This window comes from Toxorhynchites rutilus, chromosome 1, assembly GCF_029784135.1.
Source record: "Toxorhynchites rutilus septentrionalis strain SRP chromosome 1, ASM2978413v1, whole genome shotgun sequence".
NCBI classification, from domain to species: domain Eukaryota; kingdom Metazoa; phylum Arthropoda; class Insecta; order Diptera; family Culicidae; genus Toxorhynchites; species Toxorhynchites rutilus.
The window spans coordinates 96,401,596-96,473,684 of NC_073744.1; the positions used below are offsets into that span (position 1 = coordinate 96,401,596).

Genomic DNA, 72,089 nt, shown 5'->3' on the forward strand with positions numbered 1-72,089 from the left:
GTCACTTCGATGAAGTAAAAGTCTTTCGCTGGATGCTGTTAGATAAAGTACCTAAATGGGACATTGTTGAAGAAAGCTTGGAATACCTATATGAAAAAGGGATCGAAATTGATGAAAGTGCCTTGTTCGATCAGGTGTCGAATCTTTCTTCATTTTTTGAATCCAATGCTGAGGATGAGAAATTCAAAGATTTACATGTCGTTCATAAATGGACCACTTATTTTCAAACCATCGTTCCAAGTTCGAGCACAGAACTGTTAAAAACCGCTCAGTTCTTGTTTGCCATTCCTAGTCATAATGCCACAGTCGAGCGCTTATTCAGTTTTATGAATAGCTTCTGGTCTGATGATAGAAATCGTTTGCTCCCCAAATGTGTCGAAGCATTAATAATGGTAAAATTTATTTACCAAATTGACTGTGTCCATTTCTATGAAATGATTGAAACTGACTCGTTGTTGTTAGGTTGTGTGAGGAGTTCAAATAAGTATAAGCAGTAATGCTTTGTTTTTTTTTTCTTTAAGAAAAGAAAAAGGTGTTTAACTTGACAGAATAAAGATATATGTTGTATCCAAAAACTCGAGTTTTTTTGTTGAGAACAAAGTACTCTTTTGTACTCTATTTCAGAAATACAAGTATGTACTCTTTTGTGGTATGTAGCATATGGTAACCTTACTGAGGTGGAAACAAAATTTAACAAAAACGCGCATGTTACATATCCATTGTTGTTTACGTTTAACTTGTAGCATGTATCATGTTGAATACGTCGAATTCCGCCTTAAGATATAGATAAGAAGACACATTTTATTGCGTATAAAGGGTGTGTCACATCAAATTGCATCACGGAAAAAACGCTGTAGAAATTTTAGTTTTAGGAAATATATCTTCAGCTATCGCTTATAATCAGATAAGAGTGTATAGATCACGTTGGCCATGCTTCACTGTCAATTTTTCGTAAATTTGGAAAAATGTCGTCAAACGAAAAAGAGCGTCGTGAATTAATCTTGTGCACTCATTTCGAGAATCCGGAGTTGTCACATCGGGACATCGGTAAGATGTTGGGAATCGTCCAATCCACGGTCAGCAGAGTACTAAAACGATACTTCGAGAACCTAACCATCGACCGGAAGGTGAAGAACGGCAAAAATGGATGCTCCGTCAGTGAAAAAGATCACAAGCGCGTAGTTAAGCAGTTTAGACGTGATCCGAGAAGTTCGGTCCAGGATGTCGCCAATAAGCTGAATTTGTCAAGTTCATTCGTCCAGCGGACCAAGCAGCGGGAGGGCCTACGTACATACAAGGTTTTGAAGGCTCCTAATCGCGACGAAAGGCAAAACATGGTGGGGAAGACGCGAGCCCGGAAGCTGTACACCGAAATGCTGACGAAGCCGCATTGCCTGGTAATGGACGACGAAACCTACGTCAAAGCGGACTTTCGTCAGCTGCCGGGCATGTTGTTCTTCTCCGCAGAGGACAAATTCAGCGTTCCGGAGGAGATTCGCAAGCAGAAACTATCCAAGTTTGCCAAAAAGTACATGGTGTGGCAAGCGATCTGCTCTTGTGGAAAGCGGAGCGCCCCCTTCGTGATGACCGGCACGGTAAACGGGCAGGTTTACCTTAAGGAGTGCCTACAGAAGCGCTTACTTCCACTATTGAAGCAGCACGAGGGCCCGACCATCTTCTGGCCGGATCTCGCTTCGTGCCACTATTCAAAGGACGTGTTGGAGTGGTACGAAGCCAACGGGGTCACCTTCGTGTCAAAGGAAATGAACCCGCCCAACGCGCCGCAGCTTCGCCCAATAGAGAAATATTGGGCGATTATGAAGCAGGCCCTCCGGAAGAACCCAAAAGTTGTCAAATCGGAGGCGGACTTCAAGAGAAAATGGATTTCTGTTCAAAAAAAAACTACAACCTGACGTTGTACAGAACCTTATGGACGGGGTAAAGAGGAAGGTGCGAGCATACGGGCTTGGGCTCGAAGTATGAATAAAAAGAAAATGCCAAAAGTTGTTTAATAGTTTTTATTTTACTGTCTAAAATTTTCAAAAGGATCGGTCTACTGGGCGAATTTCTACAGCGTTTTTTCCGTGATGCAATTTGATGTGACACACCCTTTATACAAATCTCTAATACTTATGACAGACATACAGCTGTACTACCGTTGTACTTCGAAAATTGTATGTCTGTCACCATGTACAGCGCTAGAACTCGGTACAACTCGGTACAATCGCTGTACCTGTACCGACCTATTTTACCGCTGTACATGGCTACAGTTGTACTGTGCGCAGCGCCACAAATGGTTAGTGGTGGGTAGCATGAACAAACTGAATCAAAACACTTGGTAAATATTCTTTTCATTGACTTTCTCTTGAGTTAATAACTCAGATTGGAAACTTGTTTGTTGTGTTTGATAGTTTAGACACTAAATAAAAACCTTTTTCATTGAAATATGTGGTGAAAATTGGAAAAATTTCTGATTGTCAATTTGACATACGGTACAATGTACAACCAAAGTATGTCTGTCATGGTACGATAGTACCTGTACAACGCTGTACTCTTATACTTATGACAGACATACAACTGTACTAGCGTTGTACTTCGAAAATTGTATGTCTGTCATCATGTACAGCGCTAGAATCATGCAAGCAACTCGGTACAATCGCTGTACCTGTACCGACCTATTTTACCGCTGTACATGGCTACAGTTGTACTGTGCGCAGCGCCATAGACGTTTAGTGGTGAGTAGAATAAACAAACCGAATCAAAACACTTGGTAAACATTCTTTTCATTGACTTTCTCTTGAGTTAATAACTCAGATTGGAAATTTGTTTGTTGTGTTTGATAGTTTAGACACTAAATAAAAACCTTTTTCATTGAAATATGTGGTGAAAATTGGAAAAAATTTTGATTGTCAGTTTGACATACGGTACAATGTACAACCAAAGTATGTCTGTCATGGTACGCTAGTACCTGTACAACGCTGTACTCTTAAACCAGGGACAGACATACAGCTGTACTTGCGTTGTACGTGTACAGCGTTGTACAGGTACCATCGTACCATGACAGACATACTTTGGTTGTACATTGTACCGTATGTCAAACTGACAATCAGATATTTTTCCAATTTCCACCACATATTTCAATGAAAAAGGTTTTTATTTAGTGTCTAAACTATCAAACACAACAAATATGTTTCCAATCTGAGTTATTAACTCAAGAGAAAGTCAATGAAAAGATTGTATATCAAATGTTTTGATTCGTTTTGTTCATGCTACCCACCACTAATCGTCTATGGCGCTGCGCACAGTACAGGCTACAGTTGTACTATCAAACACAACAAACAAGTTTACAATCTGAGTTATTAACTCAAGAGAAAGTCAATGAAAAGAATATTTACCAAGTGTTTTGATTCAGTTAGTTCATGCTACCCACCACTAACCATTTGTGGCGCTGCGCACAGTACAACCAAGGCGCCTAGAAGTATATCCTAAGGTGGGCCAACTTGCTAAAACCACTCTTCAGCCATCTTGGAAGTCTACTGTGTTTTGTTTGTAAACAAAACACAATACGCTAGTGCCGAAGCTCACTCGTGATCAGTCTGTCTCTTTCACGCAACAAGCAAATAATTCCCCTTCTGCTTTCTTCCGTACTGTTTTCATATACCGCTCCCCTAACCAACTTAGTGACGAAATGGCCTCACCTAGTACCATAGACCCGTTTTGAGTACAACTGTAGCCATGTACAGCGGTAAAATAGGTCGGTACAGGTACAGCGATTGTACCGAGTTGCTTGCATGGTTCTAGCGCTGTACATGGTGACAGACATACAATTTTCGAAGTACAACGGTAGTACAGCTGTATGTCTGTCATAAGTATTATACTTATGACAGACATACAGCTGTACTTGCGTTGTACTTCGAAAATTGTATGTCTGTCACCATGTACAGCGCTAGAACCATGCAAGCAACTCGGTACAATCGCTGTACCTGTACCGACCTATTTTACCGCCGTACATGGCTACAGTTGTACTGTGCGCAACGCCATAGACGATTAGTGGTGGGTAGCATGAACAAAACGAATCAAAACATTTGGTATACAATCTTTTCATTGACTTTCTCTTGAGTTAATAACTCAGATTGGAAACATATTTGTTGTGTTCGATAGTTTAGACGCTAAATAAAAACCTTTTTCATTGAAATATTGGTGAAAATACAATGCAATAAATTCAAACTTCTGATTGTCAGTCTGACATGCGGTACAATGTACAACCAAAGTATGTGTGTCATGCTATCGTGGTACCTGTACAACGCTGTACACGTACAGCGCTAGTACAGTTGTATGTCTGTCCATGGTATTACAACGCATGTACAGCTGTATGTCTGTCCCTGGTATTACAGCGCAAGTACAGCTGTATGTCTGTCCCTGGTATAAGAAACGAAATTACAGCGCAGATTTTTTTCTCCTAGTTACCACCAGTCATTTAGCGTGATGATGGCTAGAATCGTTCAACATTTCGGTCACTGGATTCCAGCACACTGCGTAGCGATTATACTATTATCGCTGAAACATCAAATTTCGGTAACGCCAAATAGTAAATGGTTCGGCTGTGGAAAATTTCATTCTGCGTTGATCAAAAGCACACCAATTTTCGCAATTACGGGTAAGTGATTTTCACGGCATATCTTCAATGGTTTGTGGTATCTTCAATGTATGGTTTCTTCCAGCTTCTAGAGTATTTGCAAAATTAACCCTAATGTTCAAGGTGTTGCCACAACCGGAATATTTTGATTCCCCTATTTTGATATCCATCATTATCCATGGAGCTGCACTTGCAATTTTATTAATTTTAACCGGTGTAATATGGGCAGTTATAGCGTTCTGTGGAAATGTAATTCACAAACTTATACTGAGGTATGTATCTAAAGTGATTCCAAAATGCATTGTAACCTGTTTCTTTTTATTCATATTTAGGATCGTTTCGCTCCCGATCCCATCATTGTCATCAACTGTTGTATCTTGCATACAAAAAGTGCCAATTATCTTCGGGGTTATCAGCGTTCTGGTATCTATGGTATCGTGTGGTTGTGTTGCGCTGGTACTAGCAAATGTGATCTATTTCATTCTCGTAAGAACAATTTACCACTAATAACTCAATACAAATAGTTGACTGCTACTTCACCCCATCCCTCAAGCAATTTTCAATCTCGACAAGTAACACTTCTTTTAATGAATAAAAACTGGAGATTTCCTTTTGAGTCCTTTTTATACTTCTGGACCGGTCAAAACTGATCAGTTGATCGGGTACTCTTCTTCTTCTTCAATGATACTAACGATTCAAGAATAACCTCGTGGCATTATATATACAGGGCGTACAAGAGTTTTGACGTAGGACTACGTCTTTGATTTTTATATAGGGGGGTCACTCTACGAAAAATGTAACGTTTATTAAGAGTTGTCAAATGCATATTACGCAGAATCGTTCTTACAATATATGTTATAATATATACCATTAGACGGTAAATTTATCCAGCATTTTTTTCGCCTGAGACTTCAACAGTGAAAATAATACAACAAGTGAGCAATTTAACAAATAAGAGAGGTATGTTTTGCGAGCGGATGCGAAGGTAAATCATGTATCATGTATTCTTTCTTCCAACTTCGTTCCCATGAATGTTGTAGGTAACACAAAGTTGCGTGCAATAATTCGTTCTATCTCAGGGGTTTTCAGATTTTTTTATGGCAGAGCACTTTTTATAGCAAAAATATTTGACGGAGCACCTACATTTTTTAATCAATAAAACAAATCCTGTTTGCAATGACGTTACTAAACTGCGATTGCGCCTCGTAGATAAAGGTCATCTGACCCGGAGTCAACAAGGTAAATCACTTTATGCCCAGTGAAATCGAATTAAAGAATGTTTTTTTTTCGAGACGGATTTTCAAGTGGGAGCATTTGCTATAACTTCGCGGAGCACAAATTCCACGCGGAGCACCATTTGAAAACCCCTGTTCTATCTAATAAATTAGCAAGAAGTAATAGGATGCAAGATTTCATACATCACTCAAACTTCATTCAATATTTCATCAAAGCAACAAGGAAAGTGTCACCCATACAGTGATCTTTAATAAGTTAATAAGGAGGAGGCAGCGATTACCATGCGAAAACTTATTGAGATAGGCATTACATCGCATCACAAAATTAAAACGAGATGAAATATTAATAATATTCAATTCATAATCCTCAATGACTCAATTCCTTCTATGGTAGATTGAGCAGTGGAACCAATAAGACTTGATTGTGATAGTCTGCAATATTTCACCGAAAAATCTACTGCTCCCAATGCCTAATAATAAGAAAAAAACAATGGAAAGAGTACACAATACCATAGCTATCCATTAAACATAAAGCAACTTCATGATTTCATGTATATTTTACCTAAAAATATCACGAAATTGTGAGTATTATCAACTTGTTTTTTCGATTCTTCCCCATAAACTTCATATTCAATGTAATCAATGAAGATATATATTTTTTTGTTTACCGATTCACATATAGCTCATCTACCAATCCACCCTGTTATGTGTCCCACTGATATTCATTAATCATTTTCAGTTAGACAGTTGAATTTCCTGCCAGAAGCTTATAATCTTTCTCTGTTCGTTACAAACCGTTTGAAGGTTATGAGTACATACAACAAATGGCCCTTTTCAAGAATACTATTCAGAGCAGTGATTTTCAACCGGTGGGGAATTTGGTCATTAAAAGGAGGGAATTGGGCAACGGAATATTGCACATTTGTTCGCTTTGAAGATGATAATGATTAGCAAAAATTGCCACAAAAATTTTATTGGATACGCCAAAAATTTTGCGATCCTCGGAAAACATTTCCAAATCTGAAATGTAATGTTCAATTGAACAACTTCGCAATGTTTGAAATACTTTCGTCAGTGAATGATGATGGAACAGACGACGAAACAATACAGGAGACCATATAAAAGGAAATTGTACAGCATTTTCAAGACTTTTTACAACAAGTTAAACTTAAAACATGTTTTCCTTATATCAAAGAACATATTTAAACATGGATTGGAGTGCCTTCCGACTGGCAGTGACGAAAGTTTCGGATCAATTTCAGAACAAATTCATCGATCTACAAATGATCGGAAATGATATGAGGAAAAAGCGTTACGAATGTTGTTGTCCTTTCCGTAGAATTTATGTGAATCTGGGTTTTCTACAATACTGCTGATGGGAATAAAACACCGTAACATAGTGGATATTGAAGACATGGGGTGTGCTTTTCGACAACGTTTTCAAGAATTACGATTTTGGCGGAAATCGTTCAGGCGCAGGTGCCCTACTGATTTGCCCAGTTTTATATATGTACCTTTTTTGTAATCAGATACAAGTATAAAATTAGATTTGTTACGAATACATCTTGAAAACCGTTTGTATTCTTACATTACTTTACTGATATGCTACAGACTTTCTAACAAAATACTGATAGGGTTGAAGCACAGGGATTCATTTTCGTAAAGGGAGGAAATGAGCAAAAAAGGCTGAAAACCATTGATTTAGAGTTTCAAAAGAGTTCAAGAATGAAAACAAATTACACAATGAACAATGAAAAGAATTACTTTTAAAATAACCAAGTGTTCTGAATAATCACAGTCCTACGTCGAACTTCCGTCCGTACCCCTAGGCTCAGACCCTTCAATTTTTTTTACAAATTAAGGCGGCTTTTTATTGATTCTCTCGTTGAATTGAAGTCGATAGCTTCGATTTGGTCATTAACCCCTTCCCGTACAACATCGAGTCTCGTGTGTATTTGAATAATATAGGGCGCTAGAACGCTCAGCAGGCTATAACATAGGGCGCTAGAACGCTAGTGAAATCACTTGATGTGTGACGTATTAAATAATACGGGAAGGGGTTAAATACGCGAGCCATGCTTGCAACGGGCTCATGTTAAGCATAATTAGTGCGCGATGTTGGAAGACGAAGAAAATCATGATTGCGCAGATTTCTCCTTCTGGTATTGAAATTTATTTGTCGTAATAACTCTGGGCAATCGATATTCCCTTGTATGAGATCGAAACAAACAGAGCTTTCGCTGTATTTCGTCGCTCGCAGAACAGTTTTAATCCCAAAAACTTAAAGCGATCTTCGTAGCTTGGGATGTTCTGAGGATCATTCCAGGGTAGTCGACGTTGTTCGCGCCCGACTCGACCGCTCCGGAATGACGTCATCAGTGCAGACATTGAGCGTATGCGCGGGACAGTTTTTATTCAACACCGACGAGACACATTGCATCGCTAGTGCAACCCGTTCACATACGCCTAAAAAGAGGTGGCGGTCGAGAATTTAATGTTTTCTGTTTTCACACGCTATATGTGCAACATCGTTCGAATAAACCTAGTAGGAAGGAAGGAAGGTATTGTATTATAGAGGCTTTAAACTTTTTCAGTTCATTCGTCTCTAGCCTTGAGAAAGGCCCTTTGAAAACTCTACTCTACTCTACTCCAGCGCTACCACCTCCACCCTCTTGCCTTGAGAAAGGCACTCGATCACTCGCCGTCCAGCAACGATGTTGTCCAGTCGGCGTCCACACAAAGAATGATAAACCTAGTAGTAAAAAGTAACAAGTTTTTGACTTTGAGAAACCATTCGCACCATCGATATCTGGCTAGTAGACTACTGTGGAAACCATTGCCTGCGTTTCTCAAGGCAGAAGAAGAGTAATTTCCACACAGTTGAAAGTTCTTTCCACTTTGCAGTCCACTGCCTTGGCGCTGAGGAACGCGCCAACAGTCATAACAACATAGAAACATTTCACCCCCCCCCCCCCCCCTCTCCCCTTACAGAGTGAGGAGGAGTGTTTATTCACCATAAAAACGTTTCTTGCCTTATAAAACCTCCACATGCCAAATTTGACTCCATTTGCTCAATAAATTTTCGAGTTATGCCGGAAATTGTGTTTCATTTGTATGGCAACCCCTCCTTAGAGAGGGGGAGGAGTGTCTATTTACCATAGAAACATTTCGAGTCCCCTAAAACCTTCACATGCCAACTTTGGCACTATTTGCTTAATTAATTTTCGAGTTATGCAGAAATTTGTGTTTCATTTGTATGTGAACAATTACAGCGTCAATCACAGGATAAGGACCAATCTCAGGTAGAATAGGAGTATTTACAATTGCTTTTTGAAGTTCGAATACACTTTCAAAATGTGTTAAATAAATGAAAGTAAAAGATATTCTTTACCGCTTAAATTTTTATTGAGGCATATTAGCTGGGAGCACCCCTCCTTTGTATCCTTCCCGTAGAGATCCCGAAGTGCCGGGGCCATAACCACCTCAGAACCTCGGTCTTATAGTACACGGTGTTGATTTTCACGTTTTTTTTCGATAAACACCAGAGGGAGCTTCCCACGCCTGCCCCCCCAAACCATCACCGACGCGGCGCTCTGAAATCGCGGGATGTTTATGAGGGATGGGGGGATGCTGGCCAACGTCGGCGCCCACAGTCGATCATGTGGAACATTGTGCGTCTGTTGCAAGACAAAGAGTGACAGCTAGTCGACATCGTGCGCGTCGGTTAGCCTATATATTATGCTAAAGCTGACACCAACACCAAAACACAGAATGCACACAGTGCTCAACTACACAAAGATGAAAAGTTGTATTCGAAATTATTGAACACCTTGTATGTGACGCTAACCACTAGCTAGCCCGATAATTCCTGCCGTGTTCCGTGGATAACCCAACTGAAGAGACATTCGTCTACTCGGCAGGACCCTCGCGTTTTTCTATATTCTGATAATAAAAGCGTTCGAATTGTTGATTCTGAAGTAATAGGACCATGGTTCACGTTTTAAAATTTTCGCCATGCTATAAGAATTTGAAAGTAATGTTGTTTTTTTCGCAATATTGTATTTATAGCTCACTAAAATGTACGAAGAATATTTAGAACATTTCGTCTTCAAGACAGCTCAACGTATTGCTCAAAAAATCTTTGGTATACGCATTCAACCTAAACGGAAGAAACCGGTACCCGAGAACGACGACTCACACAAAAATGGTAAAATGAGTACAATATTTATATTCTTTTGCTTTAGTATAACGTTATCCGAAACAGATTCTGGGAATACAGACGATATAGCCGAAATTCCGGGAGAAGAAAATAAAAAACTACATGACGGGCTAGTCAACATTAATTTTCATTTACCCTTGTTTCTGCTCCTCGTTATAGCATCGTTATTAAATTTTCCAAGCTTCATAACTTGGGCGAAAACATACAGGTAGTAAAAAAAAAATTGTAGATATTTTCATACTAATCACAATTTAATGTTTTATGCTTTAGATATGTTCCTTCACTTGTGCCAGATGCTTCTCTAATTCCATCTATAATAATTGTTGGTTGTTTGTCCATCTTGTGGCAGATAGATGCACCCAGAACAATGTAAGTAATCAAATGATACACAATGCAAATTGATTAACTTAGTCGGTTATTTTCAGTTAACATCAGTGTAATTTTATTGTAATTCTAACTTTCAAAAACATGCAAAGTGATGCAATTGAATAACTATTCCAAAATTGAAATTCTGTCAAGTTATAAAAAACCAAATGTTTTCTTATCGTTTCAGACATGGTTATAACTTTTTAGCTGGAGTGCTATATACTGCAGCCATCGTGTGTATTTTATATTGTCAATCATCTATATACCGGCTAAATTTTGTTATCTCTGGAATTATCGCAATTGTAACTATACACCAGCTAATTGGAAGAACCAAAGATTATACTGTAAAAACTGAATGAATTGTAATACATTGTCGACTATTTCATCAAATTTGCCTCCTTGGCACAGTAAAACAATTAATTTGACATTTAACAATTAATAGAACAAACTATTTCTCGTAATAATTTCGACTTTCTTAATGCAATGGGAACTATTACCGCCATCAGCTCGTCGGCGAACGTTTCAATTTGCGGTTCAAAATTGCCTCGGCTCGAAAAACAGCCACGGTCCAAAAAAGAACCTCGGTTCATAAATAAACATGGTTCATGGAAGAACCCTGACGTAGTATTAAGACATATGTTGTGATAGATTTGATGGAGTTCTTCCAGCGAAAATCAAGCAATCGTATTTTTGACGTAGGACTACGTCTAACCGGAAGATATAGGGGGTGAAATGGAAATCTAGGCACTGAACAAGTAGGAAAAAATGCAAGATTTGGAACGCTTATAACTCGAGCATTTCTCAATAGATCGCAAAGGTTTTTGCATCAATTGATAGGAAATATATCTACGCATCTATCATAATGAATAAAATTTCATTTTTCTTGAGATAAATAATTGAATAATTGTGAAATATCAAGCATTGTCCAAATGCACTATGTGCCCATTTTTGATTGGTCCATTCTGTGCTCCTCAAATCGTACCGACCAAAACGGGCAACCAGAGCAGCAGCGAAATAGAATGAAGCACGATTGGAAAGGAAAAAGAAAAAAATGAACGAAACATTGGTCGCAGTCTCACACATGCGTAATTCTCGAGCCAGCCAGTCAGCTTAAAAATCCCCGCTCCGCTGCTGTAACGATCATTCTCATTCAAACCGTACACCACATCGGTTCGCATCACAACACATCAACAAACCAACCCAAGCAGCCATGTCTGGACATGGTAAAGGAGGAAAAGTGAAGGGAAAGGCAAAATCCCGCTCGAACCGTGTTGATCTGGAGTTCCCCGCAAGGGTAGCTAGGCCGAGCGCGATAGTACCAGAGCACCAGTCAACCTAGCCGGCGTTATATAGTTTCGGCCCCCGAAGTGATCGAGTTAGCTGGCAAAGCTGCTCGCGACGATAAGAAAACCCGCATTCAGAACAGAACACATTCGGTTCGGTGGACATCAAGACAACAGGCAGTTGCAGCGAGTGGCGAGTGGCAAACGCAATCGCAAAACGGCATCAGGTAGCAGAAGAAAAAAGTTTGTTCTTTATACAAACTGCTTTGGTGGCAAATCCAGAACAAGGCGGCATCGAGGGCGTTCGGAATGGTTTTTTTCAAAACCACGAGTACTAAGTTTTCTAAATTGGAACCATTCCATAAAACAAGGCGCTTTTCAGGGCCATTAAACCTTCCAAAAAAGAGTTTAGGAAATAAAGTTCAATGCTTTCTAAAACATTATCCAAAATAATAATAAAACACAAATTGATGTTTTCATAATTTGTTTGCCAGGATCTGATGAGTATGTGAATTTGGCAGTTGTTCTGAGCTTATTGATAGTTGGGGACTTTCCTGATTATTCAATTTTCACCAATTCTTAAATTGTTTCCAGATTTAAAGTACAGTAATTTACAATTAGTTCGACATTTAGCTAATTGGACGGACATGTAATGCGACTTATTTAGTTGGACATTTTTGTAAACATAGAGATCCAAATTATGACCCCACATTGAAAGTCGACACTGTACCACTGTCATCGCAAATGTTCAATTACAGGTTGAAATTACCTCCAATCCGGCACTGAGTGGTGGTAATGCGACGTGCCATTGAATGTAATTTACTGTAAAATATGTCACAAGCTGGATGGGAAGAAATTTTCCAACTGTGAAAGCTGTGGCGAGTGACAACAAATCGCTAAACAGGAAGGTTTAGCCGAACAAGATGGGGATATCGAGTGATAACAAAACAATAAACTCTTTAGACTTTTTCTGATCCTGAAAAGGACCCTTTTTAGTTTGTATGTGAATCCAACGAGCGAACAAATCGTAATGAATGTATTTCTTCTTCTTCTTCTTTTTGGCTTTAAGAGGGTTTAAACTTTTCAGTTCATTCGCCTCTAGCTCTGAGAAGAGCCATTGAGCACCAGTCTTGAGGAGGCTGGTGAAAAAGAAGAAAAAACCATATTCAGCGGACCTGTCTGCTCAGATGTAAAACCGGGCGAAGGCAGGAAAGGATCCTATGCCATATAAGATGTTTAATATGAGCTGTAACGTAATTGTATTGTTATTAATTAGTACCAAAGCGGCGACGAAGCATCGTAGAACCAAGCTCTAGAACAAAGGGAAAGGGAGGGAATGGGGTGGGGGGTGGGTGAAAAGGAAAGGAAAGGTAAGGAGAAGGGGTGGGATGGAGTGGGAAGGAATGATGTGATGTTGGGTGATTTATAAATGTAGTTAGTTTAATGGTGTTAGTAAAATGCTGGATAAGTATGAATTAGTGTGGTTAGAATTGAGTAAATAAAATAATAATATGTTTAAAAGGTATGCTGTTTGATTATATAGTACTGCTGCATATGCTGGAAAAAGTTAATTTGTGAGTTATATATGGAAGATGTTTGTGTTTATATATTTTGTGTGGCATATGAAACGCTAATGCGAATAGAGCTTAATAATGTTAGTACCATCATCCACCGTAGCAAGCGCAATTGTACAGAGCCGTCGTACCATCAATGCTCTGAAGCACACACGAGCCGAACATATCTTCGTTCCACAGTCTTTCGCTGAGCGCTTCGAGGTAAGTTGCACATTTGGCGATCCTGCCACTTTTTTTTAAAAAAAGAACCGAATGGAATCCTCCATGCGCAAGCTGATTTATTTTCTAATAAAAATGCCACGCTTATAGCAAGCGGATTGGGACAACCGCATCGCTCAATTATTCCGAAAGTGAAAAGCTGGAAGATGCGCTTTAATCGTTTCAAAACGACGCCTCTGTGAAAATGCAAAGCTGAAAATATTCTGCAATCGTTTAAAACGACGCCATTATGAAAATGCAAAAAAAAACTGAATCTGTTGCCAATAGCCAATATCGTTACAAAACGAATCCGTTGCTAAAATGAAAATCTGCTGCAATTGTTTCAAAACGATGCCATTGAAAAAATGCAAAACTGCAAGTTTGAGCGAACTGTTTCATACCGCTTTAATATCACTGCAATACGACAGCAAAAGTGGATTGTTTTTGCACTTTATAAAATAGCTAAATGCTATTCTTGAATTGCCTAGCAACAAAATGCCTTAATTATCGAAAGCTCCACATACAGCCTTTCTAAAGGAAAGCTGGTGCCCCAGTGTTTCACAACTAATACTGTCTGCTGCATATTGCAGGTCAAAATCAAGGGGTTGCTACGACGGCCGCCTTATAGCCCGCATAGAAAATCATGAACATAGAAATCATAACCAAAATGTGCTTCGTGACATCCTGCTGCAGTATTTTATTCGCAAATCGCAAAATAAAGCGTCCGGATGGGTATCCAAATATCCGAAAACTATACAACGTAATCATTGGCTACAGGCCATTGCAAATCCTGAGCATATTTGCATCAATATTGACTCCAAACAATAAACAATGTGCGAGTCCTAGCTTTATGCTGTCTACGCTCAAATTGTGTTGGTTGGGATAGTGTTGCCAAGGCCCTGGTCAAAATAATTAATTTCTACAACAGCATTTCCGAAAGACTCGGACCATAGCAAACGGCAGAAAGTTTGGTTGAAAGACCATGAAGATCGACGATGAAACGACGCGAAAGGCAAAGCCGGTTTTATAACAAAAACTAAAACTAAACTAAAAATCAATTGGACTAATCTAGAGGAAATTTCAGTCTACCAGCAACATAAAATCCATCATTTCTGAAAACATAAGTACGGCGAACGCGCTTCCAAGGTGCAACAATATTTTCCATCAGAATTTGCTGTGTTCCATCGTTCATTTATCCTTCATCCAGAACCCGCAAACAAACAAACATACTGCAGTCGAATAGAACAAATTATACAACGGGCCACAAAGCGCTTCGATGTGGAATCCTAAAGCGAAGGAAATATAATTAACAATATAATTAACGAAAAACTCAGGACCCTCATTGACCATCTTTGTGTTGTTACAGAATAGCTACGTCCACGCAACAATCATCAGCGATGGAGATCGATCCACGGTCGAAATAAGATCGATTCATCCATACAACTGCTCTGCTCTGCAAGACACATCGGGCTGCTGTTCTATAAATTACCCAACAATGATCATTCAACTGTCTCCGCTGTCCGGTGGTCCAACTGGATAATGGAAGAACAGATAGAATACTCTTACGCCTAAATGGCTACTGTGTGAATGTACCATATGTAATGGTATAGAAGGAATACTGGCGAATGGCAACTGTGTAATGTGCTAATTATAGATATATGATAACCATGTGACATGTACACGATTAAAAATTCGGCTCTGTTACAGCTTAAATGTTAGTGAGCCTTAAATAAATAAATGGGATAAAAAAAAAATTAACGAAAAAGTTTTTATTGCACTACCAATAATCCGTTGAAATTCCATCAATTTGGAAGTAGCAAAAGCCACCTACACTATCGAATCCGCAAATCCCTTAGATTTTCTCATCGATACTCGAGATGATGCCAATGTCATCGGCTGCAGCGATCGTATGCTCATGAAATGAAATTATTTCGTGAAGCTCTAGGTCACCACATTCCATGCTGCCCCAGAAGGTAATATATTGCTGTTAGGCCAGTCTACTGCATATCAGAACGCATATTATAACGGTGACGAAAGCTCCCCTCTTTGGATGAATTACATGTTTGCCAAAGGCAAGTCTTCTGATTATGCAGTTATCGTTCCGTGTCAATCACTCTATAGAGGATATTCCGTCATTGAAAAGCGGAAACTTGATTCTTCACAGAGCAATAAAATGAAAAATAACGCAGGTGGATAGAGTGTATCATTTGGAAAAAGCATCACGTGCCCGATGACCGAAAAATCAATCCGTAAATTTGTAGCATTCAAGGCAGTGGAAGACTCCAATCGTGGAAAAAGGCTATAGCGGTTTCCAGTACGTACGTTCGGTTGACCAGTGAATATTATGTATTATGGATCATCAATCTCTAATAAGCCTGAAACGAAACAATTGATTAGCGTGATTTATAGCATACATATTTTTGATTCGGTGCTCTCGTGGAAGAAATTCATTTGTTTATAATTTGCTGCATAACAAACCGGGACGTCACAGTGTTTGTTTCATTTCACTTCGTTCCTTGTTATTTACTCACAAAAGTCAAAAGAAAAAGCACAAACACCAAGTAATCAAGTAGAAGGTTAATCCATCCCCCAAAAACGCTCATCGGTCATTAAAAAAAATAAAAGCTACTTTTAGCTTAGTGCTACTTGAAGCTAATTTTCATCCATGAATGTAACATAGCAGGTCTTTGCAATATTCGCTAGAGCTTGGTGAGAGAAACTTTCTGGAGTCCCGTTCTAAATTGTATTCATCTTTAGATAATATTCTTATCGAATTGCAATAACTTTCAATTTTTATATTTTTTTTAACTCTTTCTTTTTTTTGGAGAGAGGGGAAGATGTGTGGCATATGAAACGCTAATGCGAATAGAGCTTAATAATGTTAGTACCATCATCCACCGTAGCAAGCGCAACTGTACAGAGCCGTCGTACCATCAATGCTCTGAAGCACACACGAGCCGAACATATCTTCGTTCCACAGTCTTTCGCTGAGCGCTTCGAGGTAAGTTGCACATATTTTTATTTGTTTTAATATTTTTGTATGTTATATGTTTATAGATGCATACACATACATACGCCATTTTTGTTAGATTTGTAATTTTGTACATAAACCTGTGCATGCATGCGCATGTACATGCATACATATATATACATTTTATTTACTTATATCTACATGTATATGCATACGCGGCGGTGAAGTGACTAACTGAAATAAGAGTGTATTTTAGATTTTACCAAAGAAGCCGGTTTCTTTCAGAAACGCAATCAAATTGGTTTCCTGTGTCTCGTCTCTACTGAGAATGTCTCGGAGACTCTGACCTATATTGTGTCGGACACGAGCATCTTTGGTGTGTTGGCATTCTAGTAGAAGATGCCTAACTGAAACTTGGGCTGAGTTACATGCGCAAAGTGGTCTTTCGGTTTTCTTCATTAGGTGTGAGTGTGTGAAAAAAGTGTGTCCAATTCGAAGACGGGTTAGCACCCGTCTTTCTTTGCTGTTGTTTTGATCAAACCAAGGAAGTGTGGTATTTTTGATTTGATGGAGATGGGTGGGAGGGCTATTTAGCCAGCCTATGTTCCAGCTTTCGCGAATTTGCTGTTTGACCCAGCGAACTATATCAGTTCGAGGACAGGGTATAACTGGTGGTTCCATTTTGCTACCCTTACCGGCCAGTTTGTCTGCGGCTGTGTTTCCGAGGATTCCGGAATGACCAGGAACCCAACAGTAGGAGATGTTTTTTTCTGAAGCAGCCTCTTCTGTCTGTATTATCCATGGGTGTTTACTGTTTCCACTGAGCAGGTCTTGAAGACAGCTGGCTGAATCGGAGAAAATTACCGTAGGAAGGTGATCATGGGTACACTCTTGTGTAGCTATTAATAGAGCAAAAGCTTCCGCACTGAAGATGGAGCATTGCGGTGGAAGAGAAAAGCTACCGGTGTATCTGTTCTCGAAAATTCCACACCCAACTCCATCGGAGTTAACAGAACCGTCTGTGTAGACCTGGTGTTTGTTTTTTTTTTTTTTTTTTTTTAACTGTATTATAGTGACTTTCAACTCATTTGGCTGGTTCGTCACTTTTACTTCCATTTTTGGAAGAATGTCGGGAGTGAGAATTGAACTCGTGACCTTTAGCGTGAGAGGCATGGATGTTACCACTACGCCAGATCGCCTCCACCTGGTGTTTGTTTTGAAAGTGAGTAGCCGTGAGATGGTTGAAGCAGGCTTTAATTTTTGGTGGAGGGTCGCCTGCACGGACAGTCTTGAGAAGATCAAGATTCACGTTCGGCGGTATGACGTTCCATTTTCTTCCCGTGGCAGTTGAAAGTGCGCATATATCGGGAAGTTCCTGATTTGTGAGGTCTTTGAACCAGTTTTTAGCTCGAATTACTAATGGTACATGGGGGTCATTGTCAGGAAGTGAAAGTTGTCGGATGGCTTTACCTGTGATAATTCTTGTCACAAGGTATTTGAAAGGTAGATGGCCACTTTCCGCCATGACGGCAGAAGTGGGACTCGTGATGAAGGCTCCTGTTGCTAGCTTTATTGCTTTGGTGTAGATGGGTTCAATGGCGTTGAGTACTCTGTCCCCACCACGGCTGAAGATGCCTACTCCGTAGAGAATTTGGGGGATCAACCAGACATTGATCATTTTCAGCAATGTTTCTCTGTGTCCAGAGGATAAACTTCCTGTAATAGACTTCAGGATATTCATTTTACCGTTCGCTGTTTTTTTGACTAATTGAACATGATGTAAAAAGTTAAGCCTGGTATCGAAGGTTACGCCCAGTATTCTTAGTGTTCTCTTCTGAGGGATTTCGGTTTGATTAAGCTTTAGGGCGGATTTCTTTTTGAGTGTTTTGCCAATGTGAATGAATCGGGATTTTTCTGGCGAAAATTGGAATCCTATGTTTTGGGCCCAGTTTTGTATGGAATCAATTGTACTTTGAAGTCTCTTTCTCTGTGCTAGCCCAAAGCCACTGACAGAAACAAGAGTGATATCATCAGCATAAACAAAAATGTTTATACTGTCGGGAATTAATTCAAAAATAGGTTGCATGGCAACATTGAACAGTGTTGGTGAAAGGACTGAACCTTGGGGAAACCCGTTTTCAAAAATTTTCAATGAAGACATGTGATTGTTGATGATTGTTTTAAAGGTTCTGTTTTCCAGAAACCCTTTGATGAAGAAGCCTAATCTACCACGAACCCCCCAGTTGAAAAGATTTTTCAGAACTGGGTACCTCCATGCTCGATCGAAGGCCTTGCTAAGATCGAGTGATACAACATCTGCGTGCAGATTACTTTCAGCGGCGTCGTCTAGGACTTTTTCGAGAGCTACGAGGCAGTCTTCTGTACTTTTACCCGCGCGGAAGGCAAATTGTCTAGGGTCGAGCAGCTTGTTTGACTCTAAAAAGGTCGTTAAGCGCCGGTTGATAATTTTTTCCATGATTTTACCGACGCAACTCAGAAGAGTGATGGGACGGAAGTTGTCCAGCAGGTGATTATTCTTGTCTGGTTTAGGCAGAGAGACCATTAGGCCCTCTTTCCAGCAATTTGGGAAAATTCCACTGTTCCATACATTGTTGTAAAGTTTTAAAAGAACTTTTTTCCCAAGATAGGGTAGGTTTTTCAGCATTGGGTAGCTGATGTCATCTGGTCCAGTGGAACCGCGTGTTGCTTTGTTTAAAGCCCATTCTAGTTCTTTGAATGAAAGATTTCTATTGAAGTCAAAATCTGCATCGGTGTCAAAATCAATGGGGATTTTTTCGCATTCTGCCTTGCGAGTTTGGAAGGTAGTATCGAAGCTTTGGGTAGCTGAGGTGGAGGCAAAGAAATCTCCGAAGGCCTCTGCTATCGTTTTGCGATCATTTGTGTACTGACCGTTGATTAGAAGGTTGTATTCATTGTTCCTTTTTTTCCCATGAAGCCTGCCAATTTTGCTCCATAATTCCTTTGACGACGTGTTGGGATTAATATCGTTGACAAATTTAATCCAGCTGTTATGCTTGGCTGTTTTAATAATAGCTCTAGCATTTTTGCGAGCCCTTTGGAATTCCTCTAGCAGAGTGTGCTTAGATGGGTTATCCGGATGGGCCTTTCTTAGCTTGCGTAAGGCTTTTCTCCTGTCTTTGATAGCTTTATTTACTTCAGGTGTCCACCATGGGACGCATTTTCTACCAGGATTTCCGCTGGTTCTAGGAATGTGCCGAATTGCAACCTCAAGGACGGCTTGGGAAAAGTCCTCGGGTGTCCAATCTTGTTTGGCTGAGAGGCAGCTTTCAATGTCACATTGATAGCCAGCCCAGTTTGCATATTCAAATTTCCATCTAGGCCTTGTTGAAACTTCTGGAGAAGGTTGGCCAAGGGAAATACATATTGGGAGATGATCGCTGTTGCAGCAATCATCGTGGGTGTTCCATGAAAGCTTTGAACAAAGTTGAGGGGATACGATGGTGAGATCTATGGCCGAAGAAGAGCCAGAAGCAGAATTGATTCTGGTGTGTTGGCCGTTGTTCAGAAGAGTGAGAGTATTATCGGAGAGAAAATCCTCTAAAATGGAACCTCTTCGATTGAGGTATGAACATCCCCAGGCGTATGAGTGAGCATTGAAATCACCCATAAGGAGAACTGGGGAGGGAAGTTGGTTAAGAAGATGGTCCAGTTTATTCCGTAGAAGAGCCGGGTCGGACGTAGGAGAAATGTATATGCTGGCTACTGTGATTGGAAAAGGAAGGTTTATTCGTATTGCAACTGCTTGTAGAGCGGTGTTAACGGGGAGAAAATTGTGGGGGATGCCGATTTTTATTGAAGTTGCAACCCCGTTGAATGAAGGGTTGGGTCCTTCTTTGAAATAAGTGGTGTATCCTTTGATAGAATCTTTGTGAAAATTTCTTTGCGTCATAGTCTCTTGAAGAGCTATGATTGTGGGATTATATTTATGAATTAATGTTTGTAATTCCGGAAAATTTCTTTGGAGACTTCGAATGTTCCATTGAATAGCTAGTTTGCTCGTTGGAGTGAATGTATTGACGAGTAAGGTGGATCTTATTTCCCCTTTGAAGGGGTGCTGTTCTTTCCGGATTTCTTGTCATTTTTGTTTGGGGTGGAGGAAGTTAGTGTTTTTGTCGTTTTCTTGTTGTGGTTTTGTGTGTTGTTGTTTTGTGTATTGTTATTGTGTGTGTTGTTGTTTTGTGTGTTTTGGTTTTGTGTGTTGTTTTTTTGTGGTGTGGTTTCCGTTGATTCCTGATTGTTTCGTGTCTTCTTTCTTTGTTTCTCTTTATTTTTTCGAAGTTCATCTTCCGAGGTTTTTAGCTCCTCTGAAGATGTGTCTTTGGAAGATATCTTCCTTTTGGTTTTCCTTGGAGCCTCAGAGATTGCCATAGAAACATCGGAATCATATTCTGATTCGGTGGTCGAGGTATCGGTTTCCGTGATGGTGGTGTCTATTGAAGATGGAGTGCTTTCGCGACTCGCGTCGGAATTTGTCATGGCGGAGGTGCATTGACATTTGCATTTACTGCAGCTAGCAGTGGGTGTTTCAGTTTGAAGGGTGTTCAGCCTGTTTTGCAGGACACTAGAATAAGTTGGTCCATTGTTTTGAATATTGAATAGATCTTTGGCTTCTTTATAAGAGATGCCTTGATCTATTCTAATTTTTGTAATGTTGTTTTCTTTGAGCCATACAGGGCATTTCCTGCTAGAAGAGGAATGGTTCCCTTGGCAGTTAATACAATATGCGATATCATTGCACGTCTTAATTTCTGTTTCCGATTCGTGTTCTTTACCGCAGTTTCGACAAAGTGGGTTTTCACGCTGGCATCGTTTTGATGTGTGTCCAAAACGGAAACATTTAAAACACTGCATCGGGTTCGGGTAAAAATTCCTAGTCCCGATGCGAAGATATCCGAAGGAAATTGTTTCTGGGATTACTGTGCCACGAATGGTCAAAATCAGTGTGGCTGTAGGTATGATTACGTCGTTCTCTTTCCTAGTGATCCGCTTGACTTCGATCACTTTTTGGTCGGCAAGTTCGGTAAGAATTTCGGTTTCCTTTAAATTGATTACTTCTCTGCAGGTGACAACGCATTTGCGTTGATTTAGTGTTGGGTGATAGATTACCTCGACAGGTGTCTTATCAATTAATTGGGTAATAAGAAGTAGCTTACCTATAGTGTCTTCATCTCTGGATGTTAAGACATATTGCATCCTCTTCTTGTCATCTCGTGAAGGCCTCGCGCTATCGAAATCTTTAACGGCATTGGTGATTGTTTTCCTAACAATGAACGGGTTGGTTGGTAGCACGTTCTCTCCGGTAGCACGTAGGAGCAAAATTTGCAGGTTCCCGTTATTAGGATCGGCCCACTTTGGAGCGGTGCGTTGGGTCGGTTTCCCTTGATAAAAATTTGTAGCTCGGCCTCCTGGAGGCCCAGAGCTACTGGATGCCATGGTGTTGCCTGGCTACACCGTGGGTATAGCCGGCAGAATGGTTCTAGTAAGCACAAGAATTGGTAAGCACTATTCGGATATGTGCCCGAAAAATATTTTTAACAACACTGGTTCGGGGGATAAACACTCCGAAGAACGCAAAAAAACCACTATAAAGCGCAGTAAAAACAAGAGAAATACACTATGGAATTTATGTTGTTTACAACTTTTGGTCCTGAAGGGCTAAATCACTTCACCGTGCGTATTTGCGAGCATATATTTCCACTAATTGTATGGTAACAAATTTATTTATTCACTGAAACAAGCGCGAAAGAGAACAGCGTCAGTGACGCCACAAAAGCGCGCGCTTCTCCGGCTGGCCGGTAAGCGCACACTCTCCACGGTCGGAAACGAGCTGATGCCCCTTCTTATTCGCCTTCTGCTATCACGCCAAATGAATCCGCTTCAAAATCGCCAACGGGAGACGTCCCAGTCTGCTGTCCAAAACGCCAAAACGCCGAGCTGAAAAAGACGACCTTCTCGGTCGGAGGTAAAAATCAGTATGAATGAATGTATTTTTTTGCCATCGCTCCCTTTTAACGCTCATTCGTTCGTCTCGTTGGACCCGCCCCTTTGGCTGAGTCTGCCGATTTGTCTCTATCCTGTGAGTGTGTACCGCTAGAGTATAAAACACAGGGAACCCAAAAAAATATCTTATTTTCTTTCAAACCGTAAACCCGTGTGGTTGTACGGCATCGGCATCGTGTACTCAACAAAGGAGGAAAAGAGAAGGGAAAGGCAAAATCCCGCTCGAACCGTGGTGGTCTGCAATTTCCTGTAGGTGTATCCGCCAATTGCACCGGAAAAGGTTGCTAGGTCGAGTGCGTTAGTACCTGTGTACCAGTCCACCTAGCCGGCGTTATATAGTTTCGGCCCCCGAAGTGATCGAGTTAGCAGGTAAAGCTGCTCGCGACGATAAGAAAACCCGCATTCAGAACAGAACACATTCGGTTCGGTGGACATCAAGACAACAGGCAGTTGCAGCGAGTGGCGAGTGGCAAACGCAATCGCAAAACGGCATCAGGTAGCAGAAGAAAAAAGTTTGTTCTTCATACAAACTGCTTTGGTGGCAAATCCAGAACAAGGCGGCATCGAGGGCGTTCGGAATGGTTTTTTTCAAAACCACGAGTACTAAGTTTTCTAAATTGGAACCATTCCATAAAACAAGGCGCTTTTCAGGGCCATTAAACCTTCCAAAAAAGAGTTTAGGAAATACAGTTCAATGCTTTCTAAAACATTATCCAAAATATTAATAAAACACAAATTGATTTTTTCATAATTTGTTTGCCAGGATCTGGTGAGTATGTGAATTAGGCAGTTGTTCTGAGCTTATTGATAGTTGGGGACTATCCTGATTATTCAATTTTCACCAATTCTTAAATTGTTTCCAGATTGAAAGTACAGTAATTTACAATTAGTTCGACTTTAGCTAATTGGACGGACATGTAATGCGACTTATTTAGTTGCACATTTTTGTAAACATAGAGATCCAAATTATGACCCCACATTGAAAGTCGACACTGTACCACTGTCATCGCAAATGTTCAATTACAGGTTAAAATCGCCTCCAATCCGGCACTGAGTGGTGGTAATGCGACGTGCCATTGAATGTAATTTACTGTACAACATGTCACAAAGCTGGATGAGAAGAAATTTTCCAACTGTGAAAGCTGTGGCGAGTGGCAAACGCAATAACTAAACAGGAAGGTTTAACCGAACAAGATTGGAATATCGAGTGATAACAAAAACACAACACCAAAGGTTCTTTTCAGAACCATCAACATATTCATAAAGAGTAAACAGTAAACTAATCCATTTTTCAGGTAGATAGGTAGGTATTCACGTAGGAGAAGAAAATAAAACAATATATTAAAAATATATATTTAACAAAAGCTGTCCCCTTTGTATAGTCCTACGTCACTCCGGTTATGTCCCCGACATTACCCACCCGTCTTTTTTGTTGTGATCAGCTTAAAGCTGTAAATTATATTTATTGTAACATTATAAATTCATTTTAAAACTCATATTGCAGTCTCCTTTCAGTTCTCAGAATTTTAATTTAATTTTAATCAATTCACTTATTTATTTCGCACTTCAATCCAATAGTTTTTGTTATATTTGTTTACGATTTTCCCTATTCATTTGTTCACATATATAGTTCTTAAATCACCCGTCACAGGTGGCAGATCACGTTAGCTACTGTTACTGATTCTAAACGAGGGGCTTTTGCGGCGAACAGTGCCGATAGTGAGGCACGTGAATAGACACACCCATCGTTTAACTACACATATCACCAAATACGGACCAAAGATGTCTAGATCCACGTCAGTGAACGCCCGCACATACGGTTCTAATCGTGCCGCAGGTAGCGGTCCCATTTCAGGGGCGATCGGCTTTGTCTTGTACACCCGGCACCACATTCACTGCTTTTTAATAAGGCGTACTTCCACTCGCAGCCATGGGACATGAAATTTCTGATGCACCTCATTCACTATGGTCTCATCGTTTGCATGTCCGTACTTCCTGTGATAAAAATCCAGCAGCAGCTCCGTAATTTTGTGGTTTCTAAGCAGAATAATAGGGAACTTCGAGTCGTAAGCCATAACTTGCGCATCCGGAGCTCTATTGCCTACACTCAACACCCCGTATTCGTCCGCGAATGGCGACTGCTTTAGTAGACTGCTAGATGCTCCAATTTGTTTCTGGCCCCACCACTCCGTTCTAAATTCTCCTTTAGGATCGCAACTTCATCCGGAAACGCTTCAGATTGCGCGATCAACCACAAAAGCTTTGCGAATTCCCGTGCTAGTTATCCCAACAGTACCCTTTGATTCATTATCCTTCGACGTTCGCAGGTTATCCACAAAGTGATGAACATATGTTACCGAGCGCAACATTTTTGACGTAGAACTACGTCTTTCATTAAGGGTGTCAAATCAGAAAACAGGTCACGTTTTTATGAAATAAAGTTAACGTTAATAACTATTTTTGCCGCGAACGGATTTTGGCGATTGACATACTAAACGAATCGGAAATTCCCTAAGATTTGTTTAATATGCTATACATTCGAATCCCCTGGTTTGTAAATGGTTAAAATTCATGAAAACTTTAAGTGATTCCATTTTCCCATATATTTGTTCTGTCCATTTGTGTGCTTTCCCGAACAGAGCTGTTAATAACGAGCAACGAAGGGGAAATCGTAGGATTTAAAGTCTCTGTGAACAAAGGAAAAGAAGAAGAATGAAGGGGAATACTTGCCTAGAGTATAAACAGTGGATCTCGCTGAGGCAAACTTTCATTCGGCATCGGAGCAATCCAGATCACCTTGCTTTCGCTGCGCTTCGATCTAAGATTGAACCCCACCAGTGGTAATCCAACTTGGATATCGTCGTGTGATTTTTTCTGTTCGTTTTTCGCGTTATTCGTATCGTGTGTTTTTCTTTCCGCGTCATAAATTAGGCACTTCGCGTAATGTGTGATGAGCAAGAAGAAGAGGAAGGCAGGCTCGAGCCCTGCAAAAAACGAACGCATTGCCAGGGGCAATAAAATTTCGAAGCAAGCGTCATCTAATGATGCACGCGATGTTGGTGCAGTGAAAAGCGCTCGCACTGAATCGAGCCTTCGCGAGTGTGACACCGCATCGAACAACAGCAAAGTAAGCGACTTCGGTCGAAAATGTAAACGCCGTTACCCAGGCAGCAACCAAAATCAAGCTTCCCCTGCTGGTGGTGAAGGCGGCAAACTCATCAGCGAATTCGCATCGATGGGTGTTACAACTCATCAGCGAATTCGCATCGATGGGTGTTACAACAGAGTGTGGCATGTGTGGCATAATTCAGTCTTTTTCCAAGCAGGCCAGTAGCAAAACTTCATCCACTAAGGGTGATAGCTGTGCTTATCTCGTGCAAGAGAAAGTAATGCAACTTTTTCGAGGTCAGTAATATTAACAGAAGCGTTCCGTTTGAGAATAGCGCAAAATGATGAGATATGTTTATATTCCTAGTAGTTTCAAGTTTACGTTATACGAACGATGCCTAGAAGTTCGATTCCTCTGAGGCAATACTAAATAACATGTAGCATGATATTCGATGTGTTGTCATTGTCGTTGTTTTCATGCGGTGCCAAAGATATATTGATGTAGTTATGAGATGTGGAATTATGGTGCTGGTGCAACATGTATATAATCGACTGTAGCCGAGTCTATGTCAATTGCGAAAAAGGCCACCGGAATAGCGTTCGAGGTAAATTTTCAATGCATTGACATGAAATAAATTGCGACATAAGATCGGCTAGTGTATCGTTCTGCGAGGGCAAGAATGAATCATCAATCAATTATCGTCAGCTTGTTCTACAATGGAAAAACCATTTCAGAGATTATTCTACTATGCAGTTGTTTCTAAAATTTCACAGCATTATTGAATAATATCCGAAGGTATAAACGAGCGACTTATATAACATAACAGCGTAGTTCTACGTCAACAATGCGGTCGTATCTTGAACACAACCTCCTTAATTTTTTCAAACCGCGAAAATCTTTCAGAATCTATTGGCGGTTGCCTGACCAGATGACTGCATACATACGCTTCCCGTAACTCCTTGTCACTTTAATCCGTATCATCATCCGGAACCATCATCATATCGGTATCTTTGTTATTAAGAAACTCGGGTCCCTGGAACTAACGGCTTTCTATGTTAAGGTAGGTTTAGAGTTCCCGTGAACGTGAACGCGGACAAACACTTTTTTGTAAATAATTCATCAGTCCATATATAAAACGCGAGAAAAACATCTTGAAACGATAGGAAGAAACATTTTCTAGTAGAAAAACATGTTTAAACACAACTCATATTGATAAAAGTGAATGAATTCAATATTTCACAACCAAGGGATTGCTAAGATGGCCGCCTCTCTGTAGCGAGCATAGAAACTCATGAGCATAGAAATCATAACTTGAAATTAAAAATGAAGTGCTCCGCGCGATCCTGTAGCAGTGATTTTAATTGCAAATCGACAAGAAAGCTTCCGGATGGGTATCGAAACATCGCTTGCCAAAGCAAACTATCCAACGAAATGAAATATTAACATTTATGACTCCAAACAATAAACAATATGTGAGCCCTCTGAGCGCGAGCCCTGTTTTATGCTGGCTACGCTCAATTTGCATTGGTTGGAATAGGGTTGCCAGAGCCCTGTTCACAACGATTTCCACCGTGGAATCAAGATGTTGGTGAACTCACCATCACGGGAACTTAGAGTTCCCGTGATCGTGAACGCGGACAAACACTTTTTCGTTAATAATTCATTAGTCCATATATAAAACGCGAGGAAAACATCTTGAAACAATAATAAGATACATTTTCTAGTTATAAAACATGTTTAAACACAATTAATATTGATAAAAGTGGATTAACTCAATATTTCACAACGATTCTGAATTTCCACCGTGGAATCGAGATGTTGGTGAACTCACCATAGTTCACCGACTTCGGTGAACGTGAACGTGAAAACAGTGGTGAATATAGACGTCAAAATATTTCCCCGTTCATGTTCACGTTCGAATGTCCCAAGGCATTCTGAAAATTATTTCATCGTGAACTGTAAAAGGATATGTTTAGCAATTCTCAAGTTTTCAATGAAAATTTTGATATGGATGCAATTTCATTCAATCGGATCTCTGCGCGGGTTGAAAAACTTCGTTGCTTAGGGTTGATTCTTGAACAACTGTATATTTTATCCGAATTACTTTATTGAAGATCGATGTTTATTTACTTCACGTTTACTGCCGAACTTTTATATGAACGTTAACGCGAACAAAATCATTCCATTCACCACGATTTTTTGAGTTGTTTGTTCGCAATGTAGTTCACCGTGAAATGATTGTACTATTCCCCCACCTGTTCAAGTTCACATTTACGGGAACTCTAAATCAGGCTTTAAAGTAGGTTTAGAGTTCCCGTGAACGTGAACGCGGACAAACACTTTTTTGTTAATAATTCATCAGTCCATATATAAAACGAGAGGAAAACATCTTAAAACGATAGGAATGAACATTCTCTAGTTGAAAAACATGTTGAAACATAATGTATATTGATAAAAGTGGATTAATTCAATATTTCACAACGATTCTGAATTTCCACCGTGGAATCGAGATGTTGGTGAACTCACCATAGTTCACCGACTTCAGTGAACGTGAACGTGAAAACAGTGGTGAATATAGACGTCAAAATATTTCCCCGTTCATGTTCACGTTCGAATGTCCCAAGACATTCTGAAAATTATTTCACCGTGAACTGTTAAAGGATATGTTTAGTAATTCTCTAGTTTTCAATGAAAATTTTGATATGGATGCAATTTCATTCAATCGGATCTCTGCGCGGGTTGAAAAATTTCGTTGCTTAGGGTTGATTCGTGAACAACTGTATATTTTTTCCGAATTACTTTATTGAAGATCGATGTTTATTTACTTCACGTTTACAATATTTCATCGATTCTGAATGCGACAAACTGGCGATATCGACGTGTGTCCGATTTAATCCAGGAACAAACCGTCGATGAGTCGCTCCAAAAACAAGTTTTATTCACCTTTATCGAGTGATTCTCCTCGATCGTTTTCCGCAAGCGAGCCCCAAGTAACGAAATCGAAACTCCTCTAAGTGGTGCGACCTTCGTTTTGGATGAAACAAGAGCCACCCTGATCTGCCCCCGATCTAAGATGCGAAAGTACGCAACTGCTGCAAAAGCCTGTGCACTGGCGTCCACGAACACATGCAACTCAAGACTATTGAAGCTTTCTGGATCATATCCAGGAAAATAGCACCGGGGAATACGCAATCTGGTTATGCTCGTCAGTATTGTCAACCATTCCATCCAGCGAGTTGCAATCTCCATTGGAATGTTGGAGTCCCAATCCGTGTCATTTCGCCATACTTCTTGGATAAGGATTTTCCCATGGATGCCACCAGTCCAAGGGGATCGTAGATGCTCATGACTTGCCGAAGCATTTCCCTTTTCGTTGGGATCACGGTACATTCCAGTAGGGTTCTCATTTTTGCGCAAAACTGCAACGAAAACACGAAGACATCTTCCTCTTGTATCTACGCCATCCCCAACACTCGTTCAAACCCAATGTCCTTCTCCGGTAGCATGGGTTTTGATGGTTTTAGATTATCTTTATTTGTTTATTTATTTATTTCTTTCTTCAAACTATAGTAGACAACAATTACATACATTACATTACAATTACAATATACTTAATGAATAATTAATAGCTATATTTATGAAAATCAATTATTAGAGGTATCATGTATTTTGCATTAATAATAAATTACGAAATGCAACTCAGCAAACATATATGACAAAACTGTAATTCACGAATACAATGATCTTTCAGTCAATGACTTTTTCAATAATTTCTACGTCATTGTCACATCAATTACATTACTGTACTTATTGTACGTTCTCATCATTCTATTAAGTGGACCATTCATAGCATATAAAGTTCGAAAAGAAATTGGTTTGAACAAATTCCGTGCTCGCAAGGCTCGTGTTGGTGCATAAAAATTTAGATTTTCAAGTAAGTTTTGAGAACTGATCCTGTGTGAAACTATGTGAATTAAACATGAAATTGTAGCAATTTCTCTGCGTTTCTCAAACGTAATAGTTGTATGCTGTGTTACGCCACTGTAGGCACTGAACACGTTCAAATCGACTACTGGAACTTGTTCCTGGTAAAGAGCCCAGCTAAATTTGACTGTTGCTGGCAGCTTATCTTTAAGCTATTGGAGTAGAATCGGATTAGCGAGATGATTTTGTAGCCCAGCTGCACAGATTTTGAACTACCAATCCAAAGTTTTTTGCGTTTATCGAGCTGAGCACGCAAATCTGCTTCTGAATTGCGCATCCATTCGCTGCCCTCGACAAGATGCAGCTGCAGGTTCTTTATCTGCGTTTTCAGCTCTGCTTGCTCACGCTCACTGTCTTTGAGCTGACTCCGTAAACCTGTCTTTGATTCACGTACTAACTTCAGCTCCTCAGCATGCTGCGACTGCAGGTTTTTAATCTGGTCCAATCATCCGCTTTTTTGCTTTCGTCTCGTGTCGATGTCGAATCGTTGTCTCGCCAATAATGCTTCGACATCCCGATGCTCCGTTTCTGTTTGCTGTTGCTGCAACAGGGCCTGCTTAGGCAGATCACTGGTTTGAACACTCCAACGCTTGTAGCACTGCGGACCTAAACGATTCACTTTGGAATATGCACCGGTTGGAACTACTTCTTCCACCCTTAATAAATCGGCGTAGGGTTGTAGATGGTGCTCCCTTGGCCGAGTGGTTAGCGTCATAACTAACTGGTCGGGGAAATTTTTCGTCAAAGAAATTTCCTCCGACTTGCACTGTGATCACGCGTATTCTAGAGCTTGCCACTCAGAATGCATTCAAGGCGTGTTATTTGGCATAGAAATCTCAACTAAGTACTAATAAAAATGACGCAAGTAATACTACGTTAAGACGGCGAAGTTCCTCTAGGAACGTTAGTGCCATTGAAGAAGAAGAAGAAGAAGGGTTGTAGATCGACAATAGGCAAGGTTTGACTTACTTTATCCGCATTTACCTTGTCTGTGTTTTCCAGAGACTGCTCAGCATTTTCTGCAACTATCTAACTCTCCATGTTCCGTGGGATCGATTTCTCCTCTGATCCCGTACGTTCACCGCCTACAGAGGTATGTACCACGGGTGTAAAAGTCTTCAGTGGCGTTGAAGAAGGATGTAATCCTTGCGGATTCTCCAGACAAGTATCCTCCGGATGATTAGCATTCATAGACGTAGATGTCGGAATGATGACTTTACTAGCAACTGTTCCGTTTGGTCTAACCCAATTTTCGGTGCGCATCGCATCCTTCTGGCTGCTCCGCACACTACGCACACTTCTTGCGTCTTCGTTGACCTGACGGTTCAGTAACTCGTGTTTCCGAGCGATAAACTGTTTTTCGCGTTCCATTTTTTCTCGATGTTCTCCTTCGTTAAGGGCGCGTTCCTTTTCGATTTCTTCTCGACTAAGCTCTTCCAATAGCTTCTTTTCTTCATCGAGACGTTGTAGTTCGCGATCCACTCTGGTTGCGCGGGTACTAGACGTACTGGTAATACAACTAATCCGATTCGTCGCTGGTTCCAGTACACCGGAAATCTCACTCCGCATGCATGAAACGCAGACGAAACAGGTTGTACGTACCGTGGTCGTGATCACATTCGCACAGAAGAAATGATACCAGCGAATACACTTCTGGCACTCTACCATATAGCGTTCAGAGCTGTTCGGTCGATTACAACCGGCACAATCGTGCAGCATAGAGGTGTGCAAATCAGCTCATCATGATGAACAGCTCTGATCATATCAGCTCATCTAAATGAGCTGTTCTTTATGAACAGCTTTTCAGCTCAGTTGTCAGTGCCGACTTTCAATTTGGGTCCCAAACTCGATAGCCACGAAGCCAGTTTGAAAATGTTAAAATTCAAATGAAATTTTTCACACCATATTATTAATTACTTGAAACACGTATTCCAGACTATTATTTACAACAGACTCGGCGAGTACAACATTTCCGACATTTTTACTGAGGCTTTACATTACAATAGAAAGTTTTCTTCAAAAAAAAAAAATCTTATGAGATTTTTGCACCGCCTGCAAACAAAGTGTTTTTCATTGAAATAGAATACTCATTTGATACACAGAAGTTAATTTTCATTAATAATTTGAATTTTAAAAACGTGTTCATTCGGCCTGAGAGCCAATTATTATTTTTGGCGCCCCCTAAACTGGTAAACAAAGCACAATGCCGTCAACGCGAATATAACAGTTGAAAAGACGAGGGACAAATGAAACTAAACTGATGTCTTAACACGAAGAGCGAGAGACGGTCAGTTCATTTGAATCTTACAGTTCACACACTCTCTTCAATTCTACAGCTCTTTTCTCTCCTTCATCATCATCAAAGTGAGCTGAAGAGCTGTTTGATTTTTTTTGCGAGCTGTTCCGCGTCAACTCACTTCAAAGAGTCGATTCTTCGGAACAGCTCATGAGCGGATGGCACATCTCTAGTGCAGCACTCCTCTGTCACTATCAACCATGGATGGTATGAACGAATCTTCCGACGATTGATTTGATACCTGATCGTCGTCGATGCCCGTATTGGGGGCAGCATTTGCCTGCTGAGCCCTCGTCCGTGAACGGGTTTGCCTCACAACTGTTGCGATAGATTTGATAGAGTTCTTCCAGCGAAAATCAACCAATCGTATTTTTGGTGTGATCAGTTTAAAGCTGTAAATTATATTTATTGTGACATAAAAAATCAGTATAAATTCATTCAGAACTCATATTTCAGTCTCTTTTCAGTTCTCTTATCACAAACAGAATTTTAATTTAATTTTGATCAATTCGCTTATTTATCTCGCACTTCAATCCAATAGTTTTCTTTTGTTATATATGTTTACGATTTTTCTCTATTCATTTGTTTACATATTTAGTTCTTGGATCACCCGTCATAGGTGGCCGATTACGTTAGCTACTGTTCGGCCTTGCTCTCACTGCAGCGGGGTGCCAGCGTGGTTTGTCTTCTTCTTCTTCTTCAATGGCACTAACGTTCCTAGAGGAAACTTCGCCGTCTCAACGTAGTATTACTTGCGTCATTTTTATTAGTACTTAGCTGAGATTTCTATGCCAAATAACACGCCTTGAATGAATTCTGAGTGGCAAGCTCTAGAATACGCGTGATCACAGTGCAAGTCGGAGGAAATTTCTTTGACGAAAAATTCCTCCGACCAGAACGGGAATTGAACCCGAACACCCGGCATGTTAGTTATGACGCTAACCACTCGGCCACGGGAGCGCGTGGTTTGTGCGGAGCGTGTAATGCTTACGATTAATCGTGTGTGTTCTTACCGATGTGTTCACAACAGGCTGACGTGTCGTGAGCGTGGTTTTGGCGTGTGGCTGTCGTGCAAACGAAAACACTTCACGCCTGCGATATTTGTACATCTCCGCTTCTCTCTTGTATATGTTTGTTTGTAGTAGTGACATCATTTTTATTTTCCGCGTTTTTTTTTAATTTTTACGTTTTTCACTGTCCGATTTTTGTCCCGGTCCGACGATGTTGGAATATTTCAATATAAACCAATTTTCATTCTTTCATTCAAAAACACACATTGCCAATTTGTATAAAACACGCCGCTGACACGGTGCAATGCGAGTGAATTAAAATATCGTTGCGAGAAGTGAACACGCCCCGCTCAGTCCACGTTGACGCCTCGCTGCAGTGAGAACATGGCCTTACTGATTCTAAACGAGGGGCTTTGCGGTGAACACATAGTTACAGGTTGGACTCGATTATCCGGAGTGTTGATTTTTTTCACTCCGGATAATCGGATCTTCCGGGTAATCGAATCACAAACATTTTTGAAAGAAAATCTCTCGGTAAACGTAAAATAACTATGATTTGCACTGATTTGTTTGTATATTGTAGTATCATAGCCAGAAATTGTCTGGCGCTCCTGGGGGGAGGGGTAATGTTTTGAAAATCGAAAAAAAATATTCATTGCCTTGTTACAGCACATGGACCAAAATATTATTCACATGGTCAAGTCCAACTACAAGCAAAATCTTATGCGTGCACATTAAGGTGAAAATGGAAGGATCTTTCACCTTTCTTCTTTCATCATGAAAGAGTAGACTGATAAAATGTATAATCCTGATCGGTGGCGCAGACCAAATTTCCTTGGGCTCCAGAATAGCTTTATCAAGGTGTTGAAGTCTGCGTCTAGTTAAGGCTCCGCAGTTACAGAGCAAATGATCCGAGGTTTCGCTTTCGGTATCGGTATCGTGGCTTCTCCTTCTCCGGAGCGGGATGTTTCGGAAAACTGAATAATCATTCCGGGTTGATGGTTAAAATTGAACTGCTGTCTATTCTTTGCTTACCAACTAGCTTATATAATAACCTAAATTATCGTTGACCCGAACTCAAGCCACCATCGGTGTTTGGAAAACAACCAGATGGTTCTTTATGGTAACCATGTGTTAGCCCATGCGGAAGACGAATCGCTGTTTGTACGCAAAGTGTACATGCGGCGAGAGACAGAAAAATAAACAAGGAAAAGTGTCGAATAGCAATAATATTTTATGACCCAGTGAGGAATGAGTGTGAAGCAATAATTTGCTTCTGGGTCGTTTGGAAACAATGTTTTTAACATTGCTTTCTATGCAATATCGTTTTTGGGTTATTGAATCAAATGCACGATGAAGATGCATAGGGATGCTACACCATCCCCCTTTGGGAAGGAATGCTCATTGCGTTCCGAGAGAAGGTAAACGGGCTTGAATTTGAGTTCACATTAGAAAAATAACGAATTAAAGTGATATGTTTTAGTATGCATGTGTATTTGATTTTTGTTGCTTATCGAAAACTCATTGCGAATTTATTTTAACTAATCTATTTTTATGGACTACTTGCGTGTCCGAATTTTCGTTACTTATTGTTACATTAGGATGATTTATTCTAATAATTGTATATGGTCCTTTATATACCGGATCCAGTTTGTTACGATTTTCATTTGTTATCATAACTTTGTCTTTAATTTTGGTTTCTATAGGTTTTGCTTGGGTTTTGTGTTTCTTGTTTTGCTGTACTTTATGTTTAGCGATTAACTGTCGGGTTTTATTTCTGGCTGCTTGTAATCTTTGTTTTAATTCGAAATGATATTGATCTATATTATAATTTGGCTCTATTGCTTTTGGATTCATAACATTTTGAGGAAGTACTACTTGGTGACCAAAAATTAATTCAAACGGTGTAAAATGGAAATCAGGACAAGGGGTAGTGTTGTAGCAAAATGAATAATAAGGTAGCCATTCATTCCAATCAGTTTGTGATTCGTTGACGAACTGTCTTATGTATTCATTTAGACAACGGTGATTTCTCTCAAGCCCTCCGATCGTTTGTGGGTGATAAGGTGTTGAGAATGATTGTTTCATATGTAGGAGTTCAGCTATTTTAATGAAAAGTTCATTCCTATATTCGATACCTTGATCTGTTCTAATGGTCGAAGGTGTCCCGTAAATAAGAATAAAACTTTCAACGAATGCCTTTGCTAAAGTTTCTGCCTGTTTGTTAGGTATTGGTTTGATGATTACATATTTAGATAGGTCGCATTGTTTAGTTAGTGCATACCTATTCCCTGTGTTTGATTTTGTAAATGGTCCTATAGTGTCCATGGCTATTGAGTCAAATGGTTTCTGGGGTGTAGGCGTCAGTACAAAATTTTCATTAATTTTATTGGTGTGTTTGTTTTTATGACAACTAATGCAGTTTTTACGAAATCAAATGTGGATTTCTTCATGTTTCTCCAATAATAATAGTAACGTAACTTCAGATATAGTCTATTTGCTCCTACATGACCTCCCGTAGGTGTGTCATGATATTGTTTCAGTATTCTTTGTATCTCGTCTTTGTCTTCAACCAGTTTTGGTGGTTGGTATATTAGTATTTTCGTTCGTTTTAGTTTTTCATTGCAAACTTGCTTGAAAGTTTGAATATTTGTAATTCTCAAGATGTTGCGTCCGCACGCAACCAGCACGATGAAGAAGAAAATTCTGTGTTTTTAATCCGTTTGTATTATACGATAAAAATTTCCTAGAATACATTTCGTGTTGATTTAGTTCATTTTCTAATAAATTAATTTAGATTTACATTTAGTAATTTATTTATTTATTTAACTATTTATCAACAGGTTGACATTGAACCCTAATGATACTAACTACTTAACTAATTGTCTTAACCTAATAACGTTTGAGCTTGTCTAAGACGATTTTTTATTCTGTTCCTTGATATATGAAAATCGATGTTTTCAAAATGGCGATTGAATGTTCGAGCCATGCTAGCAACAGGCTCATGGTGAGAGTAATTAGTTCGTGCAGTTGGAAGGCGGAGAAATTCGTGGTTACTCAGATTTCTCCTTCTGACGTTGAAATTAATGCAACTTAACAATCCAGAACAGTCGATGTTGGCTTGGATGAGATCGTAAACGAAAACAACTCTAGCTGTGTTACGTCGCACGCATAACTGATCCAAACCCAGGAGCTTACAACGATCTTCATATCTTGGAAGGTTTTGAGGGTCATTCCAATGGAGACGACGCAGTGCATAACGGACAAATTTACGCTGCACAGACTCCACTCTTTGTATGTTATTGTGGTAATATGGAGCCCAGACGACCGAAGCGTACTCCAAAATCGAGCGAACCAGAGAGCAATATAAAACCTTAAGGCATTGTATGTCCGTAAAGTGTTTAGTAGTGCGGAAAATGAATCCAAGAGCCTTGGAAGCCTTTGAGACTGCGTATGCGATATGTTCGCTGAACGTGATCTTCGAATTTAAAATAATTCCCAGGTCTTTTATACATGTGACTCTGTTGAGTATCGATCCGAAAAGCTCATAATCGTACTGTATCGTTGTGTGTTTGCGAGAAAAAGAGATGACAGAGCATTTTGATGAGTTCAGCGACATACAATTTGCTTCAGACCAGCTGGCAAAGATTTCTAACTGTCGCTGTAGAAAAGTCGCATCATCACGGTTATTTACACGCACGAAGAGTTTGAAGTCATCAGCATATGAAAGCTTCATACATTTGAGAACAGAATTGACATCGTTCAAATATAGTACGAAAATCAATGGTCCTAGATGACTTCCTTGTGGAACGCCTGATGTTACGTCGAAAGGGGAGGATATGAAGTCACCTATTTTGACGCTCATTGTTCGACCAGTCAAATATGATTCCAACCAATGCAGTAGTGGTCCATTGAACCCGATGCGATGCAGCTTAGCAATTGTAATTTGGTGATTGATCTTGTCAAAAGCAGCTGAGAAGTCCGTGTATATAGCGTCGACTTGGGATCTGGATTCTAGCGTTTTTGAAATGAATGATGTGTAAAGCAACAAATTCGTGGACGTGGAACGTTTAGGTACGAATCCATGTTGCTCCTCCGCTATGTAATTTTTACATGCATGGTGCATGAAATCGAGTAAAATTGCCTCAAACAGCTTGGACATAGCACATAAGCAAGCAATTCCACGATAATTTTTCACATTTCTCTTGCAGCCTTTTTTATATACAGGGAATACAAATGATTGTTTCCAAGCTTTGGGAAAAATTCCGGATTGAATAGAGTTGTTGAATAAAGTTGATAATGGCAGAGAAAGACTAGCAGAGCAGCGTTTCAAGATTATGGATGGAATTCCATCAGGCCCACAGTTTGATGATGCTTTCAGTTTTGAGCAAACGTTGAGAACAGTCATTGCATCAATGATTGGATGAGGACCAATTTCAGGTAAAACTGGCGTGTTTTCAACTGCCCTTTGGATGAGAATGTCGCTGATTGAATTATCAACAAAAACACGGCTAAATTGCCGACGGAATAAATCACTAATGCTAGGAATCGTAGAGGCTTCTTCCTGTTCATAAGTCATAACAGATGGCAACCCTGACTCGTTTCTCTGTAGATTTATGTGTTTCCAGAAGCATTTTGGATTAAGCTTCAGTTTACGTTGTACTCGACTTTGGTGTTCGCCGAAGAGCCTCTTATTCAAGATTCTATAGTTTTTACTTGCGGTAACACAGCGAGATTTCCACAAATCATTGCGGTATCTCGAGAATCTTCTTAATACAGCTTTCTTAATAGTCTTCAGGCGTCGTAGGCTGGAATTGGACCATGGTGGGTGGACAGGAACTTTCTTTCGTTTCTTCGGAACAAATTGGTCTATAGCATATAAAAGTACATAAGAAAGATTCGCAGCAGTTGCATCAACATCCTGTTGAATCAACAGTTCATCCCAGTTCAAAGCGTTGAGGAAATGGTTCATCGATGTGAAGTCGGCGTACTGATAACTATAATAAAATGATTCTGCAGTATTCGTGAAATTGGTTGTATTGGACTTGATGAACGACACGAGAAGTGGAGGATGATGCCGACACGTTTTTACAAGTGCGGCGGGAGCTCTAGCAACAATTATTTTGGATAACAATTCATTACTTACGAAGCACAGATCAAGAAATCGGTTATTATCGTTGGAAATATCATTAATTTGACATAACCCTGCAGTAGAATACTCATCAAGCAATTTCGTAGCTGTCACGCTAATTGTGGAACGAGATAAATCAGGAAATAAATCAGCTTGTGTTCCTTTAGACCAAGCAATACCTGGCAGATTAAAATCTCCAAGTATGATAATGTTATCAGTCAGTTTCATGCGGGATGTAATCCAGGTGAGTGAAGTTATATGACGGTTGATAATTTCAGGATCGTTGATTGCTATTCGTTAACGACCTGTCACGTCGGTATACATCATAGGTTGGTCCAAAAATTTGCTGCGATATAGTGTTTTCGTTGAGCCAGGTTTCAGTGAAAGCATAAGCATCATAAGATGTGTCTGAGCATGCAAGATGATACTCGATGATTCGTGTGTTCATCCCACCAACATTTTGGTAATACACTAGTAGTGGCTTATTTACACGAACGAGGTTCACACTCGTCTCGGCGAAGCTCTTTGATAGTACTTGCCGATTCTGTTACAGTATGACGATCCATCGATGTTGCGATTGATGATGGAATAGCTGAGCAAGCAGTCGTTGACTGAGACCGTGGAAATGTTGTTTCTGCGCTTATAATGTCAGGATGATGGTCGAGTACAGGTCCTCTATTGAAATTTCTTTGCCGTGAAGGTGTGGGGCGAGCTGCTGATGTTGTTGATGTCTGCAGTTGTGAATCACTAATCAGTGGTGTAGTAACATAACCGGCTTCGGCCGGACATATACTTGTATGAACATTACCTGTGAGAAAAGATGATGTAACTGGCACAGGTGGATAGCTTCTGAGATTGCTAGTGGTGTAGCGAACTGTAGAACCGCTAGCTGAAGGTGTAGGTGGCGATGTTCTTTGTAATTGAGGCGATGCAATTTCAGGATTCATAGCATTATTTTGACTCGTCTGATTGTTATCAGCAGCGTAAGATGTTGAAGGATGACACAGTGAGTCTGAATTGCCAGACCGAGTAATCGGAACAAGTTGAGTCAGGTTGATTAAATCGGATGTATCCACAGACGCATCGACTCTTGTTTTTTTCTCGATTCTACCAGATGTCACGCGTGAAGAGGAGAAACTGCTAGTACGGTTCCTTTTTTTATTGTTGTTCGTCTGGACAAGATTATTTGTATCGTCGACGAAGGAGTTGAAAACTTTGCTAAACTCAAGTTGCATATCGTTTATTTCTTCTTCAAATGTGCGTGCATCATTCGAAGCACAAATTCTGGGAGCGTGGTTGCAGCAACTTGAACGAGGAATGTTTTGCCCATAAGCGCGGCACAACGAGCGAGTCACATCGATCTGGGCGTTGATAAGTCGAACGATAGAAGAAAGGCGTTCGGAAATAAGTTCAAATGCTGTGGCTAGTTGATCTGCACAGTCCTTGGTGTTATGGCAAGACGGACACAGCCATACAGCACCAGAGCAGTCACGGATCATTTTGATTTGATTCCCCGAGACACCAGCACACTTCGCGTGGAACGATTTATCGCATTTCCAGCATGCGATTTTACTGCTGCGAGCAGATGCCGTAAAACACGGATTAGCTTGACATCTTCTAGCCATAGTTGCGAAAGAGGTTCAAAGGTTGATGTGGAGAACAGATCACAAAGGAAACCTTTATTATTGTTCCCGATTCGAGTGCGTTAATGGCACTGTGTATTGTACGAAGTTGAGCAGATGATATTCCACAAAAACTATAATTTGCAGGATTCAGAGCATAGATTACAGCAATATATCACTATCGTCGTATTCGCGATCGTCGAGTTGTTAAATTGCACAGCGAGTGTATCAATATGTAGTTGTTTACACGGTAGAAATAATTTTGAAAACGGGAGCGTAATAAAAACAAACCAAACTTTATTGACAGACATACAGCTGTAATCCTCTTCAACTTTTATACTCGTTTTCCGACAGGACATGACCCTAAGTACGAAAGTATCTTTGTAAGGCCTAAATAAAATAATTTAAAGCGAGAATTATGCATGACGAATGAAAACTATAAGATCGATAACCTCCAATCCGTCCTCAAATATATCTGGCGATTTGATTTTAATGTATCCTTTTGTATCTGTTGATTTTAATGATATTCATCTATAGTTTTTAGTTTAATAATATTTCATTGAACCATACCTGATATAAGAATGAATATAATTATAAGCATAGAATTTAGGATAAAATTTAGAATTTGTTAAATAATTGAAGTTCACTTATGAGGAGCGTGGCTTTTGACAATTACGTACAATTTATGATGTTTTTTTTTTGTTTATTCTTCTTCCCTACCATACTGTCAGTTCAATCTATTTTTGTGCGAGGCCTAACGTTCGCGGCGGCGCTTGCAACACTTCCCCCTCAGTACGTTGAATGTCATCCTGAAGCGTACTCTTTCTAACGCCGACGTCGAGGACAGCTATCTTCACTGCAGGTCGTTCTAGAATACCAGCTGAAGTTTGGACTGTTACTCTCCTTACCTGACCATCTTTTGCTTGACTAGTGGCGATAACTCTACCTTTTGGCCACACATTCCTAGGATGTTGGGGATCCACGATCACGACTATGTCATCAACCACTATGGGCTTCGCTGGCGTAAACCATTTAGACTTTCTGGTTAAACATGGCAAATAATCGCAGATCCACTGCTTCCAAAAGAAATTGGCCATTGATTGTGATAGTTCCCATGACTGTTTCAGCGCTACACCTGTATCTTCGCAAGTCACTAGAGGTTTCATACCATTAGCAGCTCCCAGAAGAAAATGATTTGGGGTGAGGACAAAGGCCAACTCATCGTCAACAGGTACTTGCGTTAGTGGTCTAGAGTTGATAATATTTTCAATCTCGACGAGTGCACTGTTAAGAACTTCATCACTGGGTAGTCTTGGCAATTTCAACTGTTGCAGATTACGTTTCACGGTCTGCACCAACCTTTCCCACGCGCCACCCATGTGTGGGGATCCGGGAGGTATAAACTTCAATGTTGTGTTCTCGTTAACAAATTCCTCTAACAACCGTTCTTGGTTGACACTCTCCAACAGAATGGATAATTCTTTAGAGGCGCCCTGGAAGTTTGTGCCTCTATCACTGTAAATTTCAATGGGGATACCACGCCTTGAAATAAAGCGGCGCAATGCCATGATACAGGAACCTGTATTCAATGTGTGCGCGATTCCAATATGTATTGCTCGCGTAGTGAGGCATGTTATTAGAACACCCCAGCGTTTATCAGTGCGACGTCCGACAACTACCAACATAGGTCCAAAATAATCTATCCCTATGTAGGAAAACGGTCTGGCGAAGGCGGCTAGTCGTGCGTGGGGCAAATCGGCCATAGCCGGCGGAATCACCTTGGCTCTCTCAATCTCACATTTTTGACACTTCGATCGAACCTTTCGAAAAGTAGAGTTAAGCCGGGAGATGGAATAACGAAGGCGAAGTTCGTTGATTACAGTTGCGTGATTGATGTGGTTCTTCTGTTCATGATAGTGTTGCATTACAAGGTGCGTTGTGTGATGTGCTGGTGGGAGTATTACAGGGTTTTTAGTTTCCTGATTGGCATGATCACAAGCTTGAATTCTGGTTCTGCTTCGTAGAACACCGGCTGCGTCAATGTATGGAGCTACACGAAATATAGGGCTGCCTTTTGGTAGAAGCACGTTAATATCGGGTTGCCGATTACGAAGCAATAACAGTCCATCTGCGCTTGGCGATAAAGTAGATTGGTTGCTTCCACAATCTCGAACTGCTCCAATGGACCGGTCGTATAAGATTGTCCTTTGATCTTTTTTCGAAGGTTTCTTATGAAGCGCAGGACGAAAGCTGTAATTTTCTGTATTTTTTTCCAGTTTGAGTATTTTTCGGTTGGTATGATTCGTACAAAAGCTTCACAGTGAAGAAGCAGATGCGGTCGAAGCTCAAGATCAGTTGTTCCAACAGTAAATGGTGCTCGTGGCCACTCCTGCTCCGATCTCCGCAAAAAATCGGGTCCTATAAACCATCTGCTGCACGTGGATACATCGGGTATTCGCTCCCATTTTGTTCCATCGTCGGCTACATTTTTCTTCGACGGTACGTAACGCCAGTCACGCAAGTTCGTACTATCTAGAATTTCGCTTATCCGACATCCTACATATGGACTGTAGCGGCGATGGTCTGAGTTCAACCAACACAGCAAGTTACGGGAATCTGTCCAAAAATAACGTTTTGATACGGTAATGGTGAGCGATTCAATTATGCTGTTCGCTAGTCGAACACCTAATACTGCGCCTTGGAGCTCACATCTCGGAGTTGACAGGTATTTCAATGGTGCTACCCGGGTCTTCGCGTTAACCAAGGAGCACTCTACCTGGTCACCTTCTTCAAAGCGCAAAAAACTGCTGCTGCAAATCCATTATCTCCGCCGTCCATGAACGTATACATTTGTACTGTGGTGTTTGAGTTTGCTGAAATCACTGACCGAAAGCAGCGAGGGATCTTGACCTTCTCAACAAGCGGTAACACCTTTAGCCAAACCAGCCACTTTTGAAACTGTTTATCTAGGATTGGGTCGTCCCATTGCACCCCCGACCTCCAAACTTCTTGCAGTAGTATCTTAAGGTACATTAATACGTGCGCTATCAACCCCAACGGATCAAAAATCATCATAAGGGTGCGTAAAATTTCCCGCTTTGTTGGAACACGGGTACCTCCCAGCAATTCAGGATTATGTCGAGAAGATAATTTGAACATAAAGCAATCTGATTCTGTACACCACCATAGACCGAGTACTTTTTCAGTCGCCAGCTCACTATCCAAATCTAAACTCATCCCGATAGATTCTATCCCTGGTTCGTTGAGAGATTCTAGGACTAATCTTGAATTCGATTTCCAATTTCTCATCTGGAAGCCACCTCTTTGATGAACTAGTTCGACGTCTCGAGCTAGTTTTATTCCCTCATCTTCGGTTTCTGTACTCACTAACATGTCATCTACGTAATGACATCTAACAATGACGACTGCAGCTGTTGGAAAGTCCTTCTGAAACTCGAACGCATTCAAGTTTTTTACATACTGCGCACACGATGGAGGGCATGAAGCGCCGAACGGCATTACGTTAGTTATATAAACACTAGGATGTGTATCCGTGGGTTTGGATTTAAAAAAGAATCTCAAACAATGGCGATCCTCAGCAAGCAGAAGTAGTTGCAAAAACATTTCCCTTAGATCGCCGCAAACTCCCACCTTGAACTGCCTGAAATTGTGCAATACAGCTGGGAGGGAAGATAGTTGATCTGGCCCTTTCAGTAAAAGTGCATTTAATGATATTCCATGAGAAGTGGCCGTCGCATCCCAAATTATTCTAAGCTTCCCCGCTTTGTTTGGATTGAATACGGGGAAGATAGGCACGTACCAAATACGAGGATGGAATTCTTCTAGTTCTACTTGCGAAAGTTTACGGATGTATTGTTTTTCTTCGTACTCCGCAATCTTCGAACGTAACGCATCAGCTAGTGGCTTGTCCTTATTCATTCGACGTTCCAAGCATTCCCACCGTTTGTAGGCCATTGATCTACTTTCTGGAAGTCTTGGGTTGTCGTACTTCCAGAGAAGACCCGTAGCAAATTGATATCCTTTCCGTACTGTCAAGGATTGCAGCATCTCTTGTGCTCTCGTATTTTCCACCGACATCAAAGTTTTCGCAGAATTCACCACCCCCATGCTATCCAACGAGAAGTAGTTTTTCATCATTTGGTTGAAGTCTTCGTCATTTTGGAATTCACAGCGACCAGTGTGGAAAACGTGAAATTTTACATAGTGTTTTGCCGGTTGGGCTTCATTGCAGCTCCCATAAACGATCCACCCAAGCCTCGTTTTAACTGCTACAGGCTGATTTGGCGCTCCTTCTCTACCTTTCAAAACATGACCCAAACTCGTGTGATCTAGACCGATCAAAATCTTCGGTATAACGGAATTGTAGCTCTCTATGGGCATTCCTTCTAAATATGGATATTTGTTGCACAGCTCTTTCATCATCAACGTTTGTCTTGGTAGATTTAATTTTTGCACTGTTCGTACTCCGGAAAGCGAATATTTTTTATTGGAACTTCCAATTCCGGATATTTTCAAATCCACCTTTCGTGAGTTTTCTTCAATCCGACGAGTATCACCCGTCCACTTGAGACAAAGCGGTTGCTTGGTTCCATTTATACTAAGTTGGTCCAGCAGATCTTCCTCCATCAAAGTCAGCTCTGAACCGTCATCCAAGAACGCGTATGTTTTTATTTGCTTATTGATGCCGTATAGAATCACGGGAACTATCCTGAATAACGTATCACTACTGTGTGATTGATGAACATTACAGTTCTGGACGGATGACGGCAATACTGTTTGGTTGGCCGTTGAAACTTGATGTCCTTTCTCAGTGTGTAAGAGTGGATGATGCTTATAGCTGCATCCATTTACTCCACACACCCTTTGCTGTCGGCAAGACCCATAGTGACCACGTAGACACTTACGGCACAGACGCAGCTCACGAACTGTTGCCCATTTAGATTCGCTTGAAAACTCTGCAAACCTCCTACATTTCGTTACGGAAGCACAGTTTCCTTTGCATACTCCACAGTTCCTTGAATCTTCTTGTTTGCTTTGATCTCTATTGCTGGTCCTCAGATCGATGTGAGTCGGAGTGAATGTTTAAGAATTTGTTTTCTTTCTTTCCACGCGGTCTAGTAAAAGTATCTGTTATATGCACATTACTGGCATCTTCAGCCATTGAATAAAGCCAACGACTAAAATCCGAAAGCGTCGGTACCACAATGCCACGAGCATGTTTCGCCCAATCCAATTTTAGACTTGACGGTAGCTTCTCGATCAGTTCGTATCGCAGTGATGCATTGTACATGAAATCCTGTACATCACAGGCTTCGATTGTAGCACACAAGTTTTCTACAGACAGTGCAAAATTCACCACAGTCTCCAAATTATCAATGTTTGGAGGAGGTAGAACTCGTATCTTTTTGTGATAGCGTGAATAATCGTTTCTGGCTTCCCATAAAGCATTTTCAAGGTTGCCATCACTCCATCAACGTTTGACGGATGCAACAACCGACATCGCACAGCATCCAATGCTCGGCCCTTTAGACATTTTCTAAGTCGAAGCATGTTCTCCTCATTTGAGAAGCCACACATTTCTGTAGATGAACTAAACATAGAGAAGAAAAGAGGCCAGTCCTCTGGATTGCCGCTGGATTCCTGCAGTTCTTTTGGTACAGCCTGCCGAGCCGCCAACTGACTACGATTTAACATTCCACCCGTCTCATTGCCGAGGTCATTCGCTGGATACGTTCTACGTTGGGATACATCCTGTCTTAAATTAGGATTTTGATTGAGAACATGTCTAGGCGCTCCCTGGTTGGTTCTTTGGTTGGGTTGAATGGATTCCGGAATCATTTGAAGGTTGTTATTTCCATAGGTCGGCAACACATCGCCTTCCATTCTCGCTGGCTGGCCTTGGAGGTTAGTTTGCTCCCGTGTATTCGGATTGTAAGTATTCGTGTTATTAGTAGTTAGCCTATATCCGCTCGCATTACGCTGATCGTTAAATCCAACCTCCGTCGAGCACCCTTTCGGTGGTATTGCAAATCCCAAAAATTCTTCGCATTAATGATCTTGCACATTATCATCACCAAAAAGACGATCAACTTTGTCCACATCATCTATCCAACGTTGGATCTTGGACGTGAATTCAGTTTGCTCTTCTGCCTGACTGATGCTGTCTATCAACAGCTCATATTTGGAATCAAGAAAATCACGTTCTATCTGCGTTTCCCTAATTATCTGCCGAACTTTCAGAAGTATGGTTTCTTCCAATTTACGCATCTCTAATTCTAGATTTTGCCGCAATGTTTGTCTAGAAACTTGAGTTCCAACCGCGCTTGGACACTTGGATGTCTTCTTTCCTGCCACGCTCATCAACTCGTCATCCCTAGTTTTTCCTTGGTTTATGATCGTTTCAGCTCGCAGGTTAGCCCTCGATGGCTCGTTAACTGATGATGTTCTCAAAGCATCGGATCTAGTCACCATCACTGATTTCGGTGTGTTGAATTCCACCACTTTCGGTATTTCTTTCCGGTTCACATATTGTTCATTGTTGGTTTGATTTTCTGAAGTTATAACAGCATTTGGGTCTGCAGGATGGTTCGCATTTTCGCATTTCATACACATCCAATCCCTATCTGCAATTCCTCCAGTCACATCAGCACACACAAAGTGAAACCACGTATCGCATTCATCGCATTGAACCATTTCAGTGGTATCCTCTCCATCACAGCCGCCACAGTGACTAACTACAGTCTGCTTTTTGACCGCGCCCTTGGATATTCCAGCATTCGCGTTATTGATATTCTCACTTTTCGAACTCTTCTGGCGATTACTTCTCGATGAGCCTGTAGCTACAGTTTCCCCAACGACTATCGCTTTATCATTTTCCAAACTTGTGATGGCTTTGGCACCTTCCACAGGCACATCCTTGTCGGTATTTACCGATGACTTCGGTCCACTGCGCTTACTGGACATCGTGAAACGAGTTAAATGAAATTTTTATAATGTTGCGTCCGCACGCAACCAGCACGATGAAGAAGAAAATTCTGTGTTTTTAATCCGTTTGTATTATACGATAAAAATTTCCTTGAATACATTTCGTGTTGATTTAGTTCATTTTCTAATAAATTAATTTAGATTTACATTTAGTAATCCTCTTCAACTTTTATACTCGTTTTCCGACAGGACATGACCCTAAGTACGAAAGTATCTTTGTAAGGCCTAAATAAAATAATTTAAAGCGAGAATTATGCATGACGAATGAATACTATAAGATTGATAACCTCCAATCCGTCCTCAAATATATCTGGCGATTTGATTTTAATGTATCCTTTTGTATCTGTTGATTTTAATGATATTCATCTATAGTTTTGACGTAGGACTACGTCTTTCATTTCTATACCGAGGTGTAAAATCAAAGTTTCGAAAACGAAAGCGTTACGCCGGAGACCGAGATTTTGAGTGTTAATAGCTCCTATACAACTGAACGAAATGGTATGATAAACACTTCATTCGAAAGATAAAATGTCTACGCGTTCTATACTTGTTACTTTCTGATCCAAAAACTTGTTTCAATAGTCTTAAATTTGCTTTCAAAACAGGCTATTGAAATCACCAATCGGTATATAAGCGAGCGCCGCTCGGAAATCCACTCAGTTCTAATTGAACAGCGATTGGAGCATGTTGTCGCTGTTGTGGTGAAGCTCTTCATTTATCATGAAAGCGCGGATGAACGGTGTCACCAAGAGCCTGTTTGTGCACCTAAGGCCAGCAGGGAATCCATCAGGAGGAGAGTGATGCCACAAACGGTTCCCCGGAAAGATCTCGAAGCAGCCTCTATACACACACACACACACACACACACACACACACACACACACACACACATACACGCGCGGAATTCTTTCCGTTTGGATGCCATTCAGCATTGAGAAAGATCCGGAAAATAATCTGCCAGTTCCTCTGGGAATTTAAAAATACATTCATGTGAAAGAGTTTATTTGAATGTTTTCTATCCATGTAACACTGTGACCAAATATGTTTCAATCAAGTGCTATTAACAGATGGTTATCGAGTTAGCATAAACCACTGGTGGGCTTCCAGTATCAAGGAAAATGTGGAAATATCCTATCGTTACTGAAAATAATCTGCCAGTTCCTCTGGGAATTTAAAATTACATTCATGTGAAAGAGTTTATTTTAATGTTTTCTATCCATGTAACACTGTGCCCAAATATGTTTCAATCAAATGCTATTAACAGATGGTTATCGAGTTAGCATTAACCACTGGTGGGCTTCCAGTATCAAGGAAAATGTGGAAATATCCAACCATTACTGAAAATAATCTGCCAGTTCCTCTGGGAATTTAAAATTACATTCATGTGGAAGAGTTTATTTGAATGTTTTCTATCCATATAACACTGTGACCAAATACATGTGGTTTTGTGATTTTTCAATCAATCGCAATTAACAGGATAGCTTCTGGAGATTATTCTTCCTCATCAGTAGGATATTTCCGTATCCAATATTGTATGCGCCCGCAATCGATTATTGCTCAGTCGCCGAAAGTTCCGAGCTCAGAGAGTTCATTCCCCTCTAGTTTGTCTTCCAAATTGCCATCGTAAACCACGCCTTCTCTCGATTCAATCACGCACAAAAAGCATACTTCATTTTTCGTGAGGACATCGACAAGACAACATCGTTGCTGAGGGTGCTGGACGACAAAGGATCGAGATTAAAACTGTGAGGAGCACAGAGAAGCCGATCCTTCAGGAGAAGAGAAGATGACCATCGAAGCAGCCGCTACACACACACATACACGCACGGAATTCTTTCCGTTTGGATGCCATTCAGCATCGAGAAAGATCCGGAAAATAATCTGCCAGTTCCTCTAGGAATTTAAAAATACATTCATGTGAAAGAGTTTATTTGAATGTTTTCTATCCATGTAACACTGTGATCAAATATGTTTCAATCAAGTGCTATTAACAGGTGGTTATCGAGTTAGCATAAACCACTGGTGGGCTTCCAGTATCGAGGAAAATGTGGAAATATCTAATCGTTACTGAAAATAATCTGCCAGTTCCTCTGGGAATTTAAAAATACATTCATGTGAAAGAGTTTATTTGAATGTTTTCTATCCATGTAACACTGTGACCAAATATGTTTCAATCAAGTTCTATTAACAGATGGTTATGGAGTTAGCATTAACCACTGGTGGGCTTCCAGTATCGAGGAAAATGTGGAAATATCTAATCGTTACTGAAAATAATCTGCCAGTTCCTCTGGGAATTTAAAATTACATTCATGTGAAAGAGTTTATTTGAATGTTTTCTATCCATGTAACACTGTGACCAAATATGTTTCAATCAAGTGCTATTAACAGGTGGTTATCGAGTTAGCATAAACCACTGGTGGGCCTCCAGTATCGAGGAAAATGTGGAAATATCTTATCGTTACTGAAAATAATCTGCCAGTTCCTCTGGGAATTTAAAAATACATTCATGTGAAAGAGTTTATTTGAATGTTTTCTATCCATGTAACACTGTGACCAAATATGTTTCAAACAAGTGCTATTAACAGATGGTTATCGAGTTAGCATTAACCACTGGTGGGCTTCCAGTATCGAGGAAAATGTGGAAATATCTAATCGTTACTGAAAATAATCTGCCAGTTCTTCTGGGAATTTAAAATTACATTCATGTGAAAGAGTTTATTTGAATGTTTTCTATCCATGTAACACTGTGACCAAATATTTTTCAATCAAGTGCTATTAACAGATGGTTATCAAGTTAGTATTAACCACTGGTGGGCTTCCAGTATCGAGGAAAATGTGGAAATATCTAATCGTTACTGAAAATAATCTGCCAGTTCCTCTGGGAATTTAAAATTACATTCATGTGAAAGAGTTTATTTTAATGTTTTCTATCCATGTAACACTGTGACCAAATACATTTGGTTTTGTGATATTTCAATCAATCGCAATTAACAGGATAGCTTCTGAAGATTATTCTTCCCCATCAGTAGGATATTTCCGTATCCAATATTGGATGCATAAAACCTTTTGCCTCCAACGTAATGCTCTCGTTTTCGAAGTTCTCTAAATATTCATTCATTCAGAATGAATTCAGATTCAACTTCAAACAAATGATCTCTAAATCAACGATAGTCCTACGTCACCCTTGCGGTTATACCATAGATATAACCCACTTCCTGTCTTTAGTTTAATAATATTTCATTGAACCATACCTGATATAAGAATGAATATAATTATAAGCATAGAATTTAGGATAAAATTTAGAATTTGTTAAATAATTGAAGTTCACTTATGAGGAGCGTGGCTTTTGACAATTACGTACAATTTATGATGTTTTTTTTGTTTATTGTTCTTCCCTACCATACTGTCAGTTCAATCTATTTTTGTGCGAGGCCTAACGTTCGCAGCGGCGCTTGCAACACAAGATTTCACTCGTTAGCGCTAGAGCTATGGTTTCTATCTTCGCTTTTCTGGCCATTTCTTCAATTTCTTTTGTGATTTTACCTAGGGTTTTGTTTACATTGGATAGCTCGGTGTGGATGATTGACGCTGGAGTCAATTCCCTTTTATAGCTTTTATCCATTATTTGTATTTTAATGCAATCTTGTGTTGCTGCGCGCTCGATTATTAGTTTTGGTGAGTTACACGTTTCTCGGTGATTTAAGGCTTCCCGGACATCGAGGTGATCAGTCTCATTATCATCGGAATTCATTTGTTGATTGTCAATGTTGAAACTATTCTTCTGTGTGGCTGCTCTGGTTTGAACCATCAGCACAGACATAGTTTTGAGTGTTTCTGAATCTATCTTGATCCTGGACAGTGCATCGGCACCAAAGTTTGTTTTGCCTGGTACATATTGTACGTCAAAATCAAATTCTTCGAGATCTACTCTCATCCTGGTCAATTTAGATGAGGGGTTTTTCATGGAAAACAGGAATACTAATGGTCTATGGTCTGTTTTGACCGTAAACTTGCGTCCGTATAAGTATGGTCTAAAGTGCGTGATTGCCCAATGAATTGCTGTGAGTTCTTGTTCAATAGTAGACTTATTGGCTTCCCCTCTTGTGAAAGCTTTGCTAGCAAACGCAACTGGTAAATCCATGTTGTAGTACTCTTGAGTGAGAACTGCTCCACAAGCAACTTTTGATGCGTCAGTTATTAATGTGAAGTGTTTTTTAAAATTAGGAAATTGTAATATGCTTGGTGATAATAGTCGATTTCTTAAGGTGTCGAATGCTTTCTGACATTCGGTTTTCCATTCGAATTGTACATTTTTCCGTAATAATTTATTCAATGGATGGGCAATTTCAGCAAAGTTTTTGATGAAGCGTCTATGATAATTGCAAAATGCCACGAATCGCCTTACTTCATCGGTACTTGTCGGTATCGGATATTTTGACGTAGGACTACGTCTAACCGGAAGATATAGGGGGTGAAATGAAAATCTAGGCACTGAACAAGTAGGTAAAAATGCAAGATTTGGAACGCTTATAACTCGAGCATTTCTCAATAGATCGCAAAGGTTTTTGCATCAATTGATAGGAAATATATCTACGCATCTATCATAACGAATAACATTTCATTTTTCTTGAGATAAATAATTGAATAATTGTGAAATATCAAGCATTGTCCAAATGCACTATGTGCCCATTTTTGATTGGTGCATTTTGTGCTCCTCATATCGTACCGACCAAAACGGGCAACCAGAGCAGCAGCGAAATACAATGAACCCGATTGGAGAGGAAAAAGAAAAAATATGAACGAAACATTGGTCGCAGTCTCACACATGCGTAATTCTCGAGCCAGCCAGTCAGCTTAAAAATCCCCGCTCCGCTGCCGTAACGATCATTCTCATCCAAATCATACACCACATCGTTTCGCATCACAACATATCAACAAACCAACACAAGCTGCCATGTCTGGACATGACAAAGGAGGAAAAGTGAAGGGAAAGGCAAAAAGACGGGTGGGTAATGTCGGGGACATAACCGGAGTGACGTAGGACTATACAAAGGGGACAGCTTTTGTTAAATATATATTTTAAATATATTGTTTTATTTTCTTCTCCTACGTGAATACCTACCTATGTACCTTAAAAATGGATTAGTTTACTGTTTACTCTTCATGAATATGTTGATGGTTCTGAAAAGAACCTTTGGTGTTGTGTTTTTGTTATCACTCGATATTCCCATCTTGTTCGGTTAAATCTTCCTGTTTAGCTATTGCGTTTGCCACTCGCCACAGCTTTCACAGTTGGAAAATTTCTTCCCATCCAGCTTGTGACATGTTGTTCAGTAAATTACATTTGATGCGACGTGCCGGAGAAACACTTTGCCACTCACTGAAACTAATTGTTGCCTTGATGAGCGCCGAACCGAAGCTGCTCTGTTCTTGATGCGGGTTTTCTGATTGTCGTGAGCAGCTTTGCAAGCCAACTCGAGTACTACTGGTATACTGGTGCTCCGGCACCAATCCGTTCGGCCTAGTTACCCTTGCGGAGCAATCAATGAATGCGACCAACAGGGAACTGGAGACTTGCACGGTTCGAGTGAGACTTTGCCTTTCCCTTAACTTGTCCTCCTTTGTTACGTCCACGATGCTGATGCCGTACAACCACACGGGTTTACGGTTTGAAAGAAAATAAGATATTGTTTGGGGTCCGCGTGTTTTATACTCTAGCGGTACACACTCACAGGATAGAGAAAAATCGGCGGACTCAGCCAGAGGGGCGAGTCCAACGAGACGAACGAATGAGCGTTAAAAGGGAGCGATGGCAAAAAAATACATTCATTACGATTTGTTCGCTCGTTGGATTCACATGCAGGCTAAAAAGGGTCCTTTTCAGGATCACAAAATTATCTTCAATCTAAAGAGTTTATTGTTTTGTTATCACTCGACATCCCCATCTTGTTCGGCTAAACCTTGCTGTTTAGCGATTGCATTTGCCACTCGCCACAGCTTTCACAGTTGGAAAATTTCTTCCCATCCAGCTTGTGACATATTTTACAGTAAATTACATTCAATGGCACGTCGCATTACCACCACTCAGTATCGGATTGGAGGTAATTTTAACCTGTAATTGAACATTTGCGATGACAGTGGTACAGTGTCGACCTTCAATGTGGGGTCATAATTTGGACCCCGAACTCTATGTTTACAAAAATGTCCAACTAAATATGTCGCATTACTGGTCCGTCCAATTAGCTAAATGTCGAGATAAGTGTAAATTACTGTACTTTCAATCTAGAAGCAATTTAAGAATTGGTGAAAATCAATAAGCTCAGAACAACTGCCAAATTCACATACTCATCATATCCTGGCAAACAAATTATGAAAAAATCAATTTGTGTTTTATTATTATTTTGGATATTGTTTTAGAAAGCATTGAACTGTATTTCCTAAACTCTTTTTTGGAAGGTTTAATGGCACTGAAAAGCGCCTTGTTTTATGGAATGGTTCCAATTTAGAAAACTTAGTACTCGTGGTTTTGAAAAAAACCATTTCGAACGCCCTCGATGCCGTCTTGTTCTGGATTTGCCACCAAAGCAGTGTGTATAAAGAACAAACTTTTTTCTTCTGCTACCTGATGCCGTTTTACGATTGCGTTTGCCACTCGCCACTTATCGTCGCGAGCAGCTTTACCAGCTAACTCGATCACTTCGGCGGCCGAAACTATATAACGCCGGCTAGGTGAACTGGTGCACTGGTACTAACGAGCTCGGCCTAGGTACCCTTGCGGGGAACTCCAGATCAACACGGTTCGAGCGGGATTTTGCCTTTCCCTTCACTTTTCCTCCTTCACCATGTCCAGACATGGCTGCTTGGGATGGTTTGTTGATGTGTTGTGATGCGAACCGATGTGGTGTACGGTTTGAATGAGAATGATCGTTACGGCAGCGGAGCGGGGATTTTTAAGCTGACTGGCTGGCTCGAGAAATACGCATGTGTGAGACTGCGACCAATGTTTCGTTCATTTTTTTCTTTTTCCTTTCCAATCGTGGTTCATTCTATTTCGCTGCTGCTCTGGTTGCCCGTTTTGGTCGGTTCGATTTGAGGAGCACAAAATGGACCAATAAAAAATGGGCACATAGTGCATTTTGACAATGCTTGATATTTCACAATTATTCAATTATTTATCTCAAGAAAAATGAAATGTTATTCGTTATGATAGATGCGTAGATATATTTCCTATCAATTGATGCAAAAACCTTTGCGATCTATTGAGAAATGCTCGAGTTATAAGCGTTCCAAATCTTGCATTTTTTCCTACTTGTTCAGTGCCTAGATTTCCATTTCACCCCCTATATCTTCCGGTTAGACGTAGTCCTACGTCAAAATCCCTATGCCGAGCGCGTTAGTACCAGTGCTCCAGTCCACCTAGTCGGCGTTATATAGTTTCGGCCGCCGAAGTGATCGAGTTGGCTGGCAAAGCTGTTCGCGACGATAAGAAAATCCATTCAGAACAGACCACATTCGGTTCGGTGGACATCTAGACAAGAATAGGCAGTTTCAGCGAGTGACGAGCAGAAGATAAAAGTTTGTTCTTCATACAAACTGCTTTGGTGGCAAATCCAGAACAAGGCAGCATCGATGGCGTTCGAAATGGTTTTTTTTTCAAAACCACGAGTACAAAGTTTTCTAAATTGGAACCATTCCATAAAACACGGCGCTTATCAAGGCCATTAAACCTTTCAAAAAAGAGTTTACGAAATACAGTTCAAGGCATTCTAAAATATTATCCAAAATAATAATAAAACACAAATTGATTTTCCATAATTTGTTTGCCAGGATATGAAGAGTATGAGAATTTTGCAGTTGTGCTGAGCTTATTGATGGTTGGGGACTTTCTCGATTATTCAATTTTCACCAATTCTTAAATTGCTTCCAGATTGAAAGTACAGTAATTTTAGTTCGATAATTAGCTAATTGGATTTTTGTAAACTCTATGGGGGTCCAAATTATGACCCAACATGTCCCAAGCTGGATGGGAAGAAATTTTCCAACTGTGAAAGCTGTACCACTGTCATCGCAAATGTTCAATTACAGGTTAAAATCATCTCCAATGCGACACTGAGTGGTGCTTCGGCAAGTCGCATTAAATGTAATTTACAGTACAACATGTCCCAAGCTGGATGAGAAGAAATTTTCCAACTGTGGCGAGTGGCAAACGCACTCGCTAAACAGGTAGGTTTAACCGAACAAGATGGAGATATCGAGTGATAACAAAACAATAAACTCTTTAGATTAAAGATGATTTTGTGGACCTGAAAAGGACCCTTTTTAGCGTTTGCTTCCTTCTCCTTCTTCTTGTCGGTTTCCGAGATATTCTTCTGCGCCGTGCCGAACTTTTTGGCGGCTTTTCCACTATTCCACTAGTCTTCGGTGCCTTCGTGTTTGTTAGAAACACCTGCATGTGAATCCAACGAGCGAACAAATCGTAATGAATATATTTTTCTTCTTCTTTCTTTCTTTGTTTTTAAGAGGCTTTAAACTTTGCAGTTCATTCGCCTCTAGCCCAGTGAAGAGCCACAATAAAACCAGCCCAGAGGGGACTGGCGAAAGGGAAACCAACAAAATCACTCATCAGACCTGTCCGCTCGACTCTCGGTTAAAGAAGAAGGTAGGAAGGGATCCTATGCTTCATAAGATATTTAATATATGCTGTAAAGAAAAGTAAAAATTTACTGATCCGAGGACCAAAGCAGTAACGAAGCACAAGTGACCCAGCGAAAGGCGTGCTCCAAAGCCAAAAAACAAAAAGGCCCTTCTCAGGAGGATAGGAAGGAAAGGAGTGGAAAGGATTTGGGTGGGATTAGTGGATTGGGAGGGGGTGGGAGTGGTATGGGAAGGAAAGAGGGGAGGAGTAGGTGTGGGGTGGGGTGAAATGAAATGAAATACAGTTTGAATAGATAATAAAATATAGTGGTTTTGAATTTAATGGTATATAGTATAGCTGAAAAATGGAGAGGTTTATTTAATGAATTTATCCTCCTTGGTGAGTGTGGCTGTAGGAATAGGAAGTTGATTAAAGTATAATGTAATGGATAGAAGATAGATGTGGGTATGAAAGTATATATTATATTATTTGTTATTTATTATTATTGAATGCGTGTATATACATGTATGAATACCTTCCTTCCGACCCGTACATACATGTGTATACACACATAAACACGCATACATGACTGTGAAGTGGCGAACTTTAATAAGCAATTTCCAAGGTATTTAGTATTTCGGTTTAGATTTTACCAAAGAAGTCGGTTTCTTTCAGAAACGCAATTAAATTGGTTTCTTGGGTCTCGTCTCTACTGAGGATATCTCGGAGACTCTGACCTATGTTGTGTCGGACTCGAGCATCTTTGGTATGTTGACATTCAAGTAAAAGATGGCTAACGGAAACCGGAGCTTCGTTGCAAGCACATTGGGGTTTTTCGGCTCTGCAGAACAAGTGTGAGTTGGTGAAGTTAGTGTGCCCAATTCGAAGACGGGTAAGGACTTGCCTTTCCCTACTATTGAGACGGTCCTCCCAAGGGAGAGTGGAATTTTTGATTTTATGAAGATGAGTGGGACGGCTGTTTATCCAACCTATGTCCCAACTTTCACGGACTTGCTGTTTTACCCAGCGGACAATGTCAGATGGAGGACAGGGCATGTCTGGGGGTTCTATTTTGCTGCCCTTGCCGGCCAGTATGTCGGCGGCTGTGTTTCCGCGGATTCCTGAGTGACCAGGAACCCAGCAGAAGGAGATGTTTTTATTTGAAGCAGCCTCTTCTGTTTGCTTAATCCATGGGTGTTTGCTGTTTCCACTTAGAAGATCGTGGAGACAGCTAGCTGAGTCTGAGAATATTGTGGTAGGAAGAAACTCATGGGTGCATTCTTGGGTAGCTATTAAAAGGGCGAAAGCTTCCGCACTGAAGATGGAGCATTGCGGTGGAAGAGAAAAGCTACCAGTGTATCTACTCTCAAAGATTCCACATCCAACTCCATCGGCACTGACTGAACCATCTGTGTATACCTGGTGGTTGATTTGAAAATTGGATGCAATGAGGTTATTGAAGCAGGCTTTGACTTTTGGAGAAGGGTCTCCCGCCCGAACTGCCTTGAGAAGTTCAAGGTTAATGTTCGGCGGTTTGACGTTCCAATTTCTTCCCGTCGCAGATGAACGTTCACATATATCGGGAAGATCTTTGTTCGTGAGATTTTTGAACCATGTTTTAGCCCTATGTATTAATGGGACATTGTGGTCGCTTTCGGGGAGAGACAAGTGACGGATGGCTTTATTCGTGATGGCTTTTGTTACCAGGTGGGTGAAGGGAAGTTGCCCACTTTCTGCCATTACAGCAAGAGTAGGACTGGTGGGAAAAGCGCCAATTGCGAGCCGAATTGCTTTATTGTAAATTGGTTGAATGGTGTTTAACACCCTGTCCCCTCCACGGCTGAAGGTGCCTATTCCGTAAAGGATTTGTGGGACCAACCAAACATTTACAACATTTAGCAGCGTCTTTCTATGGCCAGAGGCTAGGTTGCCTGCGATAGCCTTGACGATGTTCAATTTCTTTCTGGTGGCTATTTTGGTCTTTTGGGAATGTGATAGGAAGTTGAGTTTCTTGTCGAAAGTAACCCCTAGTATTTTCAATGTCCTCATTGTAGGGATCGGGATTTTGTTGAGCTGAAGATAGGTTCTCCTTCTGAGAGCTTTTCCGATATGTATGTGTTTGGATTTCTCCGGGGAAAGTTTGAAACCTGTTTTTAGAGCCCATTTTTGGATGGAGTCTAAGGTTTTTTGAAGCCTCTTTCTCTGGATTAAGCCGAAGCAGCTCGTAGAGATAAGAGTGATGTCATCTGCATAGACTATGACCTTTATATGGTCCGGGATAATCTCGAATAGAGATTGCATGGCAATGTTGAAGAGGGTTGGTGAAAGTGCTGAGCCTTGTGGGAAGCCGTTTTCTGGGATTTTTAGAGAAGATTGGTGGTTGTTAATAACGGTTTTGAAAGACCGGTTTTCTAGAAAACTTTTAATGAAGAGACCTAATCTCCCACGAATCCCCCAGTCGAAAAGGCTTTTCAGCACTGGGTACCTCCATGCCCGATCGAAGGCCTTGGATAAATCCAGGGAAACAATATCAATGTGGTGTAATTTTTCAGTTGCGTCGTCTAGGATTTTTTCGATTGCTACAAGGCAATCTTCTGTACCTTTTCCCGCACGGAAGGCGAATTGTCTGGGATCAATCAGCTTATTTGACTCTAGAAAAGTCGTTAAGCGTCGATTGATCATTTTTTCCAAGACTTTCCCAACACAACTTAGAAGAGTGATGGGGCGGAAATTGTCAAGAAGATGGTTGTTCATGTCTGGTTTCGGGATACAGATCATTAAACCCTCTTTCCAGCAACTGGGGAGGGTTTCACTGTCCCAGACTTTGTTGAGGAGCTTCAGAAGTGCTTTTTTCCCGAGATGGGGTAGATTCTTAAGCATAGGGTAGCTGATGTCATCAGGTCCTGTGGATCCTTGTTTGACTTTGTTCAGTACCCAATCGAGCTCTTTGAGGGAGAGGTTTTTGTTGAAGTCAAATTCCACATCGGTATGAAAATCGATGGGAATTCTTTCGCATTCCGTTTTGTGGGTTAGAAAGGTTTGGTCGTAGTTTTGATTGGAGGAGGCGGAAGCAAAGAAATCTCCAAACGCCTCGGCGATGATTTTCCGGTCATTGGTGTATTGACCGTTAATTAGAAGATTATATTCTTTGCTTCTTTTCTTTCCATGAAGCCTGCCAATCTTACTCCATAACTCCTTTGTTGACTCGTTGGGATTAATTTCGCTGACGAATTTAACCCAACTGTTGTGCTTGGCTGTGTTGATAGCAGTCTTAGCTTCTTTGCGAGCCCTTTGGAACTCTGCAAGCAGAGTGGGTCTCAGTGGGCTGTCCGGATGGGCCTTTCTTAATTTGCGTAGGGCCTTACGTCGACCTTTGATCGCTGCCTTCAGCTCAGGTGACCACCATGGGACACATTTCCTGCCAGGGATGCCACTGGTTCTGGGGATGTGCACCATTGCAACTTCTAGGACAACTTTGGAGAATTCCTCGGCTGTCCAATCTCGTTTAGCGGAGAGGCGGTTTTCAATGTCAAACTGATAGCCAGCCCAGTCAGCGTATTCAAATTTCCATCTTGGCCTTGTTGAAAACTCTGGAGAAGTTTGGCCGAAGGAGGTGAAGATTGGAAAATGATCGCTTCCGCAAGTATCATCGTGGATGTTCCAAGAAAGTTTTGAAGATAGTTTGTCTGATACTATAGTGAGATCGATGGCTGAAGTAGTACCAGAATAATGGATTCTGGTGTGTTGGCCGTTGTTAAGAAGGAGAAGAGAATGGTCGGATATGAAATCCTCAATGATGGATCCTTTTCGATCGAGGTATGCACCTCCCCAGGCGTATGAGTGGGCGTTGAAATCACCCATAAGCATGATTGGGGCGGGAAGTTGGGCGAACAGATGGTCCAGTTGTCCGCGTAGAGTGTTCGGATCGGAATCATTAGTGATGTAGATGCTAACGACGGTGATTGGAAAGGGGTGTTTAATGCGCACTACCACTGCCTGAAGATCAGTGGTAATGGGAAGAAGATCATGTGGAGTGCCATCTTTGATTGCGATTGCAACTCCGTTTTTTGAGGGGTTGGGACCCTCTTTGAAATATGTGATATATTTTGAGATGAAGTGTTTATCGAAGTTGTTTGGAGTCATAGTTTCTTGAAGGGCTATGACTGTGGGATTAGAGTTTGAAATAAGCATTTTCAGTTCTAGAATATTTCGTCGGATACTTCTGATGTTCCATTGTATCCCGAATTTCTGTGTTGGAGTGAATGTGTTGGTGTTGTTAACTCTAATTCCTAAGTCTTAATTGTGTGTATGTTTGAACTATTCAAAGAGAATTAGTTCGATGGTCCTTTACCCTTGGAAAGAGAAGCTTTCTTTGAGGTATTGGTGTTGTTTTTGTTTGGTGTAGAAGTCTTTGGAGTGTTTGTTGTGTTTGTGTTGTTTTTTGTTGAATGTGCGTTGCTGTTGTTGTTATTGTTGTTTTTTGTTTGATGTGTGTTGTTGTTGTTGTTGTTTTCTGTTGGGGTTGTATTGTTATTTGTTGTTGGTGTCTGTCTTTGTTCATTCTTAGTTCTTTTCTTGTCCTTGTTTGTTTGGGTCTCATCTTCAGATTTTTGATCTGACTCTGAGAATGATCCTTTAGTTATTTTTCTTTTGTTTTTGTTTTTGTTTGGAACATCAGACGTATCCATAGAAATGACTGATTCGCTTTCGGATTCAGTTGATGAACTACCAGTTGTTGAATCTGTCATGGTTGTATCGAATGTAGTGTCAATTGGGGGGGTGCTTTCGCGACTAGAAGTGGCCGAAGCGGCCGAGGCGCAGTTACATTTGCAGTTACATGTGGGTGCTGGCTTTTGCAAGTTGGTGAGTCTGTTTTGCAGAACACTTGCGAATGAAGAGCCATTGTTTTGAAGTTGAAACTGTTCCTTTGCCTCTTTGTGTGAAATTCCATTATCGATTCTGATTCTGGTAATTTTATTTTCATTTTGCCATACGGGACAATTCCTACTGGAAGAGGAGTGGTTTCCTTGGCAGTTGACACAAAAAGCTGAAGCATTGCAAACTATGTTTGCTTCTGTTTTTTGTTCCGGATGTTCTTGGCCGCAGTTTCTGCAAAGCGGATTTTCGCGCTTGCATCGCTTGGTCGTATGCCCAAATTTATAGCATTTGTAGCATTGCATGCTAGGGTAGAAGTTTCTAGTCCCGACTCGAATGAACCCGAAATAAATGAAATCGGGAACAACCGTTCCACGAATGGTCAAAATTAAGGTTGCCGTTGGGACAACAATGTTGTTATCCTTCCTGGTAATACGCTTGACATCGATCACACCTTGATCGGAAAGCTCAGTAACCAGTACGGATTCTTTGATGTCAATGACATCACGGCAAGTGACAACGCATTTGCGTTGATTTAATGTTGGGTGAAAGATAACTTCAACAGGGGTTTCATCTATCAATTTAGTTATTGAAAGGAGCTTACCAATAATATCCTTGTCCTTGGTTATAAGAATATACTGCGTCCTCTTTTTTTCGTCTCGTTGTGGTCTCGCGCTGTTAAATTTATCCCCCGCAACGTTGGAGATAGTTTTACTAACTATGAACGGATTGGAAGGGATCACGTTCTCTCCTGTTGCACGAAGGAGCAGAATCTGCAAATTGCCGTTGAGTGGGTCGGCCCACTTTGGAGAGGTACGTTGGGTAGGTTTCCCTTCGTACAGGTTTGTAGCCCGGCCTTGAGGAGGCCCGGAGCTACTGGAAGCCATTTTGTTGTCTGGCTACACCCTAGGTATAGCCGACAAGTGGGTTTCACTTTGCACTAAAGCACTGAGTTATTCTTGTGAGGGCTTGACACTTGGGGATATGTTCCCAGAAAATACTACTTTTTATACAAGAGCACTTGAAAAACCACCAATATCGCGGGTAAACTTTTGGAATTATTCCCTCCTGTCACTTCACAGTCCGTACGCGTGCGTATTCTTTTTAAATTTTATTTTATGTTGTAAACACTAAGCACTACTATTAAAATTGGCAACACTGCCAGAAAATAAAAAGGGGGCGTGGCGTCAGTGACGCCGCGTAAGCGCGCGCTTTTCCGGTTCACCGGTAGGCGCCCGCTCCTCACGGTCGAAACGAACTGTTGTTTCCTGCTTCTTTTTCTGCTGCCACACTAAAACCGTTGAAATCACTCCTTTCGAAAACGCCGGGGGGGGGACGTCCTAGTCCGCTTGTCCAAAACGTCCAACTGCTGAGCTGAAAATAAAAGCGACCTTCTCGGTCGGAGGTTAAAATCAGTATGATATATTTTTTTGCCATCGCTCCCTTTTAACGCTCATTCGTTCGTCTCGTTGGACTCGCCCCTTTGGCTGAGTCTGCTGATTTGTCTCTATCCTGTGAGCGTGTACCGCTAAAGTACAAAACGCGCGGATCCGCTGAAAAATATATCATTCTCTTTCAAACCGTAAATCAGTGTGGTTGTATGGCATCGTTTCACATCACATCGCATCAACAGATTGGTGCCGGAGCACCAGCATACCTAATAGCGGTTATAGAATTTCGGCCGCCGGAGTGCTCGAGTTGGCTTGCAAAGCTGCTCACGACAATAAGAAAACCCGCCTACAGAACAGAGCACATTCGGTTCGGTGGCAACAATCAGTTTCAGCGAGTGGCAAACGCAATCTCAAAACGGCAGCAGGTAGAAGAAGGAAAATGTTTGTTTATACAGACTGCTTTGGTGGCAAAACCAGCCACCGTAAAACACGGCGCCTTTCATGGCCATTAAGCCATTCAAAGAAAAGTTATTAAAAGTTATTCACAATACCAATGCATTCTAAAGTGACATAATATGACATATAATATGAACTGAATTATTTTGTTTATGCTTGTTTTTGAACTTATTGGTGGTTGAGGTCTTTTAAATTGATCATTCAGTTTTCACAAACCCATACATGGTCTCCGAATTAAAAGTGGCTCCAAATTACAACACATTGTATGCAGGATGGCATTAACGAATTTTCTCGGTAGCAAGAACAGCTTTCTTTAGTTGATAACTGATGTTGAAAATTGACTGACGTTACATCTGCATTGTATAGAAACATAACTAAGGAGCAATATGATGAGCTATGCATTTCCTGCTACTCTGTTCTTATTTTAAAGGACTTTAATACGAAGGTCATCCGTCCCTGTATTCACATTGATTTTTCAGAACGTTTATAGCTCGTCTATTCCTCGACAGATTGTAGAGTTCGTCTCCAAAACCTCAGTTCTTTTCATTTTTATTTATTTTGTTTGCGGAGACTACAAATATTACAATTCATTCGTCTCCGAAACCACAGTTTAAGGTACGGTAATGTGCTCAATGAACTGACGACCACCTATGCATTCCTTATCACAGCCATCATTTTGATTGTACGATATGTGCATACGCCGAAAAATGCCCGGCGTTGAACATTTAATGAGTACAAAGCCTTCGGAAAAAAAATCAAGAATCAAATATAAGACAATGAGAAAAAAATGAGAAATTTTTTACAAAAAAAAACGCAAAAACACAACCAAAAGGTTCATTTCAGAACTCCCAACATGTTCATAAAGAGTAAACAGTAAGCTAATCCATATTTCAGGTAGAGAGGTAGGTATTCACGTAGGAGAAGACAATAAAACAACATATTTAAAATATATATTTAGAATAAGCTGTCCCCGTTGTATAGTCCTACGTCACTCCGGTTATGTCCCCGACATTACCCACCCGTCTTTTTACCTCATAATCTTGTTCTTGTACAATAAAAGTGTTTATGATATTGTTTGTTTGCAGAATAATTATTAACTATAACTAATTATGTAGTATATATATATTCGTTTGTTTTATTCTATTTTTTATTATTTTATTTCTTCAATCTCTTACTTCTGTTCCGTATCCACCACACGACCAACTCTATACCTTTTTATTCTGTCTTTATGCACAATATCTGATTTCTTATTTAATTGAATCTTTACATTTTCACCCAAATCATCAAGTATTTTAAATGGGCCTCTATATTTCGCTTCCAGTTTTTTGGAATTTTCGTTCTTGATGAGAACAAGTTCTCCTACTTTAAAATCAGTTTGTTTTTTATTTTCGTCATAATTTGCTTTTCGTTTGCATTTTTGGTGTAATAATTGTTTCCTTGCAGCATCATGAGAATGTCGTAGCTTTAATCTCAAATATGTAGAGTAGTCATCCAGATTGTAGTCAGGTTTTTCTGATATTTCCGTTAAATTTGTGGGTAAATTTGCTAGTTTTCCATACACCAGATAAAAGGGTGTAAATCCTGTGGCAGAATGTACTGTGTTATTGTATGAGAATTCATAGAACGGTAGCCATTCAGACCAAGTGAATAGTTTCCCGTCGCATTGTATTCTCAGATATGTACTCAGTGTTTTATGGGAATTTTCTAAAGCTCCAATGGATTGATGGTGATATGCCGTTGAATTAACTTTCTGTATTTCAAGTATCTTTGCAATATTAGTGAATAGCTCCAACATAAACTCAGTTCCTCTATCAGATGCAATCACTTTTGGTACTCCGTATTTCAAAATTACATTAGTTACAAAAGCGTTTGCAACAGTTTGAGTGCTCTTGTCAGGTATTGGTGTTGCAGTAATGAATTTTGATAATTCGCACTGCGTAGTCAGAATGTATTCAAATCCTTCTGATTTAATCATTGGACCTACTATGTCCAGATAAACTTTCTCAAATGCAGTTTCTGCAGTCGTTGTGATTTTCATAGGAATCTTTGTATTGGTTAGTTTATTCATTTGACATTGTTTACAACGTTTTACAAATTCCTCTATATCTTTGCTCATACCTCTCCAATAGTATCTCTGTTGGATAGCGTTGAGCGTTCTTTTGATTCCTGCATGGCCTGCAGTTGGCAATAAATGAAAATCATTCATAATAAGTAATTTTTCATTTTCGTCCTTGACTTCTTTCATGTGTTTTCCAATTATATATATTTTCGGCATGCCTTTTAATTTTAATGCATTGATGTTTTTTATTAATTCATTTATCGTTGCAACGTTATTTTTTACAATCAATGCTCCTATTTTTTCTTTTTCAGTAAATTCAATGATTCGGTTCATCATTCCCCGTAGGTGAATTGATGTCGTCATCAAAGGGATTACTATTTTGTTTTTGGAAAACTTTACGTCCTTTGTTTTTTGGTCTATCTCAAGTTCTACACTGTCTATGACGGATGGTGAAGGGTGATCAATCCTTTCTTCACTCGTCATTTCAGATGAACTTTGTTTCGTCGATCGTTCCATAGAACGTGTTGTTATTAGACAATTCTTGTTATTTAGTGATTTAAGTTCTTGGATCGAAATTCGCGATAACGCGTCCGCTATCACATTTTCCGCTCCACGTTTGTAAATCACCTCGAAATCATATTCTTCTAAAGCCAATCTAAATTTTGTTAATCGGCTTGAAGGGTCATTAAGAGAAAAAAGATATACTAAAGGTCTATGGTCAGTATATACTATAAACTTCCTTCCCCATAGGTAAGGTCGAAAATGTCGTATACCCCATACCATAGCCAATAGTTCTTTCTCAATAGTAGGATAATTTTTCTCTGCTTGATTGAGCATTTTACTGGCGTACGCAACCGGTCTGTCATTACTATTAGATAGAACAGCTCCAATCGCAATACCAGATGCATCAGTGTGCAGAGAGAATGTATTGTCATTTGAAAAATTCGGAAAATCTAATATCGGTGGGTTCATAAATCTTTTTCTAAGTTCATTGAAAGATGTTTCGCACTCATTCGTCCAGACAAATTGCATATGTTTCCTGGTGAGAAGATTTAAAGGTGCACACAAGAAAGCAAAATTCTTTATATGCTTTCTATAGTAGTTTGCAAATGCCACAAACCTTTTCACTTCGTCAGCAGTGACAGGTCTAGGCCAATTTTTTATAGCGTCCACTTTAGCAGGATCTGGTTTGATTCCGTTCGCTGAAATAAAATGTCCTAGATAGACTAATTGTTCTTGTAGAAAGTTACACTTCGCTGGGTTTAGCTTTAAGTTAACTTCCCGTAATCTTTCAAATATCGTGATTAAGTTCTTGTTGTGTTCCTCAAATGTATTACCAAATATAATAAGATCATGAAGGTAAACTAAACATTGTGTTCCATTGAGACCTGACATTGCAGTCGTCATGAGTCTTGAAAAAGTAGATGGGCTTGTTTTCAATCCCATCGGCAATCCGGTCATTTGGTATTGTCCAGTTGCTGTAGAAAATGCCGTCACAGGTCTATCTTCTGTTCTTAATTGACATTGATAGTATCCTTGTGACAAATCTAAGTGCGTAAAGTATTTAGCTCCTGCTAAGGAGTCGATCACTTCTTCAATATTTGGAAGTGGAAACTTGTCATTCTCGAGAATATTGTTGAGTTTTCGATAATCAACAACCAGTCTCCATTTTTTAGAATCATCATCCGATTTTTTGGGTACAAGTAAAATCGGGCAGTTCCATTCAGAACGAGTTTTTTCAATAATCCCGTCTGATAACATTTTCCCAATTTGTTTATCAATCTCCTTCTTTTGAGATTGCGGCAACCTGTATTGTTTTGAATATATTGGCTTCGCATCTTTTTTTAGATTTATTGTTGGCGTAAATATATCTCTTTTTGTTAGCTTATCATCCTTTAAACAAAAGATGTCCGCGTACTTCATACAAATTTTTCCTATCATCTGCTTCTCCTTAGTTTGCAGATGTGTCATATTAAGTTCCTTGAGCAATTCGCTTGCCCTATTTGTGTCATACTTAGGAAAATTTATATTTTCGATTTGATTATAATTCTTCAAAGGTTTGATCTCAATGTCTAATGATTTGATACATGTTGGTTTGTCCGCTATATTCACTAACCTTACTGGTATCTTACCATGTTTAGGTGTAGCTAGTGAGTTAGCTATAAAAACTGAAGTTGTGATCTGTTTATTTAAAACCAAACAGTCTTCTTTATATTTAGTCATTACATATGTGATTATTTCTGAACGAGGAGGTATAGTTACAAAAGCACGATTATTAGATATGAAGGGAATTACTATTGTTGTGGGATTGTTTCTCAATTCTAAAGTTAAAGAGTTGAAATTGATGATTGCGTCATTTTGTCGTAGAAAATCTGTACCGAGTAAAGCTGGAACGCTTTCTGGTAGTTTCTCTATAACATGTAACGTAATAGGAAATTTAAATTTCTTGTGTCCTAAATTCACATAAATTGTTCCAATGGAACAAGATGTACCATTTATGCCATTAACTTTCAATGAATTATCCTTACAAATTGGTATATTATCTGGCACAAGTCTTTTTGATATTATTGAACAACTTGCTCCAGTATCAATAATAAAATTAATTGGATCATCTAGTAAGTTCAACGGTATTCGTAGTAATCCATTACATGAGTTAGTCACGAAAAAGTTCGCCAACCACATTGACTTCTTCTTCTTCATTCCGCTGTTGCCTAGTATTGTTCTGTTCTGCTACATTCACGTGAGCATTATTTTGTCTGTTGCGGTTGTTAGTGTTACTATTATTGTTATTGTTGTTGTAATTGTTGCCTCTGTTCCCATTGTTATTATAATTCTGAAAATTTCCTCTGCGGAAATTTCCACGTCCCCTGAAAAATCCGCGGTCTCGCCTGAATCCAGACGCGCGACCTCTCCAATTATTGTAGTTTCCTCTCCAATTATTGTTATGTTCTCCTCTAGTGTATTGCTGAAAATTGCACCATAAAGCCATTTCATTTCTTGGTTTCGATGTACCTGGGTTGCACTCTAAGGCGTCAGAGATAGCTTTGTTTAGGTTAGTGGGGTTTCTAGCCCTCAGCAGAAATTGCGTAGTCGGATCGTTAAGTCCTTCCACAAAAGCTCTGACTGCTATCGGTTGAACAATATTCGTAGCAGCCGCTTCTGATACAAATGTGCCTTGCGACACATGTGCCGAAGCTAATTTCGTTGCCAAATTCTCTATCTCTGTCCCGAAATCCGTAATATTTTTATTCTGTTGCTTTTTTGAAAGCATTTCACTTTCCACGGCTCTTGGTGTAATTTTTACTGCAAATTTATTTTTTAATGTTAAAAAAGCTTCATCTACCGTTTTTGTATTGTCTATGGTACCGTGAGCAGCACCAGATAAAGTAATTTTCATGAATTTTATTATATCTGCCTCTGGTACTTCGGAGGAATAGTCTTTTAAGAGTTGAACACTCTCTATGTAGCTTGCTAAAGTGTTTGCCGATCCATCGAAAGGTTTAACTACTTTAAGGGCTAGCACTAAATCAAGTTTATTCGCCATCTTATTATTATCTTCAAATAAAACGGAAATATTTACATCTATCTGGTTGTCAATGTCTTTATCTAATTTTAATAACTGAAAACTCTCTTTTATAATATGACCCAAAAATCTTCTTTTCTCTATAAATAATTTGTCTTTGCTTAGATCTTTGTTCTTATAAATCAATTTATTAATATCTTCACGTATTTTAATTAGTCGATTTCTCTTTAAAATTTTAGTCTCTTTTTTGTGTTTGTTGAATTTCTTCAAGTTGCTGTGCAATCTGACAACTTCTTCATACAGTATAAAAAATTGTTCCATTCCACTCACCAACCTCTCTACGTATCAAAAATTTATGTTCCATAATTTTTCAATTCCAGCCTCCGATGCCAGTCCGATGTGAAAAACTTTCATAGCTGCATCCTCTCCTTCCAGTTGAAGTATCTCCTGGAATTCCTTGAAGTGACGAGTCTGTTGACTATTGTTGAATTACCCTCGTTTAATCGTACTATTTCTATCTCCAATCAATCGCTCACTGTATGCACAATTTCTAAACGGAAATCACAATTTCTGTATCCTTGCTTTGTCCATAACTGCATAATCACAATTTCTGTATCCATGCTTTGTCCATAACTTCACTTAGTCCATAAATCTTCTGATTTACTATTGGCTCTAAATTCATATCATCGTTTAGTCCACAATTTTCCGCGTTTTTACGACACCCACTACTTTCATATTTGCGCTGATAGTTGGCGAGCGGCTCGTTCAGCTACTCTTTCCGTGTGTTGCCGATTCATTTTAATCACTGCTCTTAGCACAATATATCCGGCGAAGAATAGAGCCAACACACATAGCGCCACCGTTTGTGCTGTTTGGTGGGCCTCGCTACTACTCGACGAGGTTGCCGCTACAACCTCATCGGCACTAAAAAAAACCCATTTTTCTATCACTTTAACTTATCACAAAATTGGCAAGATCGCCATGTGGTGTCCCGAGTAACGGACGTGATATTTTGTATTTAAAAGACTCGACTGCACGTCTCCGCAGTTGGAGTTAGCGTAAGAACACACTGGACGGCTCTCCCGCGCGGATTTCGCAATGACAGACCGCCGCCGGGCCTCGATAATGGAATGTAAGCGTGGAAACACACTAGACGGCTCTCCCGCGCGATTCTCGCAATGACAAGTCGCAGCAGGAGCTCGATGAAAAACACATTCAGCGGCTTTCGACGGCTTCACTAGCGGCCATTATCATATTTTTATAGACGGATGCAAGACGAGTCTATGGTACAAGGTACAACTGTTTGGACAGTAAGCGGATTAGAGGGGAGGTATATAAAGACAGAATGGTGGAAAACGGAAGAGGGATGTTTACCTGAGCGAGAGGGAGAAAGAAGTTGATCGCACACGTCTGAAATATTGCATTTCTCGATAATTTGGGTAGTATTCGAGAATCCGCAGCTACATGACCACAGAGTGATTTTCACGTATTAGCTCACCGATAGTACATTAACTATTACCTTGCTTCATGTGCACCGCATAAACACTAATACTATCACAAAACCGTTGCGGCGCATCATCTCCATCGAGCCACCGCAGAGAATGAGGAACCTTACAACAGTGACTTTAGAACCGGCCGTACCCGCTCCGCCTTGTGTGTTTTATCTCATTCACATTCCATTATCGAGGCCCCGCGGCGGTCTGTCATTGCAAAATCCGCGCGGGGAAGCCGTCCAGTGTGTTCTTACGCTAAATGATATAAAACACACAAGGCGGGGCGGGTGTGTACGGTTCCAAAATCACTGTTGTACGGTTCCTCATTCGCTGCGGTGGCTCGATGGAGATGATGCACCGCAACGGTTTTGTGAGAGTATTAGTGTTTATGCGCTTTTGAAAGGTGTAAATAAAGCAAGGCATTAATAAATGTACTCTCAGGTGAGCCAATACATAAAAACCACTCTGCGGTCATGTAGCTGCGAATACTCGAATTCCATCCAAACTGTCGAGAAATGCAATATTTCAGACGTCTGTGATCAACTTCTCTCTCTCTCTCTCGCTCAAGTAAATATCCCCTCTTCCGTTTCCCACCATTCTGTTTTCATATACCGCCCCTCTAATCCGCTTACTGACCAAACAGTTGTACCTTGTACCATAGACTCGTCTTGCATGCGTCTATAAAAATATAATAATGGCAGATTGTAAAACCGCCGAAAGCCGCTGAGTGTGTTCTACATCAAGCTCCTGCTGTGACTTGTCATTGCGAAAATCGCGCGGTAGAGCCGTCTAGTGTGTTTCCACGCTTATTCTCCCTTATATTGTTTCGCTTCTCTCTTCGTACGGCTAACTCGTGTGGTGGCTACGTGACCCTTTACGCTTACTCAGCACACACGCGTTCATCGCCTGGGTGGCGTGATCGCGTTATTGCTGATCATTATGTTTGCATAAATATGATGCTTATTGCTTCTTTCGGAAGGGCCGTATCCACCACAATTTCATACCATTCTACTGAACAGTTATTTCTAAAATTTCACAGCATTATAAAATAATATCCGATGTTATAAACAAGCGTATTATATAAAATAACAGCGTAGTAGTTATAATTTTTTTTCCATCTTTTAAGCTTTAGAGCGGTTTTTTTTGCCTCTAGCTGAACATATTGGTTCAAAGGTACCAGGTGAAGGATAGCCTCCAATGCCTTTGAAGGAGTGCTTCGCATTGCTCCAGTAATTGCAATGCATGCTAGTCGTTGGAATTTGTTTAGCTTTTTTGTAGCTATAGTCTCCTTAGTCTTTGGCCACCATACAAATGAGGCATAGGTTATCCTAGGCCACACAATTGCAGTGTAGTCCCACCATTTTTGGTTGAAGTTATTCATTTCATTTTAAAGCGTGCCCATAGGGCTGAGTTGGCCTTGCTGGTTATTGAATCTAAGTGCGCGTTTAGTTTAGCATCTAAGATAACACCTAGATATTTCACTGAAGCGCTGCTTTTTATTTCCTCTCCCCCAAGATGTAAAGACTGCAGATGCTGTTTTTTTCTTTTTGGTGAAAGGAATAATTGTTGTTTTTGGGGGATTTATGCTGTGTGAGCATGCTCTGGATCCATTGGACTATGCAGTCATCTGAGTGTCTGTTTCTCATAGCTTGTACCATTTGTAAGGTAGAAAGGATCTCACCGCGTTTATTACTCTGGCCCTCGTAAAGACTAACCCAGCAACTATGTTAGCGATATCCTTTGCACTTTCAGGTCTTGTGAGGTACCTTTGGAAACTTTTTGTGTGTTTTTATAGCCAGGATTTGTATTCGAGTGGACAGATGTAGATCCCGGGAAGTGAGTATTCATCAGTAAGTCTAGTACTTCTGAGGGAGGTTTTGTAAGCGAACCATCCTTTTTAAGGGAACCTAGCCCGTTCGAGTGGGCTTTTGCCAGAGTCTTATTGAGTCTAGCAACGATTGAAGTGTTTTCAATGCTTTCGCAGTTATATACCCAGGATTTTCGTTTGGATCGTCTCAGTTCTCTGTTGTACTCAGTTAAAGCCCTTTTTGTATTGAGACCAGTCTGAAGTAATTTTTGTTCTGTTGAACAGTTTCCGCGCTGTTTTGCGAAGCTGTTCAAGCCTTTTATTCCACCAACGTTCCTTGTTGAAGAAACTCTTCTTAGTGGGCAATTGCTGTTGTAGACAGAGACTATCGTTTCGTTTAATTCTTTTGAAGCTGATTCAAGCTGCTGAATCGACCTTATTTTTGAGTTTAAAGTTTTTGACTCGGTTCGAGGGAATACCGATCCCAATTGGTTTTTTTTCATCTCGGTATTCTCTCTGAACTATCATGCCGCCATCTCATTCAGAAATAATGTTAACATTAGTTTCCAGACGGCGACAAAGAAAACCTCACCATTACTGAATCCCTTTTATGTATTGAGGTGTTCAGTGAACAACGTCCTGTGTGACGAACATGGAAAAGAGCTGCCTAAAGAATTGTGGCTCGCCAGTGCTCCTGAATTGTATCCCCCACGCGGGAAGACGAGAATAAGAGGAAACTGAACCATATTCCAATGGAAGCAACGTTCCAGCAGCATGCAACCCGTGTGCAACCAATAGAGGCGAAAACAAAAGGTATCATCATCAACCAGGAAAGTTTGGTCTGGTTCGATGCCATCGACAGAAAAAAAAAATTGTGAGCAGCTAATCGAGCGACGGTGGCCCAAGGAACGGTTTAAGTAAATGTTTATATTTTTTATTTATATGAAAAATTTGTATAATGAAACACATATAATGAAACGACGGTGGTCCAATGAACTGTTTCAAGTAAATGTTTAATTTTTTTATTTATATAAAAAATCTATATAATGAAACAAGAGTAGTTTATTAAAAAAAAAAAGGAAGTGGGTTATATCTATGGTATAACCGCAAGGGTGACGTAGGACTATCGTTGATTTAGAGATCATTTGTTTGAAGTTGAATCTAAATTC

The 72,089-nt window shown here is 40.3% G+C and overlaps 4 protein-coding genes across 7 annotated transcripts in view; 1 reads left to right on the plus strand and 3 right to left on the minus strand.

The window, feature by feature from the left end:
- Positions 1-10,920, plus strand: part of LOC129762440 (GPI inositol-deacylase) — a 241,825-nt gene extending 230,905 nt beyond the window's left edge. For 3 of the 4 annotated variants that reach the window (XM_055760675.1, XM_055760674.1, XM_055760676.1), the window contains 7 exons: positions 4,464-4,657; positions 4,722-4,908; positions 4,969-5,122; positions 9,940-10,078; positions 10,136-10,298; positions 10,361-10,459; positions 10,644-10,920. In XM_055760675.1, the coding sequence (XP_055616650.1) occupies positions 4,464-4,657; positions 4,722-4,908; positions 4,969-5,122; positions 9,940-10,078; positions 10,136-10,298; positions 10,361-10,459; positions 10,644-10,815 (1,108 nt within the window). In that variant the 3' untranslated portion in view covers positions 10,816-10,920. Of the gene's footprint in view, positions 1-4,463; positions 4,658-4,721; positions 4,909-4,968; positions 5,123-9,939; positions 10,079-10,135; positions 10,299-10,360; positions 10,460-10,643 lie in introns of those variants that run through there. The other variant, XR_008740625.1, reaches the window with a different exon arrangement.
- Positions 10,921-16,588: 5,668 nt separating this feature from the next.
- Positions 16,589-21,957, minus strand: LOC129761212 (uncharacterized). The gene is made up of 4 exons (XM_055758927.1): positions 21,678-21,957; positions 17,953-18,117; positions 17,687-17,898; positions 16,589-17,511 (listed from the first exon to the last, which is right to left on the minus strand). Exons 1-4 carry the CDS (start codon positions 21,955-21,957, stop codon positions 16,735-16,737), a joined length of 1,434 nt encoding a protein of 477 aa, XP_055614902.1. The 3' UTR covers positions 16,589-16,734.
- A 12,040-nt stretch (positions 21,958-33,997) lies between these two features.
- On the minus strand, positions 33,998-38,580 carry LOC129761723 (uncharacterized). Its single transcript, XM_055759460.1, has one exon. The coding sequence runs from the start codon at positions 38,280-38,282 to the stop codon at positions 35,811-35,813; it is 2,472 nt and encodes an 823-aa protein (XP_055615435.1). The 5' UTR covers positions 38,283-38,580; the 3' UTR covers positions 33,998-35,810.
- Positions 38,581-38,673: 93 nt separating this feature from the next.
- LOC129761724 (uncharacterized) lies at positions 38,674-39,563 on the minus strand. Its single transcript, XM_055759461.1, has 2 exons — positions 38,863-39,563; positions 38,674-38,785 (listed from the first exon to the last, which is right to left on the minus strand). Exons 1-2 carry the CDS (start codon positions 39,551-39,553, stop codon positions 38,730-38,732), a joined length of 747 nt encoding a protein of 248 aa, XP_055615436.1. The 5' UTR covers positions 39,554-39,563; the 3' UTR covers positions 38,674-38,729.
- Positions 39,564-72,089: the final 32,526 nt, after the last annotated feature.

Bases quoted from the DNA above. Each gene is read 5' to 3' on its own strand.
- LOC129761212 (XM_055758927.1), bottom strand. From the start codon at position 21,957: ATGGCATCCAGTAGCTCTGGGCCTCCAGGAGGCCGAGCTACAAATTTT. The intron at 17,899-17,952 runs GTAAAGCCATCC...ATGTACCATTAG, and splicing joins TGTGACAAGAATTATCACAG to TAATTCGAGCTAAAAACTGG. The intron at 17,512-17,686 runs GTGGAGGCGATC...AACAAACACCAG, and splicing joins ACTTTCAAAACAAACACCAG to GTCTACACAGACGGTTCTGT.
- LOC129761723 (XM_055759460.1), bottom strand. From the start codon at position 38,282: ATGAAACTGACTGATAACATTATCATACTTGGAGATTTTAATCTGCCA.
- LOC129761724 (XM_055759461.1), bottom strand. From the start codon at position 39,553: ATGATCCGTGACTGCTCTGGTGCTGTATGGCTGTGTCCGTCTTGCCAT. The intron at 38,786-38,862 runs GTAATGTTCATA...TCACAACTGCAG, and splicing joins TACATCATCTTTTCTCACAG to ACATCAACAACATCAGCAGC.